Raw genomic sequence first — 72,089 nt, forward strand, 5'->3', positions numbered from 1 at the left:
AGGGGGGAGCCACCATGGACCCCGGGAACTACCACCCCATTAGCCTGATGAGCCTTGTCTGCAAGGCCGTGGAACATATCATCATGGAACTTATAAATAAAGACATTGGTAATCTCCAAACTCTGGATCCCACCCATTTCGGGTTTGTAAAAGGCAGATCATGTCTCCTAAACCTGATAGACTTCTTTGAAGCAGTCACCAAAGCCATAGACAATGGTAAGGTGGTTCATACAGCCTATCTAGATCTTGCCAAGGCTTTCGACACCATCCCTCACTCTAGAATTATAGTTAAACTTGGTTTACTATTACAAGGTCGAATGGCACTCCTTCGACTGTCGTATAGTCGACAACGGAAGGTCGAAACTGATAATCGCAAACTCAAAAAAACAATCTAGGAATGTGTTTCAACATGGGTCAAGGTAGGGGAGATGTTTGTAGTTCAGAATAATACGAACACCTACCTCAACCCATGTTAACACCGTTCCTAGATTGATTTTTTGACTTTGACATTCGACATTTACAACCTTCCATTGTCGACTATACGACAGTCGAAGGAGTGCCGTTCGACCTTGTAATAGTAAACCGATAAACTCACTAAACTAAGTATAAATCCCTATGTCACAAGATGGGTTGCCAAATGGCTCACTGACAGATCCCACACTGTGAAAGTAGCATACTCCAAATCCAACTTCAGAACAGTGACAAGTGGAGTACCACAGGGTTCAATCCTGGGTCCTCTCCTCTTTGGTATCTACTTCTCTGAAGTACAGGCTAACACAGAAGGTCTTTGGCTAACGAAGTTCGCAGATGACTGCAAACTAGGAGCCATAATAGAAACTCCTAACGATGTGGACATCCTACAAAAGGGCCTCACTGAGACAGATGCCTGGTGTCAAATCCATGGCCTCAAGCTCAATGCCAAAAAGTGCATTGTCATCCCCTTTGGTAAAAACTCTGTACCCATGAACTATAACATAGGCGGTAGTATACTTAACACTGAAAGTGTGATAAGAGAACTTGGGACACAGGTGGACAGTAGTCTCTCCTTGGATAATCACATCGCCACAGTAGTCAGGAAATCCTTCTATGTGGCACACCTCATCACAAAAGGTTTTTCATTCAGAAAAAAAGAGGTCATTGTTCCCTTCTACTCATCACTCGTTAGACCCATTATAGAGTACAACGCCCTTTTTGGTATGTACCTCACAAGACATCTACAACTAGAAAGGCCACAGAAATACCCTACAAAGAGGATTACTGGCCTCAAACAGATGCCATACGCAGACAGTCTCAAAAAACTTCAGCTTTACTCCGTCACATATCGTCTACTCAGAGGTGATCTCTGCTTAACATACAAAACTATGTCAAACCCAGAACTGTTGGACATGCTCCACTTAATGAAATCCCAATCCCTCCAAGCTACACGCTCTAGGGACCTAAACCTTGCACCACAATAAACAGAACATGCCAGAGGGATAGATTCCTGTCCCAGAGACTTACCATACTCTGGAATAAACTACCTATCTATATTAAACAAAGCTCCTCATTAGCACTCTTCAAGAAAAATCTTGATGACTGGATGGGAAATAGAAAATTCACCCCAGGGATCACTTCTGTGGCTCTGCTCGGCAGTGGCACAGGAAAATAATTTTCTTGGGTGGCAAAAGCTGGGCTGGGCTTGTATAGGCCCCAGGGCCGATAGCCTAGTACCTACCTATGAACCTATGAACCTATATGACTAATTACTGGTAAATGTAATGAAACCATATGTGTGTGTTTGTGCGCACATGACTATGGGGCCATGAATGGAACTGAATTGCTCATATTCAGTGCTGTATTCTGTCAAAACCTCGATGGGAATTTACTTTGTCTTCAGACTAGTCTGAATGGAAAAGTAAATATAGTTCTGGTATTTGTTTTAATGCTAAGTTTTCATGTAACTTCTGTTCACATAGTATGTAACAGTTGAATGAATATGTCTGTCTGTCTGGGTATTTGTATCAAGGGAGTTAGGTAGATGGTGTGTGTGTGTGTGTGTGTGTGTGTGTGTGTGTGTGTGTGTGTGTGTGTGTGTGTGTGTTGTAGTTTGCACATATGTGAGTAAGTTGATGAGCATGTGTGTATGTCTGTCTAGATGCTTCTATCAATGGAATTAGGTAAGTAGGGGTACGTGTGTTTGTTTTCGTATAACGTGAGTAAGTTGATGATTACCACAATACCTCACACACTCTCAAGTGCTTAGAGCTCACAATCTGTACATCAAACACTCCCCTAAAACCATATATATATATATATATATATATATATATATATATATATATATATATATATATATATATATATAGATATATATATATATATATAGATATATACACACAGACACACACACACACTCACACGCACACACACGCACGCACACGCACGCACACACACACACACACACACACACACACACACACACACACACACACACACACCTCTTAAAAACACACATGCACACACCTACCTCTCACTTGTACGCTCGTCCCAAGTCCAAACAGCTTCTGGAATTCAAATTCCATGCTCGGCCCAAGTCCAAATGGCTTCTGGAATTTAAACTCTGCACGCAAATGTGGAAGATGAAGACGTAAACCATCGGTCACACATATGGAGAAGACGAAAACAGGCCACAAGCACCTGTTCCATTTGTATGACTGGACACAAAGGGCGTTCTTAAAGAAGAATGCCCTTAAAATTTATTTTTTTTTTTAATTAAACTGCTAGTAAACTGCTGATGAGTTTAGAGCATTTATGAGCTATCTGGAGACAACCACTAGCTTCCTTAGATTTACCATTGAGACATCTTATGATGTAGTAAGTTTTTTGGATGTAAGTTTATCCATCAGAGAAGGCAGGTTAACATCCACTTTACATAGGAAGGCGTGCTGGAAAAATTCCATCTTACATTTCAGCAGCATGCATCCTAGACATGTTTTTGGTGGCATTGTGAAGAGTCAGTTTGTCAGGTTGTCGAAACTTTGTAGAGATGGTGCAGATCTATCAATAGAAGCTGACAAAATGGAGAAAATATTTATGGATAGGGGTTATGATGTGACCTTAGTCAAAGGGACTAGAATGAAAGTCCTGCAGGAGAAGCAGGACTTAAGTATGCCCATTCTTCATCAATTTTATACTTGTGAATCTAGGTATAAACATTTTAATAAAATAGCTGGTAAGTTACGATTTGTCACTACTTATACTAATGACAGTGCAAACATTAGAAAGATTATGAGTAGAAATTGGGGTGTGCTAACAACTGATGACCAGACGTCCAGGATAGTGGGCACTTTTCCTTCATTTACTTACAGGAACAACAAAACCCTCAAAAGGATTTTATGTACTAATGTTAGAGTTGACAACATCCTAAGGGTTGCAATTGACCATCCTATGGGTACTTTTCCATGCAAACATTGTAATTATTGTAAATTCATCTCTAGAGATCAGGTTTTTATACATCCAGTGTTAGATTATTCTTTTGACCCCAGGTTTCATGCTTCTTGTGAAACCTCAGGTTTAGTCTATTTGGCAACATGTCAGTCATGCCCTGCTTTTTATATAGGTCTGACTAAAAGGAAACTGAGAAACAGAATTTATAATCATGTATATGATATTAAACGCAGAAATGAGTTGAATGCATTGGCGAAGCATGTTTCTCAGTATAATACTCATTCCTTTGTGTTCAGGGTTTTGCAGATAGTTGAATATAATATAAGAGGTGGTGATTATATGAACCAACTTGAGGAGAAAGAACTTCAATGGATTCTTAAGTTGAGGGGCCATTATCCACCTGGTTTGAATACTTATATTTCGCTTAAATCACATCTGAATACCCGTAGATGAACTTATATATATATTTTTATTAGCATATGCTTTTAATTGTTATAAAGTTCTTGTTAGGAGACTTATATTCAAGTTTTGAATACTTAGATATATATAAAAGTCAACTTTATAATTTAATATTTATACCTGAATTTTATTAGAAATACATTGCTGTTTCTCTTATATGGAGGTTTACATTTAATGTTCACATTCTATTTTGAGTTCTGCACAGTAATATGGTGTTTTGTATGTCATAACATGGATTTATTTTCTTTTATTTTTGTCTTTATTTCTATTTTTACTATTATTATTTTTATTTTTATGTTTAATATTAATGCACTTTGTAAATTGATGCTAAATGTTCTTGCTTTGTTTTGCTTTATTTGACAGGTTTAACATTTTATCTTTGCTGCTTAAGAGAAACTCAACAAAGAATTAATAATCTGTACCTCTCTATGCAATTGTTTAATTGCTTAATTGTTTAATTATTTAAACATTTAATAATGTAATAAGGTGTCTGTCTTGACTATATAGGGTTGAGAAATTTTATATTGTGATATGGTCTGAGGAAGCGTATTTGATATACGCGAAAGCGCTTACCGTTTCTTGCATTTTACATTAAAAAGTTCAAAAGAATTAACTTTTGTTTTATTCAGTCGATAGTTCCATGGTGAGTCCTACGTTTGTTTGTTTCAACAGTATTTCATAACTTAACTCAAGGGCTCTTTGGTTGAGTGGTTTATCTTGTATTATTAAATGTGGAAGATGAAGACGTAAACCATCGGTCACACATATGGAGAAGACGAAAACAGGCCACAAGCACCTGTTCCATTTGTATGACTGAACACAAAGGGCGTTCTTAAAGAAGAATGCCCTTAAAATTTATTTTGTTTTTAAATTAAAAGCAAATTAATCTCATGGCCAGCTGATTCCAGGGGGGGGTGCAAGTTCACCCCCTTGCACCTATGTATATACATATATATATATATATATATATATATATATATATATATATATATATATATATATATATATATATATATATATATATATATATATATATATATATATATATATATATATATATATATATATATATATATATATATATATATATATATATATATATATATATGTATAGATATGTGTGTATGTTTATTTATAAAGAGCAGAGAAGGAAATAGAATGGAATAGTAATTCATGTTTAACGTTACTGACAGGGTAAACTACCACCAGTAATATACTTCATTTACACCACTACCTGGAGAGCATATGACCGGTCTAGCAGTTTGTCTGTATCTCCTGCACACCTGGAAAACACCACAAATAGTAATCAGTACAGCATATCCCAGACAACTGAAGACAATTACAGTTGTATCTGCTAAGTGGTATAATATACAGTGCTAGATCTGGAACAGAATGATTATAAGGTAGTTCCTTTCATACTCTTCAACCTCTAAGAGCAAGAAATCTGGACAAAACCATAAATAATGTGTGGACAAAGGACCCAAAATAGGGTCAAATTTTAAATATTGCTCTTACAAACTTAGCAAGTTGATAGAATAACATGTGTTGCATTAGCATGCATTTTCTGAAGGGTTTGAAGTCTGAAGCTTAAACGTCTCTCATTATTTTCTAACCTCAATCCCCAATGCTTTGCCAATGATTTTGTCAGGAAACCAACATTTTATGAGGAACACACCAAAAATACAAGGTAATAATCTGGATATTCTGTTAACATCTGGACAGTTAAGAGTTATGCTTTCCTCTCCCTAACTTATTTTACTTTCCACTGGCAAGGAAGATCTAGGTGTAGTATACAAAACCACCACAAACACTGAATAAAACACACAGAAGTACTGGAACCATGAACATTGCTGCTAAAATAACCTTTACTAATGCTTCTGTTACCTCAGCTATATATCTTCAAGGAATCTTTTTTACTGCACCGAGCAGCTTTTTTAATACAAGTGCCATCAATTAATTACACTCCAATTCTATAATTATGTTCCCATCAGCATCTTGAACGCTGACAGTATTGAATCCGGTATTGTCACCTCGAGAATGCCGAAAATGCAGAACGTCGAATGGGTAAATGGAAATCTTTGTAAGAGGAGATTTCCATTTACTTCAATGTAGTGCGGTCTCGGAGTTGGTATATTTACGTAGCAGGGGTGGGTTGTAGGGGGTGCAGGGGGGGGCTTGCCCCCCTGCCTACACCCTTTAGTTTTTTTTGTATCTGCATTCAAAAATTGAATAGTTCAATCATTATGCAAATAAACAGTATTATGGTTAGGCTTCATACTAGCTTGATGAGACTGGACAGAGCTGTGATCAGGCTTCACTGCAGCATGATGCAATACCATAGCTAGGCTACATACTAGCATGATGCAAATGAACAGTAGTGCAGCCAGACTTCACAGTATCATGACAAATGATCAGTAGTGTGGACAGCTTTCACAATGGCCATGTGTGTGTATGCTCACTTTACCTGACCTTGATGTTTGTGAATGGGTAGACATGAGCATTGTGGCAAAGACTACTGCTAATAGCACATCATGTTATAGTCAAAATTAAAAAACAACCATGCCAAAACACCTCATTAGCATAACCATGCCACTACAAGACTGATGTTAGCACTATAAAAACTATGGTGGCCATTGTACTGGAGATTGCATTACAGAAAGTAATATAGGATTTTCGAATTAGTAAGGTAAATACTCTACTAATACATAGGTAAGATGACAGCAGAAAGTACTACTGAGTGTACCACAGGACTGTAGTGGGCACACAAGGGTGCATGGAGACAACAGGAACATTATTGAGGAGGGAGGGGTATTGCATCATACAGCACAAGGCATAATTGTGGAATGGCATGTGTTGTGGGCCACTAACAGGATACACTGTCTAAGGCAGGATGCAATCCTGCAGAGCAGGCATGCTGACAGGTAACACAGTAAAGAACAAAACAGGTAGCAGTCCTGCAGATAGGGTGCACTATAACAGGGAATAAAGAACAGGACAGACGGAAGGTTGATGGGGGCACCTTTACAGGAAATAAGTAATAAAGTTAGGCTAAAGTATTGTCCTGCGTCTAAGGGTCAGCAACAGCATACCATTGACACTCAGGCTGGAAAATACACCACGGGGGATATGAGTCCTACTATCCATTGGGTCTTGGCCTGTGCTGTCAAAACAGTCCCAGCACATGCTGCATTGTGGTAATATGTCAGCTGATGCTGCAGCAAGGCACTGTATTTGAAAGGTGACTGTACAGCACAACACAGAGTAGTAGACACTGATTAGGGGCAGGGACCATTCATGTAGACACAGAGATCCACATGTGCCCACAAGTGTACAAGTACCATCATGAGACTGAAGCAATTGCAATGGCTGGATCAGGTCACTGCACCACAGACAAAGGTGCTCCTGCAGGTCTAGCTCACACACAATACACATAGCCTTGAGAATAGCACATAAGATAAGCCCTTCAATGAGGAGGTGTGGTAAGAATTGGTGCAGGACATTAATGCTGTGGCTATCAGTAAGACAGGACCAGAGGAGCATTGCAGGCTTCCCAATATGATGCTGCATGCCAAGACAAAGGTATAGGAAAATTACAGAGACAACTTGGCCTCATGAAGTGAATTAATAACACATAAGAGTCTCACAGAGGTACATAATTCCTGGTATTCCTGTCAGGAGAACAGATATAACCCTAATTCCTGGTGGCTGCCTGCATGTGAAGTGGGCTGATGATTACCTCAGGTACATGTGTAGTGCCAGTTGCATGTCATATCATCGAATGGCCACATTGTCATAAGTCATCTTGTTGACAATGCAGGCCGTCCAACCCCCCAACACCCCCGCTAATTATATATACCAACTCTTAAATCATACATAGTGGGGAAAAGGAAAAATTTCCTGATCCAACTGTAATGCACTCACAGTTAGAATGGTTCAATGATACATTGGACAATGTGGCAGTTCGATGATCTGACATAGACTCCTGTAGTGCCAGGTTTGTAGGTGCATGTGCTAGTATCATAGGATTCTGCCTCACTGATGAGACTGCTGTAGTTATATGAAAGCATCCACATATCTATCATCCAGCTACATCAGAGCTGCAGTAACAACAGTCTGCATCACAAGTGATATATGTGTCCATATGCTATGCACACAATTGGCATGAAGCAGTCTGTGTGCCACATCATGGGGGAAGTGTCACCTATGTTCCAGCTCTGCCACAGGTATGTTATCTAAAAGCACTCACAGGTCTGTGTGCCTCATGGTGGGGAAAGTGTCACCTATGTTCCAGCTCTGCCACAGGTATGTTATCTAAAAGCACTCACAGGTCTTTGTACCTCATGGTGGGGAAAGTGTCACCTATGTTCCAGCTCTGCCACAGGTATGTTATCTAAAAGCATTCACAGGTTTCTTCAGTAGGAGGTCCAGTTCACCATGTCAGAACATGCCCTGATATCAATGGGTCACTGGTGGCAGACAGTTATGGCACCATGCCCATAGTACAGTCTGATGATACAGTGACACTGTCAGTGATGCTAACCTTTGATGGTACCCTCACATCTCTCACAAGGGAGATGATGATGGAAAGGCAAGATGAATCTCTGTCATCCCCTGTGTTTAGTGATGGATGGCACATCCACGTGAATCCAGCCCAATAAAAATGAGTCTCCTGCACAGACAACAACAGACAGCGTTGCTACCTCAGACACATGTACCTATTATAGCAGAGAGTTTGTAAGTGGCCAAGCAAAACATGATTCCAATACTGTTCCCTGAGACTGGCATCACTTTGGTTATCAGTCAGTGTATATACATGTCAGTGATCCAGATATAGTAAGCCACTACTCACATCATGCAGAGATAACGAGTGTGTTCTGTAGTATGTGTGAGAAGCTACAAACACTTATATGTGGCATGGGATATAGGGACCTGCAACAGACACATCTATGATGTTCAGTTCTGGCTCACATGACAAGCATGTCAGCATCCACTTAGGTTAGTGGCCAACATATGCTGGGGCTGTGACATGGGTGGATGTGTGATACAGGGTCATTGGCCATGTTTATGCAGCTGCCACAAACTGTTCCACAGACATTGCTGCCCACAGTTTCCATGGCTGCTTCTGCCTCAGGAGTGGATAATCCCATGACCATTGCTCAAGCTCTTCTAGCTTTACTTCGGGTACATCTCACCAGACTAGCAACTATGGGTTCCACAGTTCTACACCATCGTTATCCATATTAACATTTGGAATGCAGTGCTAACTCATGGCCATTCATGGGTTCATGGACACAAACAATGTATTACTTCCCCTTATGAGGTACCACAGGAGCATTCCCATACATGCTTCCAAAGTATTACACCTTCCACAGGCTGTGCTGTCTCCCAGTCAATGAAAGGTGTAGTACTTTGGAAACATTTACCTCCTGGAAGCTTCACCCTGTCACTAGCGGATGTGATCCCTCAACCTCCTGACCTTGGACATGACCACCACATCCACTACCCATAACCTTTCCATTTGTTACAGAATTACAGTCTGCCATCACTGTGTCACACCACACCTGTGCAAATCATGGGGACTTTGCGCAGCCACCCCTTAGTTGTTTGTGAATAAAGTAATATCTGATGCACAGAGTGTTCGTTCAATGCATGGTACTGGATAACTTAGGTAGTTTATAGTATACATCATTTTTACTATCATTTGTGTTTTCCTTAGCACATAGTTGTGGATGATACATTTGCCTTTTTGCCAATGGTGCAAGGTACTGCGACTCCTCAACCTAACATGAGGTACCACTACAAGTGGTTCCTCCAATGACTCCTCATATAGATTCTTCTCCACAGCTGTCTCTAGTCTTTCTGGCAGTCTTATGATGTTCACATGTTTTAACTGCTTATATTGCATCATGTTGTTTGGCATGGTGCAGACCACAAATATCTTGCTGCAGGTCTCTGAAGCATTCTGCAGTGCACTACCAGATGTGCCCAAGCAATAGAAGTAACCGTTTAGCAGTCCAAAGACGCACTCAAACAATGTTATGTCTGTGATAGTGCAGCGTTATATGATTTCTCTGCCAGGGTCTGGTGGCTGCAGATCAAGGTCATGAGCCATAGTTCCAGGTTATATCACGCATTCCCTGCAACATACTATTTGTCTGACTACTTAGTCATTCATTTGTCTGACTAGTCTTATTTGCAAAAACATGAAAAGAATTATCATGGAAGTTATTAAAAAGGACATAGGAGACCTCCAACACTAGATCCATCCTAGTTTATCTTTGTCAAAGGAAGATCATGCTTATCGAATCTCATGGACTTCTTTGAAAAAGTCAGTAAGGCAATGGATGTGTCTAAAACTGTGCATACTGCCCACCTAGATCTGACTAAGATATTTGATACAGTACCCAACTTGGGTATTGTGAACAAACATGAAAAACTAGGTGTAAACCCTTTCTATAACATGCTGGATAGCTAGTTGGCTCACTGATAGGACCCTGGAGGTTAGAATCGGTGAGGTTGCCTCCAATAAGAGGACAGTCTCTAGTGGAGTCTCCCAGGGCTCTGTGCTAAGCCCACTCTGCTTAGGCATCTTCTTCTCAGATGTCAAAGCCAATGTCAAAGGCCTCTGACTAACCAAGTTCACAGATGACTGCAAACTCAGAGCAGTCATTGAATCCCTCAAGATGAAAACACCCTTTAGGAAGGGCTAATGTAAGTGGTGCAAAAGCCACGGCTTAAAACTTGATACCAAAAATGCATTATAGTATCTTTTGGGAAGTCTGCCACCCCAGTTAACTATGTCATCAATAAACCTCCTTTAAAAGTTGATTCACTAGTCATGGATCTGGAAATTCATGAAGATGGTAAGTAGGCTTTAAACAACATGTGTCCAAGGTAATAAGAAGATCCTTCTCTTTTGCTCAACTTTTAAGCAAAGGCATGGCATCCATGTGTGGAGAGGTCATCATACCACAGTACTAGGCCATCATTAGGCCCATCATAGAGTATAATACCCCCTTCAGTATGTACTTGACCAGACACATGCAGAAATTGTAGCATCCACAAAGGTTCTTTATAAAAAGGATACAGGGAGTAAACACAATGCCCTACTGTGATCACCTCAAAGCCCTGTCTCTTTACTTGGTATTGTCAATACTTCCAGGAGGTGATCTTTGCCTGGCATACAAGGCATCCCTGTTTTGATATATCTTGCACAACCACAAAATAAAAAGTATCAGCACTACTAGATTAAAAGACCTACATTTTGTTTGCAACATAAAAAGGACTTGTGGAGAGACAGATATGTTTCTCAGAGAATTCTCATTCTCTGGAACAGGCTCCCCATCCATGTGCAGCAGAGTTCCTCCGTATCTCTATTTAAGTGCAACTTGGACCTATGGATGGGTAATTGGAAATGTATCCCTGGTCTGGCTTCTATGTCTCTGATGGATAGAAGCAGTCAGCAAAACACCACCTATAACTCAAATCTAAATCAAATTTGTGGGTCACATTTGGGTTGCACAGTTAGGCTTTTATGGGCCCTAATGGTCATTAGCCTAGCATACAACTGTGAACCTATGAAGCATATTAAATATGTGGATGTAACACTACAAATCCCATTTCATTGACATCACTTTATTGAATCTTCACTTCTTCGAACACCCGGAACACTGGCAAGTCACCCAGGGTAAACAACCACTCGACCACCAGGAGAAAACAACAAGCACCAAAACAAATATCACTCCAAGTGGGGCCTCACACCTTCCCCGATGTGGGGGGGCTCTGCCATTCCACACCTTCCCATAACTAAATATACCAGCTCTGAGATTGCACTACAGTGGGGAAAGGGCAAGGTTCACCATGGTGGTCAAGTGGTTGTTTACCCTGGGTGAATTGCTGTTGTTCTGGGCATTCGAAGAAATGAAGATCTGATAAAGTGGCGTCGATGAAATGAGATTCGATCATCTGGTATGCTGACAATTGGCGGTACACCCACATATATATACATATATATATATATATATATATATATATATATATATATATATGTATACATATATATGGGATCCCTACAAAATACCAAATGCTTGAAATACCGCGCCCAAAATCCCAAGACTACATGACCGAAAGACCAGATTACTGATAATATAAAATAGATATAGATATAGATTAAGATATAGATATAGATGCAGTAATACCTCCCAACCTCTTAGAGCAAGAAATCTGGACAAAGCCATAAATAAAAGTGGAACAGAGGCCCAAAACTAGGGACAAATTTTAAATATTGCTCTTTCAAACTTAGAAAGTTGATAGAATAACAGCTTTTGCATTAGCATGAATTTTCTGAAGGATATGAAATCTGAAGCTCAAATGTCTGTCACTATTATCTAACTGCAATCTGTAATGCTCTACCACTAATTTGCCAGAAAACCACAAATATATGAAAAAGGACTAAAATATGAGGCCGAAATCTGGAAATTCTGTGAAAATCTGTACAGTTGACAGGTATGGCTAGAGTTACTATATCTACTATATATAAGCTGCTAAATGATTACACTAAATCTTAGCCAAAAGGATTATAAGTGATACTCTATTTCATTAGCAACCAAAAATATGATTATGAAATTGCCAACCTGAATGCATGTTATATGTATGTCTGCCATGAAACAAATGGCACAAAGATTAGTACCCTACATAGACTATTATTATACCATGACCCCCCCAAAACGTGCACGCTGATTGGCCAGCGTGCCCATTGTAAATCGAGTTATACTAATGGAAAAAGGTCCGGTCGCCCGGACTTTTTTCCATTAGTATAACTGCTTTTTAAACATTCGCTATGTTAAATGGGTTAAACATCGCGGAACACTTTTAAAATAAGCAACGGAGATCTCCGTTGCTTATTTTAAAGCTGTCTCACTATGTTAAACCCATTTAACATAGCGAGAGAGTGTTTTAAAAAAAAGCAATGGAGAAAGCAAGATCTCTGTTGCTTTTTTTTAGTGTTTCGCTATGTTAAATGAGTTTAACACAGCGAGACAGTTTTAAAATAAGCAACGGACATCTCCTTAAACTCCTTAAACTCATTTAACATAGCGAAACACTAAAAAAAAGCAACGGAGATCTTGCTTTCTCCGTTGCTTTTGCCCACAGCTCTGATGTACTGCGCAGGCGCGCAGTACATCAGAACTGCCGCGGATGCCAGACATCTGCGGTAGGGCAGCAAACAGGCATTATACTATGCCATTATTTAAGAAAAGTAATAGTTTCTTTTTTTAAATAATGTCATGGCATAATAGCAATAACCCACTTCTGGGTGTGGGTAATGCTAAATTTACCCACGGTTGGCTTTGTTTGTTCCCGAGGGCTTCGCCCTCGGGACCAAACCATGCCAACCGTGGGTAAATTTAGCATTACCCACACCCAGGCGTGGGTTATTGCTATAATAATCCTTAGTGAAACAGGATGAAATTTCATAGGAAATGTGTATTGACTCACAGCTAGAAAATACAAGCTATAGGCTGTGATTAAAAAAGAACACCCAGCACTACCTTCCGCAAAGCATGAAAATGTGATTCAGAGACATGTTAACCGCAATAAGGAAAGCGCTATTTATTAGCTGATTTACATGTCTTTGAATCACCCCTGTCTACCATGAATGCAGACATCACTTACGTGCAATAGTCAACAATGGTGTCCCATGCACACATGCATACACATACACACACACACAGATACACCTCTTACCTGTTCTTGAAGTGACAGAACATCACTAATAGTCGTTGCAATAATGAATTCTTATAGTCAGTCAATAATGCCAATATTACAGTTTGATATTTTTTATGCCTTGTTAACTATATTCTGATGTTAGCCTGTTGCTCAATTAACTTTTTAAGTGAGTCCCTGTAATAGCAAAGATATTATCTCTGTTGTCTTCTAGTGTTTTTCCCTCCATTGTCCTGAAGCCTCCCTGCACACTGACACAGCCCATCACTCTCAATCATTGAATAATGCCAGACATTATAGAGTTTCTTACTTATTATTATGTAAAACATGGCCTGCTACACTAACTCACCAATTAGTGAAACAAGCTAAGGTTCCTCCTTTCTGTGTCAAGGGTGCAGAGTACAACAATTTTCCTTTACGTTTTTGTACTTTCAAATACTTCATGAATATGATTATCCCTGGTGTCTAGTGTTCCTCTTGCCCCATATCCTTTATGCAGCAAAACTTTATTCTATTACTTTTTAAGTGCCTTTCAGGCATAATATAAAATGTCTAATCCCTCCATATATCATTATTCTAGGGGAGTGTAGAGGGATGATAACTACTCAAGCATGTACACACCCCCACACACATAAGTACACAGATTCAAACATTCATGCATACACATGCAAAACAGCCTCCCCCACCCAATCACGACCATGGTCACACTCACCCATATGCACGCGTGCACACACACACACACACACACACACACACACACACACACACACACACACACACACACACACACACACACACACTCTGTCTCACCTGATACCACTCATACCTCTACATATACTCACATGCAGCCACACACATACACACATGCACATAATATTGAAGTAGCTTAAAAACACTGTAAACCTGAGCCACAAAGCATCATAGAAAATGATGTATTCTACATCACATGTGATCACTCATTACCAACAATTCAAAAGATAGATGTAAGAAAACCAGATATAGTGGTCCACGAAAAAAGACAAAGGTAGCATTGATCATTGAAATCACTACAACCAATGACTACAATGTGCTGCGTACAGAGAAACACGAAGTCATAAAATATCAGGTCTTTCACACACACGCACACACACACACACACACACACGCACACACACACACACACACAACATTAAAAGCCATGGAGCAGCATTCAACAGCCAACTCAAACATGAAACTATTTAAATCCAAAAAGGGCGGATGGTGGGTTTCGGCATTGCCAGTAAGGCAGTGTGTTCTACGAACTTCTACAGGTAAGTAGGACTTACATTACTATGTTCAACAAACACACTGCCTTACTGGCATTTAGGTAGATTCCCAAAGCTTACTAAACCTGGGAGGAGGAATGATAAAGGTCCAGGAGTCCCTAGAGAATGGACCTACTGAAATTTTCGCTGGATCTGGAAAAGTCAATCAGTTTGTAGTGCTTCATAAAGGTATGACAGAGGACCAAGTTGCTTCCTCTAGAATACTTCTGTGGTCCACTTCTTTCCAATATGCCACTGAAGAAGAAAAGACTCTAGTGGAATGAGGCTTTTACCTTGGACAAATTCTCCTTGCCATGGTGGGTGCATCACAAAAAATACCAGAGGACAACCAACAAGCAACGGTTTGCTTAGAGATGGTTGTTCCTTCTTTGCCCCTGTGTAGGAAATAAAAAGCCTTTCAGCTTCCCTAAAGGGTTTCATTCTGTCAAGGTAGTACCTAAGCTGCTAGTGCACATCCAAAGTATGAAGTATCCTCTCTCCCTTATTCTTAGGTTCGGGGAAGAACACAGAGAGGTTGATAGACTGATTGAGTGTGAATTCTGAGACAACCTTTGGCATGAAAAAGGGGTTATTGCATAACACAACTCTATCTCTTTGGAAAATAAGGTAAGGTGTGCTACCAGGACAGCTTGCAGCTTAAAGGCTCAGAGACTCATCTTGCAGATGTCAGAGCAATAAGCAAAAAAAGGTTTCCATGTTAATAACTTCAGATCAGCCTGACTTGCTAGGTTGAAAGATGGCAAGGTCGATTTTTCAAGTATATAGTTGAGATTCCTCAAAGGAGGAATTTGCAAGCTAGGGGGTCTCATATGCAATACTCCTTTCATAAACTGTTTTATCAAAAGAGAGGAAAGAAGGGGATTCATTGACAGACAAAGGAAAGATGGCTGCCAAATGCACCTTAATGGATGCACATGATAAGACATCCTGGAGTAGCTCACACAAATATATTAAGATAAGAGGTATGTTGACCTCAAGAGACCCTCTGTTCCAATTTAGGCACCACTTAGAAAACTCATCCATTTGTAATTATAAGATTTTCTAGTAGCAGGTTCTCTGGCCTCCTTTAACACCTGCTGCACATCCTAATGAAACAAGTACCTAAACAGAGTCAAGCTTGAATAATGTAGGCTGTCAGTTGTAGTTGCTTGTTCAAACTGGGGTGCATCAGTCAGTGTGAGAAATTATGTGGTAATTGCCCTTGGCCAATGCCATTAGAAGGGAGAACCAAGACTGTCTTTGGCATTTCTCTCTGAATTTTCATAAGTATGCTGTAAATCAGTGGAAAGGGTGGAAACGTATAAGAACATTTTCATCCAAGGGAACAAGAATGCATCTAACCTTCAAACATGGCTGCAAGGATGTCTGGAACAGAACTTTTACAGCTGTCTGCTTTGAAAGTAGGTGAACAGATCTATGTGAGGTGTTCTCCACACCTGAACTAGATTCTGGAACACCACTGCCTTGCACTGCCACTAGTCTGCCAAGGATATGCTTAGTCTGTCTAACACAATGTTTTGCTTTGATGGGATGTATCTAACACATGTTGGAGAACAGTAGGAAATAATGAAGTTTGGTCTGGTGGGTGAGGGGGATCCCGCCAAATGGGGGTAGATGTTCCTTCCGCTGCCACCGGTAACCTCTAACATTGATGTTGAGCACCCATTTGTTGGAAACCACTAAAAGCCAGGTCACCTTGTTCGAAGCTAACTTTTGAGAGAAGGCATCTGGAGGGGCACTTGTGAAAGATGGGTGCTGAGCATCATTATAGTCATAGGTTGGAAAGGGGGTTATCCTTGGGATAGGAGCCCCTCTTGTTAGGTTTGACAGAGTTCTATTTCCTTTTGGTGTCTTGTTTTTTATTTGGTACTTCTATTTGTTGGGCTGCAGAAATTATCCTGCTTATTGGGGAAAACTTGTGTATATGGAATATTTTAGACACCCCTTCTATCAGTGTACTTCTGCTATCCCAGTGTTTAAGGAATTGATTAGCTGTTTCACCAAACACACAATCAGAATCAAGTGGAAGATTCATAATCTCACTTTTTAACTCATCAGAAAAGTTTTGGCTGTGCAACCAAGCACACCTCCTTAGCACAACAGACATCTCTGCATTTCTAGAAACATTATCAGATGGCTCCAAGGCACACTTTAAAGCAAGTCTAGACACTTAAGAAACACTGGAAACAATCTCCTTTGCATAGCGTTTTTGCTCAGCAAGTAACAATACAGAGAAGTCATCTAAACTCTACATACATCTCATCACAACCTTCCATATAAAACACTGGTAGTTAAACACTTTATTTACTCCAATGCTGGACTGCACCAGCTTCTTTCCCTGAGATTCTAGCTACTTGCCTAATATATCTTGATGGACTACTTTTGTAGACATGGCCTTTTTATTGGACAAGGTCGCAGTGGACATGGAAGCAGTGTCCACCAACAAGAGATCTTGGAGGACAGGCATGGCTGAGCACACCTTGAATTTCTTAAACACTTTTTTAGGCAGAGACTCTTTCAGTGAAGGAGAACTGCAAGCTTTCTTAAAAACATCCTCCAACACTGGGATCAGTGAAGGGTAGGTTGTCACATCCAGGACATCATCTTCCAAAAGATCCTATACCCTGCTGATCTCAGGAGTAGAGTAGGATTGCTCTCAATTAAATACATTCCCAAATCTATGCAGCATTTGGGAAAAAGAAAACATCTGTTTGAGTTTCTGAACCTGTTTGTCTTCAGAGGAAACTCACTTGTCAGACTGTTACACATCCGAAACCACAGACTCTGGATCCTCTTCAAAATCAGAATCCCTGGATGGGAAAATGGCGGTACTCATAACCTGGGCTTGCAACCTGTAATCAACTGCCTAAACAATAGAGCTAGCCATAGCCACCATCCTAAAAAATGTTAAACTTTGTTTTTCATATAAAAGAGGCAGAAGTCTTAAAGATATGTTAGTACATGAAAAATTTGAGTATGCAAACATAGTGGATCGTTTTGAAAGTATTGATGGAAAAAAATTGACAGAAGAGGCAGCTTCACTTGCAACAGTGAAAAGATTATATATAGTTTAAAATGTCCTTGTGGATTATTTTATATTGGGGAAAGCAAGAGAAGCTTTGCTGCAAGATTAAAAGAGCATATAAGGGACACCAAGAAGCAAAGATTTCAGAGTCCTGTAGCTATGCACTTTAAGGAATGCAATAATGGAGACCCACAGGGGTCACAGGCAACTGTTTTAGAACAAGTGAATGCTAGGTTTAGTACTGACGAAAAAATTAAGGAACACTTAAGAAGGAAGGAAGCAATATTTATTTTAAAATATGAAACAATGTTTTCAAGAGGTTTAAATAGGGAATTCTCTTGGAAGCATTTAATATAAAAATGTTAAAAAAAGAATATTAAAAGTGAACCTTTTTAGTTGGCTTTTTTAGTGAATTCTTAATTGGATGATTATTTAATTGATTAGATGCATGTATTTAAGTACATGCTTACTAGCAGAAAGATGTACTCTGAAAAGGCTTTTCTGAAAGCCGAGGCACCAGAGAAGTGTTACTTGCTCTTAATGGTATAAGAGTTTGAAGTTTTGCTGTTAACTTTTACTGCAGAAGTTATTTTTTTATTTTAATAAATCAGTCTGTGTACTAAACTGAGTGAATTCATCTGGCCTGGAACTTGTGATGTGAGGTCTATTTCTGCAGGGATAGTATTCTGAACAGTGCAGTGAATAGAATTACGGTAGTTTAGTTTCAGTAACACAAAGCACAAAACGCATGCACAAACGTCTCCCAACTTTTGTAAAAAAAAAAAACTACTTTCATCCCTAAATGAATAGAAACAGTATTAGACAAGCAATAAAGCATAAAATTATGAAACAAAATCTTGTCAGAAATGCTTAACAAATGAAATGGGGTCAAAATCATGATTTAAAAACTTTTAAAGTGCTTAATCCTGATCAATCACTTCAATCATAACCTCAAAGTAAAAACTTGCAATATCAGCACATTTTACTGTCAAAACTTCCAAAGTGAGTATTTGGTCATCATGAAAAAAAAAACAATGTGATTATGTTGCAGCTCTGGAAGTCTGATTTATGAGAGGAACTGTGCCAAAATGTCCTTAGTACAGAAACTCAGTAAAATACTCACAAATTGCCCCAAAAAGTGAAGGATTAACCCCTCCAGAAACCAACAATTAGCTAAAAACAGTTTATACATCTTAGACTGTTCAGGCAAAATAAAAAATGCAAGCATATATAACATTTCCAATCAGAAAAAACAGCTAAGGAGTAGAATATACTATTCAAGCACTCAATATAGAAAACAGAGGGAGGAATAAAACCCATAAGAGCTTCTTATCAGAACTAAGCAGCTGAAGAGATCCAGAGTAAGAAATATCATTCCAAGAGATCCTTCTCTTGTTATGGCAGTAGAAAACTGAAAGGGTGCTGTCTGTGAGCCTGTAAGGTAGTCCCTGTACTGTTAGGTGACTGGTCCATCACACCCACAGACAGGACGTGTTAGGGACTTTAGTAGAGTGGCAGAGGAGGGTGGCAGGGCACAACTACCCAAATGCCAGTAAGACAGTGTGTTTGCTGAGTATGAGAAATTTTCTAAAATGATTTTTTGTATTATGCAACTTCTTCCTTCATTCCTTTCTCCTTTCCCTGCATAGTGCCAAAGATCAATACACCCCATACACAAAGTGTCCAGTTCAACTCCAATGCCAAACTGAATCTTAAGAAAAGTAATAAAAAAAACTTTGGGCAGGATTCACAAAGGCTTGCACGGAGTGTAAGAGACGTGTAACACTCCATGCAAGCCTCGCGATCCAGGAACAGCCCTAAACTCCGTGTAAGAGACCAGCTAAAACGTCTCTTACACAGACTGGGCGTGGACATGCTAAATACCTCACTTGCAGCTGAAAGGCATGCAAATGAGGTATATTAGCGATCCATGAAGCAGAAACCAGCCCGTGTAAGAGACGTTTTAGCTTCAGAAATGTACTCAGTTGACAACTGAGTACGTTTCGGCAAATTTCACAACAGAGCCATGTCAGCTCCAAATAAAGGGTGCATATGTCTCAGGCAGCATGCCAATGGCCAAATATGTGGCCATTGGCAAGGTAAACCGATGCAAAAATAATAAAAATATATATATTTTTAACCCAGCGCAGCCTCGCACAAACGGGCTGCGCTGTATAAAACATAAAAATGAAGGTTATAAACCCACAAATGTGGGTTTTATGCAATACATGGAATGACAATGCAGGGACCAGCAGACCAAAAACAACATGGCCACGGTGTAGTGGCTGCTAAGGGGGGAAGCTGAGTGTAAGAAATGTAACTAAGCATTAGTAGGCAATCTCATGTAAATGAGGGTTAGGATACTGAATCTCACAGTCACATAGCAAATGAGCACAGTCTGAGTAGTGTAAGAGATACATAAGGGGGAGGAATAGAGTAGGAGATAGGTGACATCACAGGGGGGAATGGTAGAAAGAAATGCAGTTCATTGGAGGTCAGTGTAACATGACAGATGACAGACACAGATCAGGGAAAGAGGAGTGCCACAAGATAAGTGTGGGAAAGTCAAGAAATGGAAGGTGTACACTGTTACTTACACTAAAGTTTCTTGCTGGGCATGCATGCGCACGTGTGCGCGCCATGAAGCGTGAGTAGGGCAGTGTGCATGCGTGTAAGGCAGACTGAGCATGTGGGAGCGTGTTGGTAGATGTTTAACACTGTTTGCGCTGGTGTGAGCGTGTGTAGGGCAGGCTGAGCATGTAGGAGGCTGTTGGCAGACTTGTAACACAGTTTGCACGGGTGTGCGCGTGTTTTAACCCGAATAAGTAGATTCTGAACCATGTAAGCATGTGTGCGCGCTTGTAAGCCACTGTGAGCGTGTTTCTGCTAGTATGCACGTTGCTCCCCCCTGAGGAAACAGAAAGGAAAAAGGAAGCAACAGAATTAGTAGGAAGCTAGCAGGGATTACTGCTGAAGCTAGCAGGTGAAAACAATTAGAAGCAGGCAATTACACAGGCAGAATAGTAGCCCAGTCCAGCACTTAAAACTCTGCAAACAGTAGTGCAGGATGTTTCTCTTAAGAGACATTGCAAGACAGGAGTAAGCTAATAGAAGTGAAAACTTTAAAAGCTTCACTCAGAGCAGAAATGTTATGGGCTGCCATAGCTGTCATAATCAAACATAGGCGACTTGCTGAGGGTGGTGACAATGCAGATGGTGCCAGACGACCCACACTGAGGAGATGGAGAAGAGTGTACAGGCCCAGGGTCACCTCCACAGGTTACATGAGCTGGAGATAGTAGAGCGCTATAGAGTGGACAGAGAGCACTTGCAGCAAATAGTTGAGCTGTGCAGGCCACACCTCACACACAGAACCAACAGAGGGGAACCCATCCCAGTGGAAACCAAGGTATGTGTTGGCCTAAGAATACTAGCAACAGGTACCTTCCAGAGACCAACTGGTGATATGATGGAGATATCACAGGCATCAGCCTCCAGGGTACTGCACCAGTTCCTGGATGCCATGCCAGCACATGTCGGTGATCATGTATATTTCCCCAATGCCCGTGAGGTATTGGCCAGCAATATGCGTCTCTTCCAGCAAATAGCGGAATACCCTGAGGTAGTGGGTGCAATAGACTGCACACACATATGCATCAAAGCACCAGCCGTTGAGCAGGGTAGGGCCTACATTAACCACAAGGGCTTCCCCTCCATCAACTGCCAGGTCGTGTGTGATGCCCAGGGCATAATAATGAATGTGTGTGCTGGCTGCCCTGGGAGCTACCATGATTCCCACATCTGGCATTTGACGCAGCTGTACCAGACATTTGCCAATGGGGACATCCCACACGGACACCTAGTGGGGGATGCAGGTTATGCACTGGAGCCGTGGCTGATGACACCCATCAGAAACGCAAACACACCTGAACAGGAACGCCATAATGAGGCACATGCACAAACACGTAATGTAATAGAGCGTGTGTTTGGGCTGCTGAAGTCACAGTTCCAGTGTCTGGACACATCTGGTGGAGCCTTGCAGTACACACCAACTACATGTACCCAAATTGTCATGGTGTGTGCTATGCTACATAATATGATCTTGCGAAAACGGCTGCATCAGGACCAGCATAGGGCTGGGCCAAACAGCCCCCCACCATTGCCAAGGCCATCACAGGCAGAGCGTGACTCAGAGGAGGAACAACCTGAGCCTGCCCCAGTAGGCAGAAGGAGGCGTGCCCAGTATGCCCTGGCCTTGGCAAAGAGGCAACACATAGCACATACACTGGCTCAGTAGGAACCCTGGGAATGATACCCCCTCTGACTCACTCAAATAATAACATGGATGCCTAAAATGACATGACCTGCTCACAAACCTGTACAGAGAAGTGTAATATGTGCATCCGACAGAGGCAGCCCTGCAGCACCACCTGAGGCATGAATGCCATGTGTTAAGTAATGTAACACCATTTACTATATGCACACCTGAGCACCCTGACTAACATCCACCCTCACCAAGCATGAAGCCACAAAATGATGATGGGATGATCAAGTGCAATAACTGGCTGAAGTAATGCAGTTAGTCAAAGGGGAGCCAATGTGTTTCAGGCTGGGAAGACATGCGGAGCATGACATGATGCACCACCTGCTAGGGGTGGTGTGCACCTATAATTCCATGCCCTATGGATACTGGCAAAGGCTGTCAGTACCCACAGCATGCTCTGAATAGGTAAGTCTCAAACACAAACCCACCTTCATAGATACCACAAGGGATAGGAACCTAGATGTAATGCTACCCAATGCCAGAAGTCTAAACAGCAAGATGTGTGCAGTGTAAACGCACACAGTATGGAGAATGTAGATATCAGTCCTGTAATAGAGAACTGGGTCAAGGCTCACATCAGCACCCTAACACTACCAGGTCACACCTCATACTGTGCTGTACAGCCGCAAAACATGGGACAAGCTACAAAAGGAGGGTGACTAGCAATAAATGTCAAGGATAACCACACCCCCATGTTGGTACCACAACAAGAAGCAGCATGGATTAGCCATGGTCAAATACCAATGGCTAAAACCACCTCCCAGTATATAGCCTGCTGCAGACTACTGTCCTAATACCAGGAACTGCACCTGGCCTATGTTGGAATACATGAATATATCAAGCCCCCAAAACAACATTATATTGCTTGCATGAAAATACACAGACATACACCGGGAGCATTATACTAGCACCAACACAGTCGGAGAAAAGTTCCCAGAATCCATAAACAAAAATGCCCAGGAACAACGTACCACTCCCACAAGAGGGGTAAGCATACTGGATGTGATAATCAGCAACATGTGTACTGGATGGCAAGATGAGAAGTGTATCCTTCACTGGTAAGACCAGACCATAGAGTAATCACACTGGATATACACATCCCGACCCCAGTCCCTGGCCAGAATACCACAGTGAAAAACATGTGTAAAGCATAGGGTGCAGCCCTCCAAACCGATGTGGAATCCATGAAAGGCCCTGTGCAAGAGCAGAATATGGGACACACCGCAGAACATGTTATACAGGCATTCCATGAACACAGCCAGGAATGCTTGGAGTATGCAATCACAAATAACAACAACACACAATGCCATACATGCAGGCATCTGGCATGCTGGACTCCAGCCATTACTAAACCATGCAAGAGAATGAGGAAGCTACCACATGATAGAGCAAACATAAAAAGGGAAGTAATCACTGACCAGTTGTATGGCAATAACATATGTCCACACATACAATCCACTAAGTCCAGCCACAACAAGTAGAATCTGTGAATCCAGAGGCAATGTGACACCTGTCCCAAGTACACAGACAACCACAACTCCCCCCAATAAATACAAATATATGTGATAGATGCAACCATGTATCCAAACCAGAGGTTGAGCTCCCCTAACTCAGTACTGTCAAAACTAGTCAGGAGGAGAAGGTAACCACATACACCACAAACACAGTCCCACATAGACCTACCACAACTGTAAACCAAACACATAAACACAGACAAACATTCCCAGAGGCCCTAATTACAAACACACCACACCAACAGAAGCCTCCAAAGCAGATCACAAGCAACCACAACCTCCAAACATAGCACATGCAACGCATAGTACACAAAGCTGGTGTGCCAAACAGTCACAGGCCAGAAGGAGAAACAACATGCCTGATACAGTTGTAATAGGTGCCTGTATAGGCAGACACACTGCTGTCCCATTCACCAGACTGAACAAGGGAAAGGGTAGAGTAAGCTGCCTGTAGGCTGCCACAAAATGCCACATAACACAAGTACACAGGTCACCCAAAAGCAAGCAGAAATATCATGCTGGTGTGAATGACCTGAGATGTACCTCCCTGGTCTACATGAAAAGAGACATGGATGATCTCTCTGAGTATGTAACCCAGGCCGGTATGACACTGGCTGTGTGCAGCATCCAACCCTCACCAAGAATGATGCCACAGTACAAACACAGAATGATCATGTTTAACAGCTGGCACAGTTACAGCTGTCAGTCCAAGAGGGTCTAATGTCTGTCTGCTTGAGATGTCAAGCATGACAAGCCATGCTATTGTTAAAGGGATGGCTTGCACCTGTTACCACTGTGCGTCTGAATACTGGATAAGGCCTTTGCCACCTCCATAGAGCCATATGTAGGCAAGGCCAAAAAGACTACCCACCACCCTAGAAAACATAGGTGGTAAGAAACATAAGGGTAATGCTGACCAATGCCAGATGTGTAAACTGCAATATGCATGCCCCTGAGGCACTTCCCATTATGGAGAACATCAATGTCTGTGCAGTGACAGAAGCCTGCTGCAAGCCTAGTGATAGCACACCAGCACTACAAGGTTATACCACATATCATGCGTTATGGCCCTAACACCTGGACCAAAACATCAAAGGAGGGGGGAGTATCCATATGCAGCACAGACACCCATATGGCCAGTTAACTGACAATGCACAAAGCAGGGGAGACCAGCCATGTGCACCTAAGTGTAGTCAAAACTGCTGTACAGTCTGTAGCATGTGACAGACCGCACTCTCACACACAAGAACTTCACCCAGACATCCTGAAGACACTGGACAGTATGAATGTCCCACCAAATACCAGACAAGGTACACACAAATTACCACATAGGTGGCAAACCATTACGTATGCAAGGAGTAATCAGTGACCAAGGACACAAGTTGACAGTAATCTGTCATGTGACACTGACAATGCCAATGTGGCTAGGAAGATTGTCGATATTGGACACCGTATCATGAAAGGATTCACATCTACATCAACAGAGGTCACTGTGCCACTGTACTGTTCCCTTATCAGACCCATAATCTAGTACAATGACTCATATGGGATGTACCGTACGTGACACCTGCAGCAGTTCGGAAGACCTCATAGTTACCCCACCAAGAGGATAAAGGGTGTGAAATATATGTCATATGCTGCCTGGCTGTAGACACCCCAGCTGAATGCAGTCACAGGCTGCCTACACAGAGGCATTGTATGTCTGTTGTATAAGGCCATGTCCAACACAGGAGTAATGGACATGCTCCACAACAGGAAATCAAAGCCATTGGAGCTGTGAGAGTGACAGATGTCAGCATCAACACATAATGAATTAAGATGTGCTGGAGGGACAGATACATAACCCAGAGGCTCCCCACACCCAGAAACAGGATCCCAATCCATGTTAGGCAGAGCCCCTCACTGACACCCCTCAACAGGAATATTGCCAAGTGGATGGATGATAGTACATGTATACTGGGGGTCTTCACTGTGTCACGACCAGACAGAGGCACAGTAAAGAAATTCATAAATGGCCATAATAGACACATAGCAAGGGGTGGTGAAAGACACACACACTCTGGCTAGGCTTACTAATGCCCTAGGGTGGATAGCCTAGTATGAACCCATAAACCTATGAAGATACAAATAGTACAGGACACTAAGGATAATCACAAGGCTTACTTAACTGATGGTAGGAACCATGTTGGGCATCCACAGATATGCTCCGAATCACACAGATATTACAAACAACATACCAAACACACACACATATTGCTAACATACAACCTGACAGGTGCAGTGCAAACACCCCCCCAAGCAGAATGCAAAATATCTATCCCAGCAATCTGCTGGTCCACTGACATTGCAGATGCTGAGGTAACAGCCATCATCTGCAAAGCAAAACACACAGCAGCAAAGGTATGTGATGGTGTCCTGGGCTGAGGCCAACATGGACTCCAAGAATAATGGAATGCCAAATCACACTACTGCCCAATGTCAGCCTTACCACAGGATATGTACCCAAAGAGCAGTGTACAACAACAGTGGTCCTTCACAACAAAGGTGTTGCCTAAATGGATACTGAAAACTACCACCACAAGATCCTGACAAGCTTGGTCTGCACAGCTATGGAAAGGATCAGTATGTACCGCAGACATAAAGCTATTGTGGACCTACTGATACTGGACCCTACACAGTGTGGCTGTCGTAACTGCAGACCCTGCCCCTAAACATGTTTGACCCATTTGAAGCAGTCATTAAGGTCATTGATGAGGGCAATGTGGTCCACACAGCATAGCTGGACCATGCATATGCTTCTAGACAATACCCTACAAGTTCAGTATGGATATGTTCACCAGCTTAAATATATACCCCTATGTCAGTAGAGGGGTTGCAAACCAGACCAAGGACAGAACTGACATGGTCAGACATGCCACATCCATGTCAGACTACAAAGCAGATATGAGTGGCATCCCACAAGGCCTGGTCCTGCCCCCCCACCCCGTTCTGTATATATGTCCCATAGGTATAGGCCAACATGGAAGGACTATGACTGAACATGTATGCAGAGGAGTACAAACAGCCCACCATATCCGATTCCCAGCTGACACAAGCAACCCACAAAAGGGCCACCTACAAGCAGACAACTGGAGCCATAGCCATGTCAGCAAGCTAATTACAGAACTGTGTATAGACAACCACCGTGGATATACAGTAAGTGCCCACAAATTACTGCACAGGTGTTAACCCATTATATACCTAGCATGTAATGAGAGACCTGGGGACAAAAGGTGATAGATATCCTGCACTGGACAAACATGTGGCTGTAGTGTTCGCAGAAACATATACTATATACCCACCCAAACATGAAGGTTGGCAGATGTAGATAAGGGGATGTCACTGTGGCTCTGCAGTCATCCTCCATCAGCGTCACAATTGACTACAATAGCCCCTGTGGGATATACCTCAGCAGACACCTCCATCAACTGTAAAGTCCACAACAGTAACCCACCAGGAGTAGCAAACAGCATGAACAGATGCCATGTGTTGCCTGAGTAAACAAACTGCAACCCCACACACTGCCATACTGCCCAGCTACAGGCAAGCTGTGCCTGGTGTATGAAGCCATGTCCAACCTGGAATCACTGAACATGCTGCACCTTGTACAATCTGAATGGCAGTGAGCTATGCACATGAGAGACCTGAACCCCAGCACTGACATACATAGGACAAGCTGTACAGAATGATCCATAACACAGAAGGCACCCCCACTCTTCAGTAAACTCCCGGTACAGGTCAGCCAGAGAGTCACTTATCGACACCCCTCAAGAGGAATCCTGATGAGTGGATGGGAGATGGTAGGCTAACTCTGGGTATCACTGTTATGTCAGAGGTAGATGGAGGCACAGTATACTAACCATGACATATGTCATGGCAAACCCCAGTTACAATGAGTGTCGAAGGACAAACACACCCTGTGACTAGCATCAGAAATGGCCTAGGGAACATCGCTAGTGTTTGCCAATGTCCACCCATGTTGTGGAATACACTACCAATGTTGGACGAGCCTGGTGTAGGTAGTCCATATCTGAACATAATGCAACATGGTCATATGTGCACAACTGGCCCCTACACAGTCTGTTGTGCTCACTATGAAGATGTCAAACAGTCATAGGACTAAAGCCCAGGATACTGTCCACCACAGTGAAAGTACTGAACCAGTACACTATACGGTACTACAGTGTTAGGTCATTATGAAAGTATGTTGACAACTGTCTGCAAAGTATCCCATGCAATCCCTGCAGGCACAGTATAATCCCTGTTGTAGCAGACACAAAGCAGTTGGCCAGTTAGTACACAACATGACACCCAACACACAACCATAAACGTGAGATATTGTTGAAGTTCACACACACCCAAATATGTGGTGGACTTCAGAGTGCAACATATGGAAAGCTCACACTGGGCATGCTCGCACACTTTGATAAATGAGGCATATGTCAGACATCATGCCATGGAAAGGCTGAACTGGGCATGCTCACACACTTAGGCCATATCTCCGTTTTGCAGTTGGCCACACATATCTGGTATTTGTACGTGTCTGTCCAGGAACCAACCACAACACAGCAATCTGCCCAGTGTACATAGTAAATGACTACAGAGACATAAGTGATATAGTGGATCGCCATCATATGCAAACATCTTCCACAGATACACAAGTTGGTCATAGGAACAGGGAATGCTATGGCAATAAAGACCTGCAAACAGTAGAACAGCACAACAAATATTGTGCATCCGACAACTGAACATATGGGTGTACAGGTCAATACTAGGCTTGTTGCCCTAGGGAATGACAGCTCAGCCAGAGTGTGCTTTGCATCTGCATCCCCAGTGCAGTAGGCTACTGTGCCACTGTAAAGTAGGTCACATAAGGCAACGTGTGAGGCTAGTGAGCTGTGCCTCTGTCAAACAGGGGCACCGTGGAGGTCCCAGGGTTTGAATGTGCTAAGCCACAGCCATGTTGTCAGTGTGTGCTGGAAGAGGGTTGCAGAGGATCTCTAACAGTAAGTGGCCATCAATAACAGACTGAGGGGAGCCCTATCTGCATTCTCTGGACAATTCCACTGTCAACACTGTGTTGTGATGATTATGTGTGAATGAAGTGCCATGCCGGAACTGTTCACAGATGTCCTCCCTCTGTGGGCTACAGCTCTGCAATGTATTAGCTCTCTCTGTCTGTTGTACGGCTCATATATGGCTGGTGTACACCTGACAGGTGTCTTGTTGTGGAGCAGTCATGGGTATATGTGGGATAGCATGATCAATGCAAACTGTACACATGCTCATAGAATGCAATTGTCAAGGATTATGCTGAGTGGCCAGTATTGTCCCCCAGCATGGGTCCTCTGAAGTCATCCACCCCAGTCTTCACAAGTGTAGATTCTGCTTGTGCTAAATACAGTTTGTGTGCAGTGACAACCTTGCCTGGGGGTGGAGATGGGATATGGATGTCCAGGGAAATGTGGGTATGGGCAGATATCAACAATGGTGGTCTACCTCTGGTATGGAACAGTGAGTACCCACGTTGCAGATGGACAGGTGCAATATGTATTCCCCCATGTGGCTGTGGTGTGTGGTTCTGCCATAGCACATGGACCCACAAAGTGTAGTGGCTGTAGGGTAAAGTGGTAGAGGCCTGAGTAGTTCTCACACACAATATGCCTTTTCTTGATGTTAACAACTGGAATGGTGTATGTGAACACCTGCATATCCTGGCACTGTTCCCAGGGAAGCTAAGTGTGTGTCCTGGATGTGGGTGTGGTGTTCTGGACTGGTTGTGTTGTGTGTTACAGGTCCTGTGGTCACAAAGCATGGTATAGAACATAACCTGCCAGTGGGATGTGCATATCTGACCCTGACATTGGTGGCTGCAAATGCATATATATGCTATCCCCCACCTGACAGGTAGTACTACATGTACATACTTCTGTAGAGATGTCAGCACCCTATAAATACTGCAGGTACCGAATGGATGCCCAGTAATTTGGATAGTGTGCTCTGCTAATGCGTCTCCCTCAAGTGTCATAATATAGTTAGGTAGGGGTTTGAATCCTGCAAATGCTCAGTGTGTGTGTGTGGGTGAGTGGGGTTTGTGTGTGTGAAAGTCTGTGTGAGGGAAATGTCCCTTTTGGCAACTGGGAAAACACACTACAGGATGCACATTCCCCTTTCTAAACACTGATGATGTCAGCACCCTATAAGTACAGCAGGAGAAGGAAAACCTCCCAGTAATGCGAATAGCGCTCTCTGCTAATGCGTCTGTCTCGAGTGTCATAATCTAGTTAGGTAGGGGTTTCAATCCTGCAAATGCTCAGTGTGTGTGGAGGGGGTTAGTGGGTGTGGAAGTCTGTATGAAAGAAATATCCCTTTTGGCAACTAGGAGAACACACTACAGGATGCACATTCCCCTTTCTAAACACTGATGATGTCAGCACCCTATAAGTACAGCAGGAGAAGGGAAACCTCCCAGTAATGTGAATAGCGCGCTCTGCTAATACGTCCATCTTGAGTGTCATAACATAGTTAGGTAGGAGTTTAAATCCAGCAACTGCCCAGTGTGTGTGGAGAGGGGTTAGTGTGTGTGCAAGTCTGTGTAAGGAAGATGTCCCTTTTGGCATCTGTGAAAGCACTCTACAGGATGCACATTCCCCTATCTCAGCACGGATGATGTCAGCACCCTATAAGTACAGCAGGAGAAGGGAAACCTCCCAGTAATTTGAATAGCGCAGTCTACTAATGCGTCTCTCCTGAGTGTCATAATATAGTTAGGTAGGAGTTTGAAACCTGTAAATGGCATGTGCGTGTGTTTGGATATGGGGACTCTGTGCGTGTGCAATTCAGTATGAAAAACATGTGTTTTTTTGAAATCAGGAGATCACACTACATGATGCACATTACCCTTTCCAAACAGTGATGATGCCAGCACCCTATACATACAGCTGGAGAAGAGACATCTACCAGTAATCAGAATAACACAATCTGCTACAGTGTCACTCTCAAGTGTCATAACATATTTAGGTAGGGGTTTGAAACCTGCAAGTGTGTGTGTGTTTGGATGTGGGGAGTTTGTGTGTGTGCAATTCTGTATGAAAAACATGTTAGTTTTGGCAATCAGGAGATCACACTACCTGATGCACATTACCCTTTCAAAACACTGATGATGTCAGCACCCTATAAGTACAGCCAGAGAAGAGGAATCATCTAGTAATCCGAATAGTGTGCTTCGCTAATGCGTCTCTCTCATGTGTCGTGACTTAGTTAGGTAGGGGTATGAATCCTGCAAGTGTGCGTGTGTGTGGGGGGGTAGTAGGGTGCGTGTAAATGCAAGTGTGAAAGAACAGATCCTTTTGGCAAATACTACAATACACGAGAAGCTGCATATTCCCCCAGTAAACACAGGGGATGTCACCACACTATCAGCACAGCCAAACAGGGCTAGTTGGCCAGTAATGTCAATAGTGTGCTCTGCTACTGGGTCTATTACCATTGTCAGAGTACAGATAGGTATGTTTTGGTAACCCACAACTGCCATGTGTGGTTGTGTCACACATTATGACCTTGTGTGGGTCTTTGTGCATAACAATGCATGCCATTGCCTAAACCAGCAATGGCATTGCACACATGGTGTATGTGTGTGACACATACACATAAATACCTGTGACCTGCAGTAATTACCATGTCTGACACATGCCTCGAGTGGATAAATGGTATTTGCAATGCATAACAATATGACTGTGTCTTACTGTGCAGGGGCCGCACGTGGTATGTGTCTATACAGTGTGGGTGTATATGGTAAAATACCTACAGCAGGGGATACACATCTGGTCTGGGCCATATAGTCTACATGTAGTCAATGTACAGGTGCTGCATGTTCCCACCTGTTGTGGGAGTGGTAACATGTCATTCCACTGCAATTCAGTGACCGCATGCTGTGAACCCTTCAACTAGTGTGTTGTAGCTACAGTAATGCTCACGCACAATGTTTGGCTGGATGCAGTTCTTGAGACTGTCATATTGCCAGTGTTGTTATGGAGGATAGGTGGTTTTCCTGTGTATGGGAGGGTTGTGTGTACCAGGCTATGAACCAGATGGCAGTCCGACACACTGTTAGCTGCACATGAATAGGCCCTGATGCTTTGTGCTGTGCCAACAACCTGGAGGTGTGTGTATCTGTGGTGCCTTGGGATACTACCCCCCTGTCCATGTGTGTTACATGTGTAGGGGACGACAGGCATGGTATGAGGCATAACCTGGCAGTGATGGGTTGCACCTGTGAGCCATGAATCAGGACTCTGGTACTGCACAGACATTGCAGTTCACCGTGCTGAAGACAGTGTCCAGTGCATGCATCTTGCGGTGTACACTGCTGGTGTTGTGTAGCAGCACTGTTAGTGTCCTAACCTGTGTGATACCCGCAGAGGTGGCTATGTAATCCTTGTCCTGCAGCATAAGGCAGTATGTGTGTATCAAGGAGCTTCACCAATATACATCGGGCCATGGGTGTCACGTGCAAGCTGCTTCTTGCACATCATTGTGGCTTCCCTAGCATGTAAGCACAAGTTGACAGCCAGCAGATACCCTATGAATGACATTGGAGACTGAGCAGAATGTAGACATACAACACCCTTCCTACATATAGTGGTAGCATACCTGGTGAGGGTATGTTGGCAACCAAGATCAGGCTCATACTGGCCCATGCCACATGCTGAGAGATCCATTCTATGTTCCCTATCATGTAGTCCAGGGAGGTATGTCTCAGGTCATCCATAGTGGCATGGTCAATGACTGAGTCATATGTGTCCATGCCTCTGACTGACCTGTATGCATGCGTTTTGTGGTGGACCATAGTGCCCCTGAGGCATATCACTGTGACCTTCACCAGATACAGCCTGTTGAGCAGGACCCCAGTGCAGCACCCAAGACAGGTACCTGACACATCTGTAGCAGGTGTGTTGTGTAGCCCTACAGGCTGTGAGTGTGTGGCACACGGGATGTGTGTGCCATGTGTGGCATGTGCTCTGTTCCAATGTAACATATGCCTGTGTGCCAGCTGTGGAGGTGTGTGATGCTCAGGCAGGATGCTATTCTGAGTCCCCACGTATGCCCCAGTGTGTTCAGCATGCTGTCAGTGCATGTCTATGTCTGACTTGTATTGTAGTCACTGTAGTATGACATGCCACCTGACAGGGTATGGCATTACTGGGTTCAGAGAGCACAGTCCCCATATTGGCTATGTGGTGGCATTCCACACATGTGTTGTACGTTCCTGGCCAAGGGTGATGTCTGACTGCATACATGTGGCAGCTGTGACATTGCCACATAACTCACATAAACCACAACTGGACCATAGAGGTGATTCACAGGTTACCTTTGCACATGCTACCCTAGTAGTGTGATTGCCATGGTGAGTACCAACACATAGGGCCAATGGGGAACAACATACTGAAGGTGTGTATGTGTGGGTGTACTGCTACTGTTTCATAGCACTGGCATATATGACTGCACACATGGGTAAATGCCAGGTAAGACATGTGCAATGTGTCACAGGCAACGTACATACAAACAGGACGGACAGTGATGTTCTGTCATGTGTAAACTTGACATACGTATCGTACGCTATGCAGATGTCACTAGGAGTCCACAGAAGCACTGTACCTCTGCATTGCAGGTGGAAGCAGTGTTCCAGGGAACCCCAAGCGAACATGCATGCAAACAAAGCTACAGTAAGCAGGGATGGAAGTAGTTCATTGTACAACAAAGAAGGGGTAACACTAACAGTACGTAACAGTGCAAATATGTAGGCACTATCAACATGTACCCAGGAATGCACAGTGCAGATGCCCATGGTAGAACTGATATTATGTCATAGTTAATTGTGATTTGGATTACATTGGTACTGCACACATATCAACATGCGCAAACATCCACATTGCATAGTCGTTGTGGGCAACTTGACACCATTACTCTACTTGTCCATCATTGCATATCACTACTTGCATTAGCTTCCCCCCTGTGCTATCCATGTATGTGGCTATCTGTTGACATCCTTACCACCGGCATGCAATTATGTGCAGCTGTTACACTTTGGTACGTACTATGGGTGCAGATAACAATTCAGGACATTCATACGGTTACTGCATCAGGCATGCTGAGATATACACACAGACATATCAGCACATTGTACTGTTACCAACATGATACTACTAATACACTTCTATGTAGTCACCCTGTGCTTCAGCAACGTGTTTACCTGTTCCCGCAATGATGTTGGAGATTGCAGGAGGTGGCACAGTGTCATCATATGCACAGGATGTGAATTAGGTATGCCTGAGTCTGCCACTGATACCACCAATTGACATGTGTGTGTATGTGTGTTGGTGAGGGGCAGCAGTACAGGGTGGGGCACTGTTGGTGCAGTGTGTGCGTGTATGTGGTCGCCATAAGTGTTAACATTTCGCATGTGTGTATGCATGCACACAGTTCCACCTCATGGCTGCCATATACAGGAGTTTGTGGACAGCCACAGACTGCACCTGGCAGGTCATACAGATCAGTGTACCTGTGCCTGGCAGGGGTGCTACAGACCGTATCCAGTACTAAGCCAGACTGGGTACTGTCATCAGAAGCGGGAGTGTGTTGACTGGACACAGGTCCCTGTTGGGACTGTCCAGAGCCACGTGCACGTGGTCTCCTGGGGCGGTCCGATGACAGCACAGACCCAGCATTGCTAAGGCTGCTGCTGGCACTATGGGGGCATGCACGGGCCTGTTGTCGTCCGCACTGACTGCCAGCTGCTGCTGTTGCTGGCATACAGCCATGTCAATGCCGCAACCACCCACCATTGCCCTGGCTCATGGACATTTGGTTGTGGAACTGCTGTAATATGTCCCCACAATGTCTGTCTATGACATCGGTGAAATTACGGATAGCATCTGCGATGCCACGCATACTGCCAGTCATGGCTGTGCGACATGCTCTCAGCTCCCTCAGACCCTGTCTGGTGTACCTTTCCATACGTGACTGTGCCTGCATGAAAGCCCGAAACATAGCTGAGGTTGACAGACCTCTTTGGGCACATCTGCCAGAGGCAGTACGCCCACAGATGCTCACACGAGAACCCATGGACAACTGTCTGTGTGGTACCATCGCAGGACCCTCCCCATGGCTGCTGTGTGGGAAAGCATGTGCCACAGATACCACATTACCCTGGTCAATGTCCACTGTATCCTGTCCATCACCTAGGGACAATGGTGACAAAGGATGTACTGGCAGGATGACTGTGCGCAATGATGGGGTTGACAGCTGTGTACTGTCAATTGGCTGACCAATGGCGGACCCTGACACACCTTCCTGTACCATTACACAGATATCATCATTACCAGTACCTTTGGCACCAGATTCAGGTTCCCTGCTGCAGGACACCAGAGCAGCACCAGAACCTGTGGGAGGAAGACAGGAAACACAGTTTACACTGTCCACACAATGTTACCAGTGATGCACTTATGCACACATGCACACATGGACACATGCACACATGCACACATCGACACAGGCACACATGCACACATGGACACAGGCACACATGCAGACATGCACATGTGGACACATGCACACAGGCACACATGCACACATGCACACAGGCACACATGCACACATGGGCACATGCACACGTGGACACATGCACACATGCACACGTGGACACATGCAGACATGGACACATGCACACATGCACATGTGGACACATGCACACATGGACACATGCACACATGCACACGTGGACACATGCACACATGCACACATGGACACAGGCACACATGCACACGTGGACACAGGCACACATGCACACATGCACACATGCACACATGGACACAGGCAGACCTGCACACATGAACACATGCACACCCCACAGTATACACACAGAGCACTACTGAGTTACACTAGTGTTACTAGCACTATCAGAACTATTATAGGTATTGTTAAACACACTCACCAGCATGGATGGCCTGCCTTGCTGGAACCCCGGAGGGACCTGCAGAAATGATGAGATTAATGTCAGTGGGCACAACTGTGCCACTGATACTGCATATGATACAGTGCAGTAGTACACCAGTTGCCTTTCACACGTAAGATGCTGATATTGCCAATATCACACATGCACAATTACATACTATGTTGACAGCTACATACCACGGACACACCTTACACATGCATAAACTAACAGTGTACAGAACAGTCAAGTGTACATATGGCATATTACCTGCACGCTCCATGTCATGCTGCTGTGTGGATCCAGCCTCCATCATGATGCAGGTGTATTGCTGTTGCTGTTCCGGAGCTGGAGCTACAACACTTAGGAGTAGCCCCTCCAGTCTGGTGAGGGGGGGATGTGTGGCCACCCCACCTCCTGTGGCAACCTGTTGCATGTGGATATCCGACGCACGCTGATGGACATTTCTGATTAAATCACTGCAGTGATGTCGTACCTGCTCATATGTCCTATTATGCATGCCAATGTCATTTACCCTACGGACAAGGTCTTGCCACAGTGCAGCCCGCTCCTGCTGATTCTGACTGGTGCGGGAAAACAGTATGTCATACTCCCGCACGAGGCTCTGGTGTATCTCCTCATCTTCCGCTGCAGAGTAGGTGGGATTACGCTGACGTGCCATCTCCCTGGAAGAGAACACAAACAGGATATCAGCAGACTATGTCAGCAATATATGGCACACATACTATACATGATAATCATGTGTAGTGATATACTACTACTCCCATATGTTGCATGTGTGTGTCTCGTGGTGGATGCACAAGTACATGGCCAGATATCAGTGCTCAGCCAACACCTGTGCAACAATACCTGCCACATTCCATACAACATAGTAGCATGCCCCATCGGTCAGCACACTGCGACAGGTCCAATGCACAACCTCACTCTGGGGGTTCATCCCAAGGTACTGTATGTGGAACGCCATCCACAAGTGTGATGTGGACACAAGTTACTCGGCCTGGATATACATATCCCACCACCACCACCAGCACAGTAGACTACTTTGATATGTATGTGATTAGACAGTTATTCACTTGTTAGGACTGAGATGGTATCCATGCAGCACACTGGGCCAGTGGAAGCCACAACCCACACTGCTGACCCCTTTGCAAATGCTTATCATGGACATCCCACAAATTGCATGGAACTTGCACACACATTTCTAACCCAGACCCTATGCACAAAGGTTAGGCATCCTGTCCGGTGGACCTCAGACAGAGGCAGATTGTATAACAATAGCAGGAGGCTACTGTAGGACAGAGCAGATTCACATTAAGGGAAGGCATCTGTGGTCAGCACTGGTAATACGCTACAGTCTCTCATAACAATGGCCATGGCCTACTCTGGGAGGGGAAATGGCCACAAACACTATAGATAACCACAAGGCCTTCTTCAGTTATGTTACACATATGGACCAAATGCCTCAGATATGCTCTGAGTTAATACACACCTACTTAACATTCACCAAACACACAGATATTGGCAACATTCTTGCAGACAGGTTCGGTGCACGTATCCCCCCTCCTTCTCCCCCACAAGTTGACATACTTATCACAGCTGTATGTAACCTCCCTATCATCTCACATGTCCAGGTGAGGGCCGCCCTCAGCAAAGCAGAACACACAGCATCACTGTGACCTGATGGTATCCCTGGATGTGTGCTACATGCACTCGAAGAGGACATACAACCACATATAAGACTGATAATTAATCTTGGCCGTACTACAAGATATGTACCTGGACACTGGCATACAGCAATGGTCCCACACCACTAAGGAGGCACCTCTACTGACCCTGGGAACTACCACATCATATGCATAACCGACCTGGTCTGCTAAGCTATGGAATTATTCAGTATGGGACGCATATACAGCGATATTGAGTACCTGCAGACACTTGTTCCCAGCCAGTTTGCCTTTGTGATGGGCTGATCCTGCCTTTTGAACCTGGCTGACCTTTCAAAACAGCCACTACAGCCATTGCTGAGGGCAACGCACAGACAACTGCTGCCAGGATCATGGTCTAACACTGACTGACATGTAATGTATAGTCATCCCCTTTTGGTGGAACTACATGCACATAACTTATCACATGGACATACCTATAGATACAGATCTATGACACATTTGGAGGGTTCACAGTATGCAGACTATTAACCTGCTACTTTACATTACCTGTGTTTGTTGCAGCTGGTTGTGTTACCACTACTTCTGCTTCCTGCTGCTTCTGGCACGGCTTGCTACTGTCACTGCTGACAGCTTAGACTCACAGTGTGTAGCGTGTGTATTTTTTTTTTCTCTCTGTCTCTGTCTGTCTCTTTCCCTCTGTCTGCTTCCAGACAGTGCAATGAATGTATTGCATGTGTGGAGTGTTAGTACAGGATGCTTTTGTAGGTATCTGCATAGGTCCATGTGATGGCCACTGCACCAATTGTAAGCCAGCATTTGCTAATTGCATGCAGCCAGTTGTGTACTGATTGCAGTTCTCACTGTGATTTCAGGACAGTGCTATAAAAGGGTATGTGAGATAGGTGTTGCCCTTTCAGATTGTAAGGGCCGGGACCGTAACAGGTACAAGCATGCAAAATCTGAAGGTAATGCTACTCAATGCAAGAAGTCTAAACCTCAAAATGCACTCTCTCGAGGCACTCCTAAAAATGGAGAACATCGATATCTGTGCAGTAACTGAGACCTGGTTCAAGGCTCCAGAGAGCACCCCTGCAATACCAGGCTACAACTCTTACCACACTTTTCAGCCACCAAACCAGGCCGAAACACTAAAGGTGGAGGAGTGTCAATATTCACCAAGGATATTCACACCACCAGGCTAGTGGGCCAACACAATGTGTCTGAAATTCTCCAAGTGCAACTAACACTAGGTAAGACTGCAATCCAAACTGTAGCTTGCTACAGATCCCCCACCATACCCCAAGATTCTCACTACACCTTTCTAAACATACTGGAAAATATTAAAATAGAACCAAATTTTAACTACCCTGCCATTAACTGGGAAAACTACTCATGTCCCAACACCTTTGCGCAACGGTTCTTGGAATTCATAAATTCCAATGCCCTGGATCAACTAATCCATAGTCCCATCAGGGGCTTCAATATCCTAGACCTGGTCATTACCAACATGGGAAATCAATGCTCCATACCTATGGTCACCCCCTCGTTAGTCAGGTCTGACCATAACATAATCACCCTTAACATCCACATCCCACCCCCACCCCCCAGTAAAGAAACCACCATAAAAAACTTCTCCAAAGCCAACTTCATGCTACTCAAGTCAGAAGTGACAAACTTCATGACACCCATGCAGACGGGAACTGAAAGTTCAACTGCTGAATCCTACACTAAGGCACTGTACGAGCACATCCACTCATGCATGAATCGTGCCATCCCAAATAGAACCAAAATGCTCTCATCCAAAAAGGAAGCCAATCTGGTGGTCCCCTGCCATAAACAAACTTTACAACAAAAGGAAGAAACTTTTGCAGAAAAGAGGAAAATCCCAGGATGCAACAAACTCCCTTACTAGCCTCAGTAAGAAACTGAGATGCCTCATAAAATCCTCCAAAGCTAGTTACGAAAATAAAATTGCCAAAGATTCCAAAGACAACCACAAAGCATTCTATAACTATGTCAAAAATCTAAATGGCAATGCTCAGATCTGCTCTGAGCTAAAACAGAATGGCATTAAATATACTGATCCGAAGGATATTGCCAATATCCTGGCAGATCGATTCAGTGCCAACTTCACCACCCTCTCACCCCCTAAATGGCCCATCTCAATACCGGAAGATTGCCAAATTCCAGTAATAACAGCCACACAGGTACAAAACGCACTCTCTAAAGCCAAGAATACAGCATCCATGGGACCAGATGACATCCCGGGCTGTGTACTACATGAACTACAATATGAACTGGCACCTCACCAAAGTGTCATGTTTAATCATAGCCTCACCTCAGGTTTCATGCCCACTGAGTGGCGCAGAGCTACAGTTATCCCAATCCACAAGGGGGGATCCACCTTGGATCCCTGAAACTACCATCCCATCAGTCTGACAAGCCTTATCTGCAAGGCCATGGAGCGTATTATCATGGAACTTATAAACAAAGACATTGGCAACCTTAAAACACTGGACCCCACCCAGTTTGGGTTTGTGAAGGGCCAATCTTGTCTCCTGAATCTGATTGACTTCTTTGAATCAGTCTCCAGAGCCATGGACAAGGGTAAGGTCGTCCACACAGCCAATCTGGACCTTGCCAAGGCCTTTGACACCATCCCCTACTCTGGAATCATAGATAAACTTACTAAGTTGGGAATTAATCTCTATGTCACCCAATGGGTTGCTAAATGGCTTACTGATAGAACCCACACTGTAAAAGTAGCCGACTCCAAATCCAGCTCCAGACAAGTGACAAGTGGAGTACCTCAGGGTTCAGTCCTGGGGCCGCTCTTGTTTGGCATCTACTTCTCTGAAGTACAGGTCAACACTAAGGGACTATGGCTAACAAAGTTTGCAGATGACTGCAAACTGGGAGCCATTATTGAATCCCTAAATGATGTGGATACTCTACAAAAGGGCCTTACAGAAACAGATGCTTGGTGCCAGAGCCATGGGCTCAAGCTCAATGCCAAGAAATGTATTGTTATCCCTTTGGGAAAAACATGTATCCATGAATTACCATATAGGTGGCAGTACACTAAACACAGAAAGTGTGATAAGAGACTTAGGGACACAGGTGGACAGTGGTCTCACCATTGATAACCACATCGCCACAACAGTCAGGAAATCCTTCTATGTGGCACATCTCATCACGAAGGGCTTTTCATCCAGAAAAAAGGAGGTCATTGTCCCACTGTACTCATCCCTCATTAGACCCATTATAGAATACAATGCCCCATTTGGTATGTACCTCTCAAGACATCCGCAACAACTGGAAAGGTCTCAGAAATACCTCACTAAAAGAATCACAGGCCTAAAGCAGATGCCCTATGCTGACCGCCTTAAAAAACTCCAACTCTGGACCTCTTCAAGAGGAACCTTGACGATTGGATGGGAGAAAGGAAATTCACACCAGGGATCACGTCAGTCACCCTGCTAGACAGGGGTCCAGGAAAGTAAATAATGTGGGAAGAAATAGCCAGGGAATTGTTATGGCTAGGCTTGTATAGGCCCTAGGGCTGATAGCCTAGTACCAACCTATGAACCTATGAACCTATGAACCTATGAACCTATGAACCATGCTGGTATGCTGTGGACACTGTTCTGTGAATGTAAAGGTTAGTATCTCTCTCATGATTCAGGCTGTGTTGTAGATTCACATTTCTCCATTCCTCTCTCCTGTTCCCTGTAGTAAGTGTGTATGCACAATGACACCTACAACTATATATATATATATATATATATATATATATATATATATATATATATATATATATATATATATATATATATATGTGTAAATATACATACATTTATATATGTACATTAACTGACATTATTACCTACTAGCTACCAACTAGCATGGCTGTTTCTGTTCACACACTACTATTATGGGAATCCACTAGTTTTGACAGTAATTCTAAATGACATGCTTTGTGTTCTACACATCCTATATTCCCTTTACATTCATTCCTACTATTACATGTTATATTTATTTTAGCACAATGTTCTTGTATAAGAGTCATGGCTTAGTGGTAGGTCATATAGACTACTGTTTCCAAGGTCCTGGGATCGGGACTGACAGTGGGATTTTATTTTGCTTTTGAACTGACTGCAGGACCTGTCAATCAGAGTGACTAAGGCACTTTTAAGCAGTTGTAACCGGGTTAGCGCTGGTTTGTGCTCCGCGCACACACACGCACACCCGCTTACAACTGCTTAAAAGTGCTTACTCTGGTGCACACCTGCGCTATTTTCTTTGAAAGAAACGAAAATGGGGAGACAGGAAAGTGGTGAAAAAGGGGTCACAAAGAGGGTAGGACAGTAGGGAAACAAGCTTGGGATTTGCAGGAGGGATGTAGGTAAGGCCCATAGCTGCCCATTTCTTCATCAGCAACAGCTGTGCATATGTATGTAATTTGGTGTGACATTTGAAACCTTCCACCCCTGAGAGAGGTGTCAGGACAACAATAATACTTGTTGTACAGCCAATTATAATTGATAGTTTCCATGTCCAGCAGACATGTGTGCGGAATGGGCAGCTATGTATGGGGCATAATTTTTTTGTGGGTACAGAGTGCCCTTTTTTTTCAGGTGAGAGTGGTATGTCAGGTGAAGGAAGTCGGTATAGCTGGGGTGGTAGGTTGGGTAGGTCAACAGACAAGTCAAACAAGATGCATACAGGGGCGGTGTATGACATGTGTGGGGGGAGATTACACAATTGATTGGGATGAAGGTTTGGATATCCAGAGCCCATGAGCCCACAGATGGCAACAGTGGAACTGATATCCCCACCCATAGGCAGTTGCCACTGTTCCTTTACTGCCCAGGATGGGGCTGTGCTGGGGGCTGTGTAGGCCAGGCAACAGGCATGCCTGTAAGTTGTGCCACCTGTGCCTCAAGCTAGCGTATGGGCCCAAGAACAGAGTCCTGGATCTCCCTACGCACCACAATTTGGACACTATGGAAGGTGAGTGGTGGTTCTCCTCCAGCCACACTTGCAGAGGGGGGACGAGCCCCATCCCCTGCAGTGCTTCCACCCGCAGGTGGCACAGGGCCACCGGAGGAGGGTCCAGACTGGGCACTAGTGCCAGGTGCACTCGCCAGCTGAGGTGGGAGAGGTGGGTCTGCTGGAACCCGCCTTCCCTGTCATCCTATGTTTTGCATTATGTCATGACAGTTTGGGTTAGTGACATATAATACCATTCACAATTAGTTGTAACAGCATGCATTAGTATTCCCATTAACCAAACACCCAGATATTCACACCATTGAACAGCGAGCATAACACATGCATAATTTGAACAGCAATACACAGTCCAACAACATGCAGGGCAACAGGCCATCAGGTTTGGATGTATGAACAGGGCAGATGCATCAACGGACATGCAAATATATATGACCCAACAGGACAAATGTCCAGGGGTGTTAATTGTGATTGCACATACCATTTTCATGTGGAATGGATTATATGTGGTTAAAGGGTGGGGTGAAGAAAATAATATTAACACCTTTGAATACCAATACATATGCTGTACATTTCTAATAGCTGCACATATATACACACTACTGTTCTAACTATAGTTTCCTATGTGATAACTAATTCAGCTTGTGATAGGACTGTTACTGCTACATCAATATACATTTTATTGTTCTTCATACACATTCATATCTAGCTTTGTTCAGCTACATCATCCTGCTACATTTGCTTTATATAGCTATAGACAACTGTGGATGTTTGGTATATCAGACAATCATACTATCTGCATATTGCAGACTGAGAGCAACATATCCAGATTTTGGGATACACATTCCAGCTGCAGCAACACTTTGAACAGATTTCGCTGTTTGGTTTTGCTTCTCACATGCATTTCATTCTGTACTGACTGCAGTATACTTTATTCAGGGGTTATTACTACTGTATTGCTGGATTCATGACACTTTCTCACACTCTCTCACTTGTTTTCATTTTACTATTCAGGATGGTACTTACTTCTAGGCTTTATTGACATGTTTTACCTGTAGTTATTACAATCCTTTCCAGCAGTCTCACTTGTGTCATGTTTCAGTATTTCAACAGGGATATATTTCACACACGTGATTTGATCATCTTCTGCAGCTGTACTTTTCAGCCTGCTGCAGGTTGTGCACTATTTTATTACAGGTGGGGCATCTTTATTTCAGACTTTATTTCAGACATTTTCATTTTTCTGTTTGGATTACAGACTGCAACACACTTTTGTAATCAAGCAATACTTGCAAACACTTTTACACTGTTACTTGCACATTTTATTACTTAGTGACTACACTGCACTATTTTGCTAACTGTCATACATTTATATTTTTTACAGTTACTGGGAGTGGATTACTAACCTGCCTGGTGGCGCAACCGCACCAGCCTATCGCCATAGGCTCTGCAGTTTGCAGAACGGACACCTGCAGCTGTAATATAAATTAAGTAATATTGGAATACACATCTCCATAATATCAGCTAGTTTAATTTCTTACATACATAATTAAATGTAACTTACTCAGTAGTGGGGCATTGGGCATTTGCCGGGCCTCCTGGATACAAAGGTTCAATTGGTCCTGCTTGCGTCTCTTCAGGTCTGCATGGTGGTGACGGACCTGCTCACCAGTCCTTGGAATCCCTGTGGCACTGGTGAGATCATGAGCCAACCAGTCCCACGCCTCAGCCCTATATGCTCCCCACAGGACCTGGCCCTGCATGAGTTGGGCCTCATGATTGTGGACTAGGAGCCAGACCATGTATCTGGACTCCTCAACGCCCCATCTCTGTGCTCGAAAGCAACTACCCTCACCTACTCCTGTCATTCTGGCTGCAAGTCAGTTCTACAATCGTTTATGCTGTGTATTCCTGCCTATGGGGCTTATATAGGCCATTTTTCCCGCACATATCTGTGATTGGCCATTTTGGAATTGTATCAACTTCACTAAACCTGCTTTGTCATGCTCCAGTTTGTATTCATTCCTATATATTTGCTATTATTGCATTTACACGTACTGCTGTCATGGCTTAGTGGTTCAGTACCTTGACTATGGTGTATAGTATCCTGGGTTCGAGCCTGGCCACTGCTTTTTATTTTTTATGGCTATCTAGACAGACTGAGGGGTGTGTCTGTGTAAAGGCAGTTTTGATACGGCTTGCTCAACGTTGCCCGTGGGTTCGCTTGTTTGCGTGGTGCGCAGCTCCACGCAAACGGGGTACGCTGGTTTAAGCCTCATTTGGCTGTCAACACGCATATTACGCTCAGCTCAGCTAGGGACACATAGTTTCAGTGTGTTAAACCACTGCTCAGCTATGGGCACTCATTTTGCACCAGTTAAACCACTGCTCACCTACGGGTAGATGCACTCACCCTGTTAAACTGTAGCTCAGCTATGGGCACATCTGGCATTTTTTATTGTTTTGTTACCACACATTTCTTCGATATAAATGGGCTATTTCATTACATTTTTACATAAAATGTGATTTTATATGTGTACATGTTTGTCAGGGACTTGTTTCGTGCTTATTTTGCTAAAAATTGGTGTTGTGGGGGCTCGAGCCATGAATGCCTGCTCTTCAGCCAACATCTCTACCGCTACGCTATTGCTTCTTGGCTTACTTTGCATATTTAGTTCTTATATGCTTTTCCACTGACTGCTAACTGTAGCTGCGCTACGGGCATGCCCAGCATAAACGCGCACTCACGGGCAAACATCTTTACGATTTAAAAAAAATTTATAACATGTTCATTTATATATTTTCTGTTCATAGTCTGTGGGGGCATGTGTTGTGTTGTGTTTATTCACATTTCCATGGACTCTGTCGTGGGTGTTTACTTTGGGCACTTTTACTCTTCTGGGGGCGTGTCCGCTTACAGGGCTTGGCCTACGGACACACCCCCTACTGTCTTACATGGACCGTGTTAGCCTTAGGTGTGATTCAGCATGCTCTCATGAATATGCAGAGCATGCTGACATCACTCCATTTAACTGCAGCCTCCGTGTAAGAGTTATAACTCTTACACGCAGGCTTTGTGAATCCTGCCCTGTATCTAATACTACCTCATTTGTCTTATCTATCTTAATTCTCCATGCAAATCTAATGGTTTATCTATCTAAGCCACAGCTTGCCTTTCCAGCCTGCTCACGTCCACTGGTCTATTTTTGATTGGCACCCATTAAAAGTGTTATCTTTACAATCCACTCAACAAACTGCACATTTTTTAATAATAATGAGTTATCACTGTCTAATAATATCAGTGTCAAAAGAAATGTTATACTTGAAAAAGGATGTTTTCACAGACATATAAGGAAAGGGAAAGTATGGATGTTTTTGTAAGACAACTATAGGAGTTGGTAGAAACTTTTTTAGTGTCACTGAAGAAGAACATGTAAGAAACATAAATGTAATTGAACTGACTGATGTGAAAGTTTCACATGACTTACAGCTTAAATTTGACTTTAGACATAGAAATATAGCTTGCAAGAGATCTTCAATTTGTTAAAAATCAGAATTCTAATTTAAATAAGGCAAATGAAGTGTAAAGTGAAACACAAGCTTGCTAGCAAAGGCATTAAAAGACACAATTCTAGTCAAAGCAACAAATGTTTGAGAAGCAGAATTTGAATTAAGAAGGCAAATGCACAAAGTGTATCTGTTATAACAAGGCAGGCAGAAGTTGCAAGTAATGTAGCAAACTGGGCCATTTTGTTAATGTGTGCAAGACTGAGCAGATTAAGGAAATTAACAGGAAATGTATGAACTGAAAAATAATGTTCAAAAAGTTTCCCCTATTCAGTTACAACTGTGACAGATTTAGAAGCCGAATGACGAGTAAAACATCAATACGTGGAAAAGTTATGAGGTTTAAGAAAAAACATTGGGGCTGATGTTACTGTGATATCACATGCTGCATACAGAATGTTCCCCCATCTTAATTGTCCACTAGTGAAAATCAGATTAATACCTAATGTTGTTCCATATGCCTTAACTACAGTATAAAAAGTGTCATTACCCCTTGTCATCTAAAGCTGAAGCACAAGTCAAAACAAATGTAAGATTCTGCCAAAATTAAAAGGGTTACTGAAATGACCGAGTGATGTGCTTCTATGGTCCCATTAATTAGAAAGAATTTGTTACAGTTGTGTGAAAAAGGTTTGTAGTCTTGAGGACATAATGCCCAAACTAATACATTCAAGTGTGTTTTCTATGCTAGCTGCTACCTTTAGTTAAAGAAAATCAAAAACTGACAACTTTAATTAAACCTATAGGAAGATTCTGTTTCAAAAAGTGTCCATTTCATATAACTTCCACACTTGAGATTTTCCATAATCTCATGATTGACTTGCTAAAGAGTCTACATTGAGTTGTAGTTACAAATGGCATCTTGGTGTTTGGGACACATACACAAAGGTGTGATTCAAGATTAAAGGTAGTGTTACGAGGGATTAAAAATGTATGCCTTAATCTTAAAAAAGACAAATGCTGTTTTAGTCAAACAAAGCTACAGTATTTTAGGGACCATATATGCAATAATGATACCAAACTAGAAGCAACTGAAGTCTGCAATAGCTATCGGTGTGATCCATTTTGTATCTCTGAACTAAGACAACCCCTAGGCATAATCAACTATTTGGGCATGTTTTTTTCAGATTTTTCCTCAACTCTCCATCCTTAATAGACTTGTTAATGAAAGATGTGCCATGGTCCCAAGCTTTTTACAAAGTTAAAGAAATAAGTCGTACTGCTCCAGTGCTACCTTTTATGACATCACTAAGCCAACAATACTGAGTGTAGCTGCTTGTGGATAAAGTTTAGCTGCTATACTTCTCCAAACAGATTAATAAAAACACTACAGCCCATAGTTTATTTCCCCATAATGTTGATTGATGCAGAACAGAGATAGTCGCTAATAGAAAAAGACTGTCGTATCTCTTAGGGCTCCAGATTTTCTAGTTTCAGGCTGACAACAAACCATTAGCTCCATTAATTAATTCACATGATCATAACAACATACCAATTTAGTGCCAAAGACTGTTAATGAGACAGGAAAATTCAGTGCCAAAGCTATACATGTTTTTGGCAAGCAACTTGTAACAGACAAGTTATTCAGAAATCCTATATGTGATCAACCATTGTCTGAAACTGAAAGTGGTGTAGCAATATATGTGCAAAGCAAAAAGATGGCAAGGCCTGTAACAATTGAAAGGCTAGAAAAGATGAAACAAGCCACTCAATGAGATCCAAAGCTGCAGGCAGTTATTCTATATGTGCATAAAGGATGGCCAAACCATTGGACTTAAATTAAACAACTCATTCACAATAATTTCATAGTCAGAGCACAGCTTTCAGGGCATGATGGTTTCCTGCTACATCAAGACAGAATCGTAGTACTCTTAAGTCACTGAGCATAAGTAATGTGGCAAATTCACAAAGGTTATCGAGGACTCACTAAACTCACTAAACAGAGAACAAGAGCCGAAATGTCTGTATGTTGGCCAAATATCAGCCTAAACATAGTTAACCTAGTGTACAAGTGCCAGTTTTGTACTGCACATATATTATCACAGAGACATGAACCATTAATGCCAACATCATTGCCACAGGGTCCATAGCAGAAAATAGCTGCATACTTGTGAGAGTTCAGTCATTAAAAACTGCCTTGTTGTTGATTATCATTCTTGTGACATTAAAATAATTAATGTACCAACTGTAACTAGCCAAAAAATCATAGCCAGATTCAATGTTCTTGAGGTATGGTATACCAAAAGGCTGGTGACTGACCATGCACACAGTTTGTGCTCAGTGAATTCCAAGAGTTTTTGACTGATTATTGCTTTACTAATAGGTTCATAGGTTGGTACTAGGCTATCGGCCCTAGGGCCTATACAAGCCTAGCCATAACAATTCCCTGGCTATTTCTTCCCACACTATTTACTTCCCTGGAACCCTGTGTAGCAGGGCGACTGACATGATCCCCAGGGTGAATTTCCTTTCTCCCATCCAATAATCAAGGTTCCTTTTGAAGAGGGCCAAAGAGGCACTCTGCTTGACATGTATGGGCAGTCTATTCCAGAGTCTGGGGAGTCCATGGGTCAGGAACCCATCCATCCAGCATGTTTTGTTTATTGTGATGACAAGATTTAGATCCCTGAAGCATGTGGCTCTGAGGAATTGGGATTTATTTAAGTGTAGCATGTCCAACAGCTCTGGGTTTGACATGGCCTTGTATGTTAAGCAGAGATTGCCTCAGAGTAGACGATATGCGACAGAGTATAGCTGGAGTTTTTTAAGGCAGTCAGCATAGGGCATCTGCTTTAGGCCTGTGATTCTTTTAGTGCGGTATTTCTGCAGCCTTTCCAGTTGTTGCAGATGTCTTGAGAGGTACATACCAAATGGGGCATTGTATTCTATAATGGGTCTAATGAGGGATGAGTACAGTGGGACAATGACCTCCTTTTTTCTGGATGAAAAGCCCTTAGTGATGAGGTGTGCCACATAGAAGGATTTCCTGACTGTTGTGATGATGTGGTTATTGAAGGTGAGACCACTGTCCACCTGTGTCCCTAAGTCTCTTATCACACTTTTGGCATTTAGTGTACTGCCACCTATGTGATAATTCATGGGTACATGTTTTTTCCCAAAGCGGATAACTATATATTTCTTTGCATTGAGCTTGAGCCCATGGTTCTGGCACCAAGCACCTATTTCTGTAAGGCCCTTTTGTAGAGTATCCACATAATTTGGGGATTCAATAATGGCTCCCAGTTTTCAGTCATCTGTGAACTTTGTTAGCTATAGTCCCTTAGTGTTGGCCTGTACTACAGAGAAGTAGATACCAAACAAGACAGGTCCCAGGACTGAACCCTGAGGTACTCCACTTGTCACTTGTCTGGAGCTGGATTTGGAGTCACCTACTTTTACAGTGTGGGTTCTGTCAGAAAGCCAGTTGGCAACCCATCGAGTGACATAGGGTTTAATGCCCAGCTTAGTAAGTTTATCTATGATTCCAGAGTGGGGGATGGTGTCAAAGGCCTTGGCGTGGTCCAAATAGGCTATATGGACTGCCTTACCCTTGTCCACGGCTTTGGAGACTGATTCGAAGAAGTCAGTAAGGTTCAGGAGACAAGATTGGCCCTTCATGAACCCAAACTGGGTGGGGTCCAGTGTTTTAAGGTTGCCAATGTCTTTGTTTATAAGTTCCATGATAATATGTTCCATGGCCTTGCAGATCAGGCTCATCAGACTGATGGAGCGGTAGTTCCCGGCATCCAAGTTGGATCCCTCCTTGGGAGTGGGATAACTGCAGCTATGCACCACTCATTGGGCACAAAGCCTGAGGTGAGGGTATGATTAAACATGACACTTAGGTGAGGTGCCAGTTCATTTTGTAGTTCATGTAGTACACAGCCTAGGATGTCATCTGGTCCCATGGATGCTGTATTCTTAGCTTTGGAGAGTGTGTTTTTTACCTGTGTGGCTGTTATTACCAGAATTTGGCAATCATCCAGTATTGAGATGGGCCATTTAGGGGGTGGGGGGGTGAAGTTGGCACTGAATCGATCTGCCAGGATATTGTATATTTAATGCCATTCTGTTGTAGCTCAGAACAGATCTGAGCATTGCCATTTAGATTCTTGACATAGTTATAGAATGCCTTGTGGTTGTCTTTGGAAACTTTGGCAATTTTATTCTCGTAACTAGCTTTGGAGGATTTTATGAGGGATCTCAGCTTCTTACTGAGGCTGGTAAGGGAATTATTTGTATCCTGGGATTTTCCTCTTTTCTGCAACAGTTTTTTCCTTTTGTTGTAAAGTTTGTTTATGGCAGGGGACCACCAGATTTGCTTCCTTTTTTGGAGGAGAGCATCTTGGTTCTATTTGGGATGGCACGATTCATGCATGAGTGGATGTGCTCGTACAGTGCCTTAATGTAGGACTCAGCAGTCGAACTTTCAGTTCCCATCTGCATGGGTGTCATGAAGTTTGTAACTTCTGATTTGAGTAGCATGAAGTTGGCCTTGGAGATGTTTTTTATGGAGGTTTCCTTACTGGGGGGGTGGGTGGAATGTGCATGTTAAGGGTGATTAGCTTATGGTCTAACCTGACCAATGAGGAGGTGACCATAGGTGTGGAGCATCGATTTCCCATGTTGGTAATGACCAGATCTAGGATATTGGAGCCCTTGGTGGGACTATGGATTAGTTGATCCAGGGCATTGGAAGTAATGAATTCCAAGAACCATTGGGTAAAGGTATTGGTGCACGAGTAGTTTTCCCAGTTAATGGCAGGGTAGTTGAAATCACCCAGTATTAGGGTGTTTGGTTGTATATTAATATTTTCCAGTATGTTTAGAAAGGTGTAGTGAGAAACTTGGGGCATGGTGGGGGATCGGTAGCAAGCTACAATTTGGATTGCAGTCTTATCTAATGTTAGTTGCACCTGGAGAATTTCAGACGCATTGTGCTGGACAACTAACTTGGTGGTGTGAATATCCTTGGTGAATATGGACACTCCTCCACCTTTAGTGTTTCAATCCTAGTTTGGTAGCCTAAAAGTGTGGTTAGAGTTGTAGCCTGGTATTGCAGGGGTGCTCTCTGGAGCCTTGAACCAGGTCTCAGTTACTGCACAGATATCCATGTTCTCCATTTTTAGGAGTGCCTTGAGAGAGTGCATTTTGAGGTTTAGACTTCTAGCATTGAGTAGCATTATCTTCAGATTTTGCATGCTTGTCCCTGTTATGGTGGTGGTTTTGTCCTTTGAACTTTGCCTAAAAAGGCACTATAGGGGTGGCAAGAGCCTTAGCCAGTAACCTGAATCCAAGGGGTGACAGGTGCAGACCATATCTGGCAAAGCATCATGGTCTGTCGATCATGTCATCTCAGGCAGATACTGGATCCCCTTTGAATGACACCAGAAGCTTAGCCAATTGTTGAAGTCAATCATTTTGTCCTTATATTGTGGTATCATTCTGGGTGAAGGCAGGATGCTACTCAGGGCTAGGGTCATACCTGCCTGGGCCACATGATCTGAGAGCTCTTCCATGTCTCTTGTCATGTAGTCCAGGGAGGTACATCTCAAGTCATTCACTCCAACATGGACAATGACAGAGTCATATTTGTACTTGTTGTGGAGTTTCTTGAGTGCATGAGTTATGTGGCAGATCCTGGCACCTGACAGGCAGCTCACTGTAATTTTCTCCTTGTTCAGCCTGGTGAGTGGAACATCAGTGTACCTGACTATAGAGTCACCTATGACTAATGTGTTAGGTACGTTGTCTTGCCTTAGGGGCTGCTGCTGGGTGACACGCTGGTGTTGTGATCTATGTGACACTTTGGTTGTTATTGGTGTTTGTTTGCTTTTCAGCTTCGGAGGTCCTTGTTGCTTGGGCAGGTTACAGTTAAGGGCCTCCACATATGTGGATTTAGTGTTGCTATGTGTGGGTGTTGGTGGTGTGAATTTAGAAGGGCTATGTGTTGCTTGAGGTGTAGTGCAGGTGTTAACCTTCTCCTCTTGACTGTCTAGCACAATTTTGGGTGGAGAGAGTGTTGCTTCCAATTTGGCTATGTAAGTGCATCTCTCACAGGTTGTAGTGTTGGGTGGTAGGAGGAGAGGGTTGTATGTGTACATGAGGCAATTGCTACATTGCCCCAGTATGCCCAGATTCACCAGGTGGACAGGAGAAATCAACGGAAGCTGACCCTTGGACATGCCTGGTTTGTTTTTTTTTAAAGTACAGGAGCTGTTTTCCCTTACCTTAGCAAGGTACTTTGCAATTATAGGCTGTTTAGTGCCTATGATTAATTTCTCCTTATTAATAAGGAGAGTTGAGTGCTTGTATCAGTTTAAGGCTTCCTAGTGCTTTCCAGCAGGTATTAGAGCAAGTGCTAGTCACAGGGATGCTTAAAGGTAAGATGAAAAAAATGGTTTATCCTAAACACTGCAGTGTGCACTAGAGACGTTAGATGTGAAAGTAAGTAACTTAAGTTTTACCTGTCTAAAAAGTTAAGTTAAGTTTTAGTGGAGAGTCACTATTTTTAAAACAGCAAGACAGATTGAAAGGGGGTGATCACTTTTGTATTCCGGTACTATGGAATACAGTAGAATGGCCAATAAATTTAAATAGTTGTAGGGGAGTGATTTCACAAAAAGATAATTTTTGTGCTTACTCACACAAGCCAGTGAAAGCAGAGAGGAAATGAGATATATGGTCAAATTAACATAAGAGGCAGGTAGCTCGAAAGACAGTGGTATTTAAGAACACGACAGTGACAGGGTGGGGGTGGGGGGATTTCTGCCTGACTCACAAGAAACAGAGCTGTGGTGTCTTTTGAAGTTTTAATATGCAGTTAAAAGCAGAACACAAGCAAAACACAAGGTAAAGAAAACAAATCACAGCACTCAAAATATAAAAAGGCAATAAACCAATACAAAATACAACAAATAAAAAGCAAACCAACCTTTCCCTCACAGCAAAGTGTAGCAGAGTCTGGGTGAGCCTTTCCAATAAAGCTCTGAAATTTTTTATTTTACTCCTTAAATAGAAGGTTTAGTTCCTAGCTCCACCCCGTCAGTTCACAAATGATTAACCTTAAGTGACCTCTTGTATCTTATGTATGAGTCCTTAATTGATCAGTTCTAATTTCTGCCTGACTCACAAGAAACAGAGCTGTAGTGTCTTTTGAAGTTTTAATATTTATTTATTTATTTTTAGTTTGATTACCAGGGAAGTCCACTGGGCCAAGAAGTGCCCATTTTCAGTGGAGGCCCAGGTAGAAAAGCTCCATGAGCAATACAATACAATAAAGGTTACAAAATGCAAATAAAGGTTACATAATGAAATACAAGAACAAGCTTCATACATTCAGGAACTGCAGAGTGCAATATACATCATGAGACAGTAGTTAAAAGCAGAACACAAGCAAAACACAAGGTAAACAAATCACAGCACTCAAAATATAAAAAGGCAATAAACCAATACAAAATACAACAAATAAAAAACAAACCAACCTTTCCCTGACAGCAAAGTGTAGCAGAGTCTGAGTGAACCTTTCCAATAAAGCTCTGAAATGTTTTATTTTACCCCTTAAATAGGTTTAGTTCCTAGCTCCACCACCTCAGTTCACAAATGATTAACCTTATGTAACCTCTTCTATCTTATGTATGAGTCCTTAATTGATCAGTTCCAATTTCTGCCTGACTCACAAGAAACAGAGCTGTGGTGTCTTTTGAAGTTTTAATATGCAGATAAAAGCAGAACACAAGCAAAACATAAGGTAAAGAAAACAAATCATAGCACTCAAAATATAAAAATTCAATAAACCAATACAAAATACAACAAATAAAAAGCAAACCAACCTTTCCCCTCACAGCAAAGTGTAGCAGAGTCTGGGTGAGCCTTTCCAATAAAGCTCTGAAATTTTGTATTTTACTCCTTAAATAGAAGGTTTAGTTCCTAGCTCCACCCCCTCAGTTCACAAATGATTAACCTTATGTGACCTCTTCTATCTTATGTATGAATCCTTAAATGATCAGTTCTAATTTCTGCCTGACTCACAAGAAACAGAGCTGTGGTGTCTTTTGAAGTTTTAATATGCAGTTAAAAGCAGAACACAAGCAAAAATACAACAAATAAAAAGCAAACCAACCTTTCTCTCACAGCAAAGTGTAGCAGAGTCTGGGTGAGCCTTTCCAATAAAGCTCTATGAATTGAGTCCTCACTATCCAAACTAAAATGGTAAAGCTGAGAGAGCAGTTCAAACAGCAAAAGGAATATTGAGGCAATTTTATCCTTATAAAGTTATAATGGCATAATGAGCATCTGCTCATAGTATTACCAGAATAAGGACTTCACAACTTATGACTGGAAGACAAATACAAACTGTTAAAGTTAGAATGAAAACTAAGAATGAAAGCAATATTGTACCAGTCTGTAAAAGTTACAGTTGCTAAGGAAAATCTCTTTTCTGAGGCCACTTTACACAATCCAGCAAAAAATGCTCTTTTTCTACCTTCAGAGTAAACTATTTTGACCAGTCCTTTTACTAGAAAGAATTTCCAACAGTCAGTTCTTCTTTTCTATCAAATATTTTATTGAAATAATATCCAAATAGATAGTCGTTCTATAAAAAGTTATGAACTAAAAAGCAAAAGCGTTGTACAAAATGTTTTGATACTGACCATCATTCTACAAAACCACGACCTGTCTTAAAACCTAGTCAGACTACCCACTTGAAGTTAGAGGGAGACAAAAGGGGTATGACTAAGAGGTTAACTGTACAAATATCTATAGACCCAGTTTCCTATGTTGTACAAGCTAGTGATAATGTCATGCTTAGATGCAGCAGATGACATAGTCAAGCAAACTGAGCTGGTTGATGTCTACCAAACTTTTTCCGATAGTAGTGACTGAGCTACCTCAAGTGTGTTCATGAAAAGGGAGTAAGTTCAAATGTCAGACTTCCAGTAAGATGGCAGAATAATGGTGCTACTTGGCTTTCTCCTTCCAGTATGGAAAAAGTAAAAGTAAACCATCTGCAAACCCTATTACACTAAGTGCTGTCATTTAGTAAGTTATTGAACATGTTGTGGTCAGGTCTATGTTGTAAAAAAAAGACAAACAGAGCAGGGCAACAAGAGGACTTGCCTGGATCATCTCAGCCTGCTATGAATATCATAGTCTTGACTAATGTAGAGCATAAAATAGGGTCAGATGTACAGAAGATCATTTAAGATAAGTGGCATGTTGGAGGAAGAGGTCAAGCCACAAATAACAGTTTGGATCTAATGGAATGTGTTTTGTCCACATACTCAGACCACATAACTGGTCTTCAGAAGGCTGATAAAAATGTGAATGAGGGAGTGTTGATGTTGGAATCAGGGCTGGAATATATTAACTTAAAATGAATAGAGCTGGAAGATGGAGCTCACCATGAATATCTGAGATTTAAATCAGTGCCAGATAGAGTGGAGGGTTAAGACTGCATGGCATTTATGATAGTGTGTTTGAATGCCTGGACAGGTGTTCTGAAAGACTAAATCTTGATTGAGCAAAAGCATCGAATTGTTGCCACTAATGTGGTTAGGGTCATGATAACTTGACCAATAAGGGTAAAATTTTAGTCCTTTAGCCTGAAACAAATTCTTCTCCCCATATTGTAGCAGAATGGTAAGCACCTGTATCTGTGTATAGTGACTACTTGGCCTAGATCAGGGCAAAAAGGAACATTTTTTCTCAGTAATAAGCACTTCCAGGAGTTGGCAGTTATGGTTCAGACTGCAGTATCCAGAAACATTACAGATATTATCCTTGCAGGCACCAAGTCCTCCTATGACACAACACATCCACTAGAAGAATTTCCCCAACATTGATGATAATTCTACCATTGATTCTGGTAGGTGACCAGAGGTAGACAATCATACAGTGAAAAGGAAGATACTCCCATCTGGACTTGAAGCAAGTCAGCTTATGAAACCCTTCACACTCTTCTTTTTTTTTTTCAAAACAAGTTTATTGTTTTAACATATAAGAGAAATATCATAACAATTTTATACAAATAATTAAAAATAGGTATTATTATAATATTCAACAAAACAACTAAAGTATTTACAAAGACATCCACTACAATCAGATCAATTAATTAAACTAAAATACTGTGCTATTGAAATTAGAATTTTTTTAACAAATTTTGTAAATTATCCCATACAATAAAATGTGATGTTTTTCTAGTTGTTCTCATTCTAATTGTGCTTATTTCCATATGACACATTATATTCATAACATTTTAAATTCATTGAATGAAGGAGGTGTATCTGAAATCCAATTTCTAGTTATTATTTTCCTAGCCACTGCTAGGATAGACCATAACAAGGGAAGCTTAATCTTTTAACACATTGAGGTACAGGTGTGTTGAATAATATAAGAGACTTAGAAATAATGAAATTATCTGTAAAAGAGCCTGCAAAAATTCATTAATTGACTTCCAGTATTCTTTCAACTTCATACAGTCATAAAACATATGAGCCCAGTCAGCATTAATTTCTACATTACATCTCTTACATAGATTATCTTTATTATTAATTTTATTCATCATCAAAGGTGTATAAAAGATCTATGTAAAAATTTCCATGTATAAAGTCTCCAGACAATGGAAGATGTAGTTCTATAAGCAGATTCCAATATATATTGTTTATCTTGTTGAGTTGGTGGGTCCCCATTAACAGAGGTGAAATAATTCCAGTATGAATCTACATTGTAAAAGTTTCTTGTCTGATAATTTTATGTATATATGAAAGTTTACCTTTATCAGAAACTTTATGCTGTAAATTTATTATCAAGTAATCAATCAGTTTTGGAATAGATTCTTTAACTGTTATAGACATTAGATCTATTCTATCAATGAGATGTTGTCTAAAGATCTGAACCTCTAACCAGCAAGTTTCTCTTAGATCAAATTCTTGTTTTAAGAAATCTAGATTTTAACTTTATTATCAGATATCAGCTGATACCAGTACTTTAGATTATTATCTATAGCTAAATGAGCTCCTTCAGAAGTAGATGACATAAGCATACCCTGAGTATAAATTATAGGGAATACAATAAAAATTCCATTCCCTATACTTAGGGTGCATGAATATAAAGTTACGATAACTAATAATAATATTTAATGGGTAACAGACCATATGTTTAGGTGTAATAGGTGAGGTACAAAATTCCTTTAGCAACCACAACATGGAGTTATTTATAATCATATTTTTATGTGTTAAGGAGATTTTCATGAAGTGTATACTAATTAGCTCCCAATAATCTTTCCATTTTGCGACATATGACCGATCTATTAATAAAGTAATAACTTTTATAATAGAAGAGATAATATATAAATTAAAGTCTGGAAAAGAAATACCCCTTGAGACCAGCTATTAGTATGTTTCTTTAATGCAATCCTAGGTCTATTAGGTGCCCATAAGAAATTTAACATTAGTGTATTCAGTTTCTTGATAGTTATTTTTGTAGGTGAAAGTATTATTGATTGTATTAAGTATAAAATCTTGGGGAATATTATCATTTTAATAATTGTAAGTCTCTCCTCCATAGTAAAAAACATATTATTCCAGGTATTAAAAAGATTTTGTATATTAAGAAAACAGGTATTATAGTTATTATATATAATAGATTTAATATCTTTAGATAGTATTATACCTAAATAAGTTATCTGATCTGAGTTGGGTACATATTTAGTAAAATCACTAATGAGAGTATTTTTGTGTATATATAGGTAGTATTTTAGTTTTTCTTCATTGAATATTAAACCAGAAATACTTTTAAAATTCATCATTTTATCAAATAAAGACTGCATAGAAGAATTAGATCCTGCTGATGTAATTAGAACATCATCTGCAAAAGTTGAATTTTGATGTTGTATTTTCTTCTATTTCAAAACCCTCTATGTCAGTACTGTTTCTAATCAAATTAGCCCAAGGCTCCATTACTAAAGTGAATAATAGTGGAGAAAGTGGACATCCTTGCTTTGTACCTTTAAGAATGGGTATTTTATATGAAAGATATGTTCCTCCCTAAATAAAAGCCAGCATTCTTTTGAAAAAATGCTCATTTAATTTTACAAATGCATCTCAGAAATTTGTGCATTTCAGTAAGGTAAACAGATAGTCCCAACTTACTGAATCAAATGCTGAACCTATATCAAGACTAATAAGTGTTAAATCTTTCTTTTTCCTATTTGCAAAATCAATTAATGTTAAAGTTCTTCTTATATTATCAAAAGTATTTCTATTTACAATGAAGCCCGTCTGATCTATGTCTATAATGCGGGGATAATTGTCTTCAATCTATCAGCAAAATACTCATAAACATTTTATAATCAACATTAAGTAAGATATGAAGAACATCTAGTTGGATCTTTATTAGGTTTTAAAATTGGTGGAATAAATGTATATTGCCAAGATGGGGGTTATTAACTCAGTTTGGGCCAGAATAAAAACCTTATGTATTAATGAATATGTAGTTTTAGAAAGGATTTTATATATCTCTGGTATAATACCATCATTACCGTGCTTTGTTTGATTTAAGCTTATTTATTTGTGTAATAACTTCTGTATATGAAATACTCTTGTCCAATAGTTTAATCTGTTGTTTATTAAGCTTTTATTCATGTTTGTGGTTATAAACTCCTTTATTTTATCTTTAGGTTCCATGTTAATGTTGTTATGGTTAATCTTGTGAAAGTGATTTCTAAATTCGTCCAGTATTTCTGGTATACTAGAAACATTCTTCTTTTTCCTTAGAGAAAAGATTTCTTTGATATGGTTTTGTTTATTCAATCTTTTTGTTTTATTTTTAAGTCTATGTAAGTATTTGGGGCTTATTGAATAAGACAAAAACTTGTATTTCTCTAAAGTTATTTTAACTTTATGAGTTAAAATTTCTTTGTATTTCTCATTTAGTTTGTTTATTTCAATAACTTTCTTGTCCATAATATTTTCTTTATTATTCTGCTTATAAGAGTCCAGTTTACTTTGAATATCTAACAATTCCTTATCCCAAGATTTCCTTTTGTTATTATACCATCTGATACTTTGTCCATATAGATATGATTTTAAGGCATCCCAAACATAGACAATGGAGACTTCAGGAGTATTATTTATGTCTAGAAAATGTTGTACTTCTGAAAGTATATATTCTTTATAGTCTTTTAGCTGAGTTAAGTATGCTGGTATCCTTTTGATCTGAACATTATGAGTATTTTTATCATGAATTCAAAACAATTGAGTTATGATCAGATATAGGACATTAAATGATTTTGGAATTAATTAAATCTGTTACCATCTGGTTAGAAATAAAGACCCTATCTGTTTTTGAATAAGTTTTGTATCTGTTAGAAACAAAGGTGTATGGTAATGATTTTGACTCTATCTGATTATTAATATCATTCAAATGATAAGAATTAGCAAAATCATTTAAATGTTTTGCATTAGATGTAATTCTTCTTTTCTTTATAGTGGTAGTATCACTTTCATGTAGTATACAATTAAAATCACCAGCTAAAATAATATCCTATAGAGAATGATATGATCTTATCAATATGATGTTTCACTGTATTAATACCAATTCCAGGTATCCAATATACATTAATTAAAGTGTAAGTCTTCCCATTAATTTGTATTGTAACCATACAAAACATTCCTTTGTCATCCTGATAAGACTTAATGGTTTTAGGAATGGGCATACTTTTATTCCATAAAATAGCCACTCCTCTTTTTCTGAGTGTGCTCTGAACTAACCAATACTGTATACTTATTAGTGGCTAGTTTATCAATATCTTTTTTCAAGAGATGGGTTTCTTGCAGGAAGACTAGATTGGCCTTGTGTAGATTAATGTATCTTATTAGGCTTGCCCTTTTACACGGATTATTCAATCCATTAATGTTTAAAGAAATTCCTTTTAAAGATGTCATTTAGCATTTTTAAAACTCAAGAATCTTATGATCGAAATAACAAATAACCAGATAAATAATGTTACATCTCCTCTTTTAGGTGTACCTTTAAATATAGCTGTATTTATTAAATCTCTTATGGGATTTTGTATAGGATTCAATTTTGTTTGTAGTGACAATGAGTGTACAAAATATATTGTGGATGTCAAAACTATATACATATAACAATGAACAAGTGAAAATAATGTAAGGATTAAACCTTGCATCCCGCCTGGAGTTGAAAACTCCAACTTAGAGCAGTATTTATTACTCAAGTTAACCCCCTACCCTAAGCAGCAGTACCTCAGCTACCACCTTATCAATTTAATACTAGTTATATTTAACTGAGGTTAACAGTTTTCAATTCAATTATCTATCAAGACAAAACTACACATTTGGTAAAACAGCATCATATAAACTAAAATAAACTTTTCTTTTTTTTTTTTTTCTTCCTTTTTAAAAACTGTTCATACTATTATATAGATCTATGTAATATATAACACTTGTATTCTAATAGTATTCAAATAATCTTAATGTTAGAAATCAAGAGGAGAGAAAATTATGTTCTAACATTCATTTAAATCAAAAACTTTGGCTAATATGATTCAGACATTACATGCATTAAGATGCATCTATTTTCTGTCATGTGAATTCTATCAACAGCTTCCAAAAAAATCTTGAATTGTTTGTATATGAGCATTTACTTAAACTCATTATTGTCAATAGAGTAAAATATTGTATTCATAAAAATTATTATAAATCATATTGCATAGTTATGCAGATTCTCAGAAACACCTGCGTTATTACTTAAATAAAAAAAAAAAAATACACATAAACACAGACACACACACATACATATACACACACACACACACACACACACACACACACACACACACACACACACACACACACACACACACACACACACACACACACACACACATACACATATATACATACATACACACACACACACACACACACACACACATATATATATATATATATATATATATATATATATATATATATATATATCTGATCTCACTGAGTTGTGTCTTTGTAGAGCACAATCCTACTTGTTGTCCCTAGAATAAATCTGTCTGCTTTATACAAAATAATGCACAGCAAACACATATTAGTAACCAGATTTTACAATCATGCTAACCTACTGCTTTAAAATATATCACATGACATTTCTTCCAGAATAGAGTTATAAGATTATTTATGCTTGTCAATCAGATGAATTAAATGAGTTATAGTAAAGTATATGTTTGGGACACAAGTTTTTAACACAGATTATTATGCTACTGTTGAGTAGATTTTCAAAACATTTAAATAAATGTTTCATTTTCTATGCCTTCTAAAATAAGATATTTACTTGCTACAAGAAACTACATCATCTAAACTCATCATAACTGACATATTTTATGAACGGAGTATTTTTCCTGAATCTGTGGTGTGTCAGTGTGATAACCTTGTCAATGTTTATACTAACTGCTTTCAGTTTCTCTGTGAAAATTCTGTGAGTGAAGCTTGAGGAAACTCATGGACACTATGCATGAGACAGCCCACATCCCAGATTGTCTCCTTAACATTTTGGCGGAAACTTATTAAAACTTGTGGCAAACATTCATTTTGTCAATAGAGTAAAATATTGTATTCATAGAAATTATTATAAATCATATTAGATAGTTATGCAGATTCTCAGAAAAAAATGCCATCACACACACACACACACACACACACACACACACACACACACACACACACACACACACACACACACACACACACATATATATATATATATCTGATCTCACTGAGTTGTGCCTTTGTAGAGCACTGTCCTACTTGCTGTCCCTAGAATAAATCTGTCTGCTTTATACAAAATAATGCACAGCAAACACATATTGGTAACCAGATTTTACAATCATGCTAACCTACTGCTTTAAAATATATCACATGACATTTCTTCCAGAATAGAGTTATAAGATTATTTATGTTTGTCAATCAGATGAATTAAATGAGTTATAGTAAAGTATATGTTTGGAACACAAATTTTTAACACAGATTATTATGCTACTGTTGAGTAGATTTTCAAAAACATTTAAATAAATGTTTCATTTTCTATGCCTTCTAAAATAAGATATTTACTTGCTACAAGAAACTACATCATCTAAACTCATCATAACTGACATATTTTATGAACAGAGTATTTTTCCTGAATCTGTGGTGTGTCAGTGTGATAACCTTGTCAATGTTTATACTAACTGCTTTCAGTTTCTTTGTGAGAATTCTGTGATTTGAAGATTCTGAGGTAACTCAAGGACATTGTGCATAAGACAGCCCACATCCCAGATTGTCTCTCTTAACATTTTGGCGGGAAACTTATTAAAAACTAGTGACAAACATTCATTTAGCAGTGTAAATGCATCTAAACATGACAGAACCTCCACAATGTACTCCACAGATCATCACAGCCTCTATGCAAGTGAAATTAAACTCAAAATTACCAACAAGTAATAAAACTCAGCATTCTTCTCCCAACTCAATTTTCATACAAATCCTATTATTCACTGTGCCCACACAGTCAAAAGCATTTCTATATATTAATAAAGAAAAGAAAAGAGAGTAGAAAATAAAAGGGAGTGAGGCAGAAATAAAAAATGTAAGAGAAAGCTGTAAGAAGTATATACAATGGAATGTTACTTACTGTTTATATTAATAGAGTTAAAAATAAAACATATTATTTACTCTTATTTAGTTCTGATTATTATTAGTTAAAGCATGACAGATTATTTACAAACAAGCATAAGCAGTATAATCAAGAAAGTATAATTAGAAATAGCATTTGAAGAACTTATAAACTTTTACAAGAAATAAATATGTTATTATTCTATTAATGATATTTTCATTACTGTTCTCTCCTGCCCTCCCCACCCTTTACCCACTACATAATCTAAATAGAATGTCATTGTTTAAACAAAGAAAATAATAAAAGAAGAAGGAAAAAAAGCTAAAGATAAAAAATGTATCAAATTACTAACCTTACTTTTTCAGAAAGAAAACAAATCGAGTCACAGCCTGCCATTAAATCCTCAGGCATTTTGACTGGTTATGAAACAAAACATTTCTTTGCACATAGAGAATAACTTTGATTAAATCTTTTCCAAAATATTTGTGGCTTTCTGGAAATGCAGGAACTATATTCAAAAAGATTAATAATGAACTAAAATGATGAGAGAGAAAAAAACATATAACAAATCATTTGTTTTTAGTCTCTTCTTCTTCTCTGAAGTCTTCCAGGAAGCTTCAGTTGCCAATCTCTTTAATGAAGAACTAGCCCATTCCATTTCTTCTATTTTATCCAAAATCCTTTTTCTTTGACAAATAGTAAAGCAGAGTCTAAATCATCGAAGACCTTAGGACCATCAGGAAGGAAGATTTTAAGCTTGGCAGGAAACAGAAGGTATGTTTTAAACTGTGCTTTTTTAAGCTCCCTTATTAGTGGCAGAAAAACTTTTCTTTTAGCAATTACCATGGAAGAATAGTCATTGTCAAAACGCACAGTTGTCTCATTAAACTTAACAGGAGCTTTAGCCCAAGCAGATTTAAGAACCATCTCTTTATCAAAAGATGATAGAAATCTAACTATAACTGATCTAGGATAGTTTTTGTTAGAGTTAGTATTAGCTATAGATCTATGTGCTCTTTCGATACCAAAAGAGAATGCTTCTGGTAAATCTAAAGTTTTAGGGAGCCATGTTGTTAAAAAGAAGTAATATTGTTACCTTCAATATTTTCTGGCAGTCCAAAAATCCTAATGTTATTGCCTAGATCTATTTTCCAGGTCATCCAGCTTTGTTTGTAAATGTGTATTTTGTTTCAGCAGAAACTCAATGTTGATTTCCTGTTCTTGTATTTTATTTTCCATGTCATTCACAGCTTCTTCTATGCCTGTCATCTGGATCTTCTTTTGTTGCAGGTCCATATGTAACAAGTCTATTTGTTTTGTAGTTCTTTCTATGAAAGTGTCTATTTTAGTATCCATTTTATCCATCTTAGCAGTAAGTTGCTGGACTATAATTATCAGAGACTGAAGTTCTTTCTTGATGCTGGAGTCTTGAGAATTTGTCTTACTGGAACTCATTTCAGACTGATAAACTGACAGGAAAATTTCCAAAGTAATTTCTGACAGGAATATTATTAAGATTTCCTTTCTTTTTTAGATATAGTTCAAGAACTATATAAAACAAACATATTTAGAAAGAAAATTACTTCAAGAATTAATTTTTTAAGTAATTAATTCCTGTCAATGTAATGAAATTGGTGGAGCTGAAGAAATCTGCTGCTATCCTGTGTTCATCCTTGGCCACGCCCCCCTTCACACTCTTCTGAAAGCAAATGGAGGAAAGAGTAAAAGAAGGCAGAGAACTGTCAAAAGAGGGTAGCCTGCAAGCTTGACAAGCTGGGAAGAAGCATGCAAGCTGTGGAGGAATCAGGTGAAGAAGAGGAAGACATTAATTGACTTGGTTTAAAAGACTTGTTTTATTTGAAAGTGCATGCTACTTAACTTGAGTCAATGGACCTTTGTCAGGTTGGACAGATCAAAAGTCTTGCCCATTTGGGTATGACCAGAAGGAAAGAGCAGTAGGTAAAGTGACCATTCCAACAAACCTAGTTAGTACTTTATTATTTATGAGGCAGGGTGCATGAACAGTATGCTGACCTGAGGTGTAAAAGAATGTCTTTTGAGTATTACATTTAACAATGTTAATTACAACTGTTGCATTTGTACAAAATTTTTACAATGCAGCTTCCAAGTGTAATGCTTCTCATTCAGTTCTAATCTTTTTTATCTCTCTGTGGTAGCAAATTACCCCAGGTCACTCAGGCTATACCTGTACAAAGTTCTAGTTAAAATTAACATCTTCCACATGGAATGTATGAACTGCATTAAGAAAAAAGGCAAGGAAGGAAGGGAGGGGGCTTTGGGGAAAGCAACCGATGAAAGGCCAGCTCCGGGGAAGACTGATCCACATTTACATTGAAGGGGAAGGAAAGGTGGTTTGAGATGCTGGTAGGTCTCACAATGAATGGTGAGACTGTGTAATTATTTCATGAATCAGCATCTTGGTTAAGTAGCTTTTAATGAGATGATGTGATAGTTAATTGAATCTTCCAAAGGTAATTGCAACTGTGTAAATGCAACAGGAAGTTTAAAACAGAAGTGTTCTTGAGATTGGGAAAGTGGTGTGCTGGCGCTAAGGGTATGACCTGAGGCTCCTGGGCAACTTAAGAAGCAATAAAATGGAAGCAGGGACCAAATACTGTATTATATGTTTTAAGTTCATATTTTATTTAAAAGGCACAGTTGATTTAATACAACACTGAAAACAGTGGTGAGGGAGGTCAGGAATCTAACTGTGCCATGTTAAGGTCAAAAGATGGATTAAAATGGTTTGCTTCTCAAGAGCACTGTGAGGGGGAGTAACTAAAACCTAGTTTATTACAAAGAGTTCAAGAATATATGAAAGCATTCCATAGCCTACAAATCATTGGGCAAATGATACCTCAGATAAGGTTTGCCTTGAGAAATTTAAGGCTTCTCACATTAGATATTTCATGATGTTGCTACATAGAAATAATTTATTTTTGTATCTAATATTTGTTAATATGCTATGATTGTTTATTTGATTCGTGTTTTGTTCAGCCTAGTTAATCCAGTATTGCAGTGTTTTAGACTGAGTGTTAAAAATTGCAATAAGAGGGGCTTACCACCATTAAGTAGAGGACATGTTATTTGAGAATGTGGCAGTCTAAGGCCTGGTGGGGGATGATGGCACTGTCATGGCTGAATATGTTGGTTATTCCCAGCTAAAATGAGTCAGTTAAAAATATTAATTACTAGGAATGCTAATGTCCTAGTAGTGTTCAGAAAGAGGGAGAGGATGCTTATCAACTTAAAGTATCACCAGATAGATTTTAGCCCTTCTGCATGAGATACATCTTACAGTCGAAAAGCACAAGAACTTCATCCAAAGAGAGCACGTGCTGTTTTTTTTTTTTGTTTGTTTGTTTGTTATGTTTTTGCAATGAAGAGCATAAAAGGGAGGATTTACTTTTGGCTAGGCAGAGTCTCTAACTGGTTATTGATGAGGTACTTTAACACACTGCTGCAGGATATGTGGCTATTAGAAGGAGCTGGAGAAGAAAGAGAATCCCAATAGGTTCATTTTATGTGCCCTCTAAAAACAGGATGTTGGATATAATGTAAATTCTTGGAGAATTAAGGGGTTTTTAGCAGGAATTACTACTGTTAGGAGCCAATTAGAACATAGTCTGCAGTACAGGAGATGTTCATGGAGGTCCTAGAGGTTAACCTCATTGCAGAAATTCATATGGAATTAACAACAAGTTTTTGTATTAGAAGATGTGATAGGGTAGAAAGTTAAGATATTGCCCAAGATATTACTCAGCAAGATATAGAAGCGATGCCTGACTCCATCAAATCTATATGTTGAAAGAACATGGATACATGATTCAAAAGTTAGAGATACACAAAGTACTCATTTCAGACCATGCCTTTATTGCTTTGAATGTAAACTGATGAGGTAGTTGGTAAGTTAGCCACTGGAGGTTCCCCACTCATCTGTTAAAATGAAGAGAATTTAGAAATTGTTTGATGTTATTAATGGGAATGCTTCTGGCAGAAGTGAAAAGCTGAGAATGAATGGTAGATAGGTGGGAAACTTTCAAAGAGAAACTGAAAGTGAGGGTGCAAAGTAAAGAAATGAAGACTTGGAAAAAGGGCATGAAAAGATAAAAAGAATATCTGGAGGAGTTAAAGGCAGACAATCAGAAGTTGCATTCAGGTTAGAAAGGTATAGGGAACAGGGTGATGGAAAGAGCATGGAGGGATTTGTAGTCAACCACAAAAAATGGCAATGCATGGCAATAAAACAATTCTGGTTTATTATGTTGCCCCTGATATTTGCTATCTAAACCACTTGATTTTGCAGATTAATATTGTTTCCCATTTCTAAAGAACCCTCTTCTAGTTTTTTTATCTAATATTCAATATTTCAAATACATTTGGTTTACAAATTGATTTCTAATTTTCTAGTAAAGTTTTTGGTAGCCAACACAATTAAACTTAATAAGGCCGGGTCTGTATTAGATAAATGAAAGTTTATCTAATCAGATGCTCACATGAGCGAAAATTGTGGAACTCGAAACCACAATTGTGAGATTGCGGTACAGTGAAGATGGAAATATTTGCCCTTTCCTCACTGTAGTGCAATCTCGGAGTTGGAATATATATTTAGCATTCCAGTTTCGTGTTCTTGGATTTTCGCTCATGTGAGCATTCGATTAGAAAAACTTTAATTTATCTAATACAGACCAATAAGGCCTTACTATGTCTAGGCAATCCAAATCCTGTGCCCCAGCTCAAAAAAATAATTTCCCCTGTTACAGCGATTTGCTTATCCAATATTTCTGACAGACTACTCTGTAGGATACTCTTAAAATTTGCCAGTTCATTACACTCGTAAAACATGTTCCCAGTTACCTCTTTCTTTTCATTTAATCATATCTCCAGCATTTACTATCTACCTGGGGAAAATTCTTTTAAGTATGATTGGGGTATAAAAATATCTCTGCACTAATACTTTCAAGCAAAGATCATAAACCTTGTATAGTTTGTTGCACACTTGGAAGACATACATACATTCTGTCATTATTCTCTTGTAAATTGCTTTTTCAGACTCTCTTCCCATTCTTTCTTATCTCTTCTGACTCTTATAGTTATCATGTAATATTTTGAATGTCCTACTAATTATTCACCTTTTAACAGTAGCTTCCATTGTAAATTCATCTAAAAACTCCACCAGAACAGGTCTTTCACTTAAAATTCCCATATTCCTTTCTCTTTGCCTACACTCTGATTTCAATCCCCAGTAGGGAAGGCAGTCTCTAGCCTGCAGTCCAAAAGTCTCCTTAGCTTTATCCCACTCTATTATCTTTCCCTTGCTAGTTTTTTTTTTTTGCTCCAAGTACCTTGGTTCCTTCGCCAGTTTTCTATATCAAATTTCAGCCCCCTCTTGCCTATTTTCTCTACCCCTTACTTGCAGTCATATATATTGACAAAATTTATTTTCTCTTTGTTCTTACAGATACTTTCTGCTAATTTATGAATATAATATTCTGTATGGTTATTCTTCTTCTTAAGGATCTGCATCCAAAATCCTACTCTTTATTCTTGAACACCCCTCATTTCATTATCATCATCATCCCTTTCCATTTTGAATTATAACATTCTGCTTGTGTTATGTATAAAAGCCTTAACAGTATACTAGGTAATCCTAAACTATCTTGCATGATCAACTTATTTCACTAAACTCTTTCCCTCTTCACCTCCCAGATAAAATACTACAACATTTTGTTAGTTACTGTCCACAACTTCCCCTTTGGCTGATGAAAATATGTCTGACTCATATTTATTTATTTATTTATTGACATTTGTTTACCAGGAAAATCTGACTGGATAATAAGTACCCATTTTCGTCAGAGGCCTTGGGAGAAAAGCTCTAGAGAGAGTTAAATAATATCACAATCAGTACAGATGTAATTAAAAAATCATATATACACACAGTTTGATAATGGAAGGCATATGATACAATAAGGTATGAGGAGACACCAGTGATGTAAAAATAAAAGGAAATGAAAATGACAGTTAAATATGAAAATCAGTATATACAAAAAGTATGTACTAAAGTATTAGAAGTCTATCTATCTATCTATTTATCTATTTATAAAATTAAAGGGATTAAAGGCATTTTCACTGCTTGCATCTTACTATCCATAATCATAAACAAGAGCTTCCAGTTTATCATGTTTGTATTATCTTTTCAGTCTCTTCCCAAACATCCTTAGCTGCCATAACAGAAGTCATTTTAATCCATATCTTCTTATCACATCTCTCTCTCTCTCTCTATATATATATATATATATATATATATATAAAATGTATGGCTATAGCCTTTGATTTATCTTCATTAATTTTATATCCAGGAAATGTTCCAAAACACTGATATTTCCTTTTCTGATTTATCAGGTACAAAATAATATTTATCTGCAAAAAAAAAAAAAAAAAAACATTTTTCTTGATTTCCACATCAATTTTATCCTTGTATTTCTGAATCCCTTATTTTCTTTGCCAATGTCTCTAAACATAAATTAAACAACAAAAGGGAAAGAGCATACTCCTGCCTCTTTCCTCTGTTCAAACAACTTATCAGAGTGGACCCTCCCATTTTAATTATTGGCTGTAATCCTTTATATATCCTTCTAATTAACCATATTATTGTATAAGGGTATGCAAATGCTTTCATTGTACTACTCATAAAATCTAAGGTTACTCTGTCAAATACTTTCTCTATATCAAGACCCATCAGCAACAGAGGAATTTTCTTACATTCTGCTTGTCTCTGCATCATCATTGTTCTATTACTGTTGTCAAATGTTTGCCTGCTCTCCACAAAACCACTTTGATCCAAGTCTGTCAATTTTGGCACCACCATTGCCATTCATTTAGCTACTATAGACATAAACACTTTATAATCGTGGTTTAAAACTAAAATGGGTCTACATGTGGCTAGGTCTGATGTGTTATTACTGTGCTGAGGTAATACAGCCAACAGGGCTTTCTACTAAGATGTTTGTGCTTCCCTTCCTTTTAAAATACTGTTAAACAAAATCTTCCAGATCTTTATCAATTTTTCCCTCATAACTTCCAGACTTCCACAAGAATACTAACTATTCCTGCAGACTTTCTTGAAGATTGATTATACAACATCATTTTTAACTCATAATCTCACATTTTAATTGTTAGTTATTGAGCCTCATCTACTTCTAACCTTAGCATAAAGCCTTCCATAAATATTTTCATTTGCGTTCTTTCTTGATTTCCTCCTTTCTCTGCTTTACACAAATTTTCATAAAATTTCTGAATAATCTCTAATACCTCTACATGATGCCTTGTCTGGTAAGTTTTCTTGCTACAGGCTCCATGAGATTGGCAACAACCCTTTCTAATTTCTGTTGTGCTAAAACTTTTTGTGCTCTGGAGTTATTATAATAACATTTGCTTAATAGCAATCTTTCTAAATTCATGCATATTATCCAGACACTCTGTTATTTTTCTCTTTAGCACTCTGCAGTTTTGTCTGTTCTTGCAATACATTAATTTTTGTTTGCCCCTGTAAGTAATCCCTATTATTTCTTAACCATGTATTTTATTTCTACCCTACTTTTAAACTCCATTCTCATTTTATCCCACTCACTTGTTATAACTTCTGAAGATATTTATATCTTCTCAAATAACTCTCAATTAATTTCCACTACCCATTCCTTAAATCCCTCTCTTTTTAACAGATAAGTGGGAAAGCACCAGTCTATCAGATTTACTTCATTAGCCTGCATTATTATCATAGTTTAGGTGTATGTTCTGAAATAATTATTGAATGCATGTCAAAGCTTTCAATCAAATGTGCATGTTCCTGAAATATACAATTTCTATCTAGTTTAACCCAGTTATTGTACTGTGGGAAACAATATGGAAAGTCTGTCTGAGTTACTACTACTAAATTCACATCTTCCATACCAAATATTTTCACAAATTTCTTCAGAAATTTATCTTCTTCTGTTGTATTTTCCCATCTAGGTTCTTCTGCTAGATTCACACTATTATAAATTATGTTCAAGTCTCCAAATATAAGTAATATTCCCTGCTGAAAGCTAATTATTTCTCCCAAAATTTTCTTAAGCTCCATAACGGCAGTTTTGGTGGAATAAAAATACATAAAAGTGTAATCCTCCTCCCTTGCCTTACTAACCAAAATATACCATTATTGTCCTTATTTCCTCTTATATCAATATTGGAGCCCCTATAGCAATTAATATAATTACTTCCCTTTTTCATTTTCCTGATATTCTGCTGAACATCCATTCTGAAATCTCCCCTTTGTCAAATTGACATGCACATTTCTTTCTGAATGTTTCACCTGCAACACTGTTATTTGCATTCTGCATTTCTTAATATAATTCTATACTCTTTTTCCTTTTTGTATATACCTCTAAGGTCATTTACATTCCAAGATAATCTGAATAGTGTAGCCATTATGATAAAAATATTGTTTTTACCTATGACAGTTTTTAAATGTGTATTTTCAGTTTTTGTCTTACACGCACATAGTAATGTTTGGGAGGCTGATCTTATATACAGTTGTTTCTTCTCATCTATATTTGAACCTTTGTCACATTTTTCAAGACTTTTTGTTTTAATGAAACCACTCATACAAATAACTAAATACATTTTTAGAATACCTCATCCCTTATTAACTTAGAACAAACACATAAAGCTATTTACATCTTCAAAAAATGAAGTTTATCCCTCCTGATAGGGACAATCACCCAACATTGAAAGCTACACCCACAGGCATTACCTAACCTAAAATTAAGGTTATCCACACTAAAGCCCATGCTACAACCTGTATTCCACTTAAATTATTGCTACCTGTTTTTTTTCTTACCTTTATTCTCCTCACAGATGTGAAAAGCAGCTTGTATTCTTTCAGAAAACATTAAGTTCTAGTGCTAAGAAGAGGTGCACAGGCTATTTTTAAATAAAATTAAACTGCGCAGTGTTCTGTTGAAAACATTAAATTATTAAGGCTGCCAAGGAGGATGCTATCTCTTATTCACCTCCCATATTTTCAAATTTTATTTTTCACTGAACTGCTTGCCATTTACTTTTACATTTTGCATTTTCCTCAGCAAAGAATGCTCAGAAATCTCAAGACTTGCTTGCCTCCATGTAAATGTGGTTATCAATGAATCTGTGTAAATTTCACTTAGAATAAAATGCACAACCTGCCTTAAGCTGCAGATGTCTTGACTCCTACTGAACATTTTCTAATTATAAAAAAAGAAGTTAATATTTTTGATGTAAGAAGGGTAACATTTTCATGGTTTTTATCATTTTGT

This window comes from Protopterus annectens, chromosome 2.part2, assembly GCF_019279795.1.
Source record: "Protopterus annectens isolate FY-2018-M chromosome 2.part2, PAN1.0, whole genome shotgun sequence".
NCBI lineage: Eukaryota > Metazoa > Chordata > Ceratodontiformes > Protopteridae > Protopterus > Protopterus annectens.